Source organism: Echeneis naucrates, chromosome 15, assembly GCF_900963305.1.
Source record: "Echeneis naucrates chromosome 15, fEcheNa1.1, whole genome shotgun sequence".
Lineage (NCBI taxonomy): Eukaryota > Metazoa > Chordata > Actinopteri > Carangiformes > Echeneidae > Echeneis > Echeneis naucrates.
Genome location: NC_042525.1, coordinates 4,646,595 through 4,718,683, shown reverse-complemented (window position 1 = coordinate 4,718,683; position 72,089 = coordinate 4,646,595). Strand labels below are relative to the sequence as shown.

The 72,089-nt window shown below is 41.4% G+C and overlaps 2 protein-coding genes across 3 annotated transcripts; both read right to left on the bottom strand.

Moving 5' to 3' along the window:
* Nucleotides 1-35,104: 35,104 nt before the first annotated feature.
* Nucleotides 35,105-38,125, bottom strand: npas4l (neuronal PAS domain protein 4 like). The gene is given in 9 exon segments (XM_029521726.1): nt 35,105-35,180; nt 35,272-36,413; nt 36,498-36,633; nt 36,849-36,958; nt 37,078-37,244; nt 37,246-37,349; nt 37,493-37,592; nt 37,688-37,833; nt 37,948-38,125. Coding segments are annotated over 9 exon segments (2,112 nt in total). The 3' UTR covers nt 35,105-35,151.
* A 2,871-nt stretch (nt 38,126-40,996) lies between these two features.
* On the bottom strand, nt 40,997-65,584 carry klhdc3 (kelch domain containing 3). 2 transcript variants are annotated; one of them, XM_029521869.1, is made up of 11 exons: nt 65,488-65,584; nt 63,269-63,510; nt 61,864-62,040; nt 61,509-61,624; nt 61,349-61,420; nt 59,695-59,908; nt 59,215-59,301; nt 58,101-58,209; nt 46,980-47,053; nt 46,211-46,289; nt 40,997-44,264 (listed from the first exon to the last, which is right to left on the bottom strand). In XM_029521869.1, the coding sequence occupies exons 2-11, from the start codon at nt 63,420-63,422 to the stop codon at nt 44,198-44,200; spliced, it is 1,149 nt and encodes a 382-aa protein (XP_029377729.1). In that variant the 5' UTR covers nt 63,423-63,510; nt 65,488-65,584; the 3' UTR covers nt 40,997-44,197. The 2 variants fall into 2 exon arrangements, with proteins under 2 accessions (XP_029377729.1, XP_029377731.1); XM_029521871.1 differs by lacking the exons at nt 40,997-44,264; nt 46,211-46,289; nt 46,980-47,053 and adding an exon at nt 56,590-57,555.
* Between the last annotated feature and the right edge of the window lie 6,505 nt (nt 65,585-72,089).

Below are 72,089 nucleotides of genomic sequence, written 5' to 3'. Positions count from 1 at the left end.
AAAAAATTACAAAATATCTTCCTTCTATTCAACATGCTAATGTTATCCAAGCATGTTGCCATTGATCCATCTGGATGGGGGGTTTGGTTTTCCTGGCCTGGTCTGAAAAGGTTTTGTCCTGTTTAGTTTCTGATGAATCACCAGAATCAGCAACAAACAAACACTGTAGTTTTATTCTGTAGTTACTTCACTGTAAGTGTATGAAAAAAACAACAGCAAACTTCTGTAATAAGAGATAATTTCAACTGTCCACTGTCTGCAGCCAAGTTTAGTTTAGTTAGGAAAAGCTAAGATAAAAGCTGGCTGAATGTAAGTCTTGATCTTGGTTTTAAACTGAGACGCCTATGTGAGCATAAGCAGTCCAATCAATTCTAATCCTGTTCAGATTTTATGACTTTTTTTTTTATAATAATAATGAGATCTTCGGGAACAATAAAGAACCAGTAATGGTAAAAGCTGGCTCTGTAAGCTACGGTAAGATACTGATAAAACCCAAACGATCCCCATCACTACAGCTGCTTAACAGCCGACTTTGGGACAATGAGAAATCCACAGAGTCATGAAGTCATTGGCCCGACAGCTTATTGTGAGAAAATGTTTGGACCAGAATCTGGGCTCATTCTTGATGTATTAATTCTGTTGAATTAATACATCAATTTTACATCAATTAATACATCAATTTTAGTGGCAGATTCAACAGAATTAATACATCAACTTTAGTGGAAAGCCCTTGATCAGATTATCATTTGATCATAAAAAAGTGTGCATGTGTATGTGCATATTAGTAAGTAAGGAATGATGAAAGCATCTAATCTGTTGAGAGGCTCTATCACGAAATTTAAATCTAAGATAGCTACCGTTCTCTCTTGACCTGAGGAGAAAAGCGGCTTCCTACCATTTTTGATTTTATCAACAAAGGAAGACATATTGCCTAAGTACATTAAATTGCATGTGTATTTTATTTGTGTTCCCCTAAAAACCACGACAGACTCTCAGGCTTGTCTCAGTGCAAGATGTCACTGACAATATCAACGATGGTGATATCCTTTTCAACTGTCCTGGAACAACAGTGTTACCGTGAGCCAGCAGCCAAAATATCAGGACCTTGGAACTGAGGCAGCAAAATCTAATTCAGCTATGATTTTTATTTACTGATTTTTTGCTTGTCTTACTCAGAATGTCTTCCACGAAGATGACCCATGTCCTCTTAAAAACCAGGAGTGATGCTGATTCTTTGGCTTGTGGACAACATTTGCCCGGCCCACTTTGCTCTTGATGTCGGCAGTTCAGCTTTTATTTCATGACTAAAGTGGATGGCAAAGTCCCAGATTGGGACACGATCCAAAATAACAAATCAAGCATTTCACTCTTGCAGGATTGTTTCTGTGACTTGGCACAACTCAGCATCTCCACCGTTGGTCTCCATGAATCCCCCAGGTGCATTTCCTCGGTGGCCAATTCCGAGTCAGACCTATCAATCCGAAACATATCATCTAAGCAAACTTTCCAAAATCTTCCTTTGCACAACCTAAACAGGCTTTTCCACAAAGAAGATGTCACAGTAGGAAGAAACGGGCACAAATTAGTCTGAGATAACTTGTAAAGTAATGCTGACAAATAATTCCAAAGCTTGTAGTCGCAGATCAACTATTGCAAACGTGTAAATTTAAGCCTATTGAGAAATAAACGTCTGCACATGTAGACAATATTTTTGCTTTGTCTGATCTGAGCATTTAGGCTCTTGGCTCTTCCTCAGCCATCTTTCCTTTTTATCAACTCTCCCTTTTAATGTTGCAGCTAGTCTCTCATCTGTAGTCACAATCAATCCCATTGAAATGTCCAATTGATGGCATCTGCTCTTGTTCTTTCTCTTGTCAACTGTACAAGTACAAGCCATGTTGCCCATTGCCTGGAATGGTGTCAAGTGCCAAGGCCAATCTATTTTTTCCTACATCCAAAGCCAGACCGTGTAGGCAGACCAGAACTCTTTTCAGCGGACACACAGAATGGACAGCTAGCAGGCCAAGAGGAGACCTTCACTGAAATTGTCTAGATTACTTATTTTAAGGATGATCTCATCCGTTAGTCACAGCAACCTACAGTTTCCCACAGAACTGGTAATGAACTCTTGAACAGTGCAGATTCTATATTCACTATGCCAAGCTTCAGCATGTAAAAATAAAGTTGTTGCTTTTCAGTGGAGCTTGCAGCCGCCTGAAATGTGTAAATGCCCCCTGACAGTCCAGGATACATTATTCTTTTCTGCACCATCTTTGGGATTCTGTCAGGGACACCAGGAACAGAAAAACTGCAGTGAGGAAGCTCAGATTTTGATATATCATAAGGCAAAGTGACTGGCCAAGATGTCCCTGAACACTCAATTTCATGTTTTAGGGTCGTTATCCGCAGCCTACAGCTCCTAACAAAGTTAGAATGAAAAGGGATGTTTAGCACAATGTTTAGCACAAGACCTGTTTCAGACTGCAGGCAATCTACCGTCTTCTGAGAATGCCAGACTTGTTGACCCCCATTGACAGGAAGGGAGAGAGCACAGTAAGTAAGTCAGTAAATGGACAATAGAGGTGGATCCACATTGACCCGTTACAAACTATGTTTCTGTGGCAGTTTCATCAGTGCACACTGAGCTGGCGCCTGTAGAAACTGCTAGCAGGACACAATCACAAATTGTGTGTGATGGACAGAAGCACCAGTTATGGTGTGGTTGTGAATAACTCACCTGCCTGCTGAAAATACTCAGGGGGCAGGTTAAAGTCTTGGGGGCTGCTGCAATAGTCTATTAAATCCACTTTTGCACCTTCAAGCTCACTGCTCAGTCAACCCCTCTCATTACTTGTTGCAGCTCCCTCTACTCATGATTAAAACTAAAAGAACAAGCCAATCAGGCTCGCTTTGCGTGCTGTGCATCTCGCTTGGAGAATGGAAATGAAATGGGAAAAGGAAATAGGCTGATTCCAGTAATTAGTATGTCTAGTTGCTAATTACATATTATCTGTGCTTGATAATTATCTGAAACGATCAGTGTTTTCCTGAGAGACTGTAGGTGGAAAGCAATACATTTCTAAGAAGCAATGCCGCTCTATTGAAGATAAAGATAGTTTCTTTTCTCTTCCAAACATGGCTTTAATAGCTTCGGTGAGAAAGTGCTGTTGGTCACCTTGTCCATCCCAATGTCCATGATATGTGTCTGTATATGAAATGCCAGCTGATTGCCAATCGCAGGTTAATTTATATTGTTTTATCCCTTTCTAGCCGAGAGGCTTAAAAGAAGCTGAATAACTCAGCAAATTGAGCGACTAATAGAAAAAAAGAGAAGCAGTGGGGAAATGGACATGCAATGGAAAAGAATATTGTCCTTTTAAATGAACACAGATTAAAATCTGTGGCCTTCAGTCAATTCATGAATCCTGTTATTTCTCTTTTTAAACTAAATTTCCAAATAACATTTTCTTCTCCATTACTTATGCATGGATTCATTATTTTATTTCAAATAATGTATTTATTGAATGTTGTCTTTTTTTTTTTTTATTTATTTTAAACTTAAAAAATTACTGATTCACTGCCATTTCATGTCAGTTTTATAATTCCTATTTTTATTACCAACTAAAGCATCAAATAACGACTTTGTCTCTGATTTCGTCTATTTATTTATATATTAACAGACAAATATCTCTGTTCCTTCAAGCTCCTTTAAAGCTCAGAGTCCAAATGTCCTCCAAACTGAATGACCACCTTGTTGCCTGTCCCTGCCCTCTGACACGGCTCATAGGAGCTCACCTAAAATACCGCCACACATGCCGGAACATCATAGTTAAAATACTGAATATGCTGAGTGTGTAGGAGTTTGTGTTTTGGCTTCAGGTAAGTACTTTCTTAAGGTTAGACAACGTTTGAAAATCACAGTCGTGGTGTCAGTTGCTGCATTAAACGAGGAGAAGCAAGAAAAACGAGCAGCTGCCTTTTGTGTCAAAGTCCTTTGTAGTTACGCTGTGGACCCATCGTTCTACATACTATATCACCTCACCCCCTCCTTTGCTCTTGTTACAACTACTGCAGTAGCTTGATATCGCCTAACAATAAAACCTTACTATGGGTCGTAATAATGTTGCTGGCACAGGCAACCTATGGGCTCATTCTGTGCAGGGGGGACGGTCTCCTCTGCAAGAGTGAATAAGCATATTTCTCAAAATATTAAGCTGTTCCTTTATATAAAAAAAACATTACTTCCATACAACCTATTAGAAAAAGCCATGGTATAAAAGAATAATAGTCTTTTCAGACATGTCACCCTTTACTTGCAAGCCACACCTTGAAGATACTCTCAGTGTGTCACTAAACTATGCAGTTTCATTTTAAGAAAAGGAGAAAGTCAGTATATTCATCTTACAGTGATGTACAGAATATGTCTGGGAGCACAGTGAAGTCAGCGAGGCTCCTGTCAACACCTGCACTTCTCAAAAAGGTGCCGCAAATAATTGACTCATGTTGGCGATGCCTCTTAAATCAGAGAGTTTAGTGTTGCTGTGACCTATTTAAGCATCTCTCACCTGCCCACATTGCAGACAGACACCTGAGGATGCTGCACATCATACACCTTCCTTTTTAAAGTATAACCCAGTAACCTGATACATTGTACACTCCTGCAGAATTTGTAGTCTTTATTTGATTATTCTTTCAGCTGCTTAACATTAAAAGCATTAAAACAAAAGCGAAAAGGTTTTATCCGTATTTAAAAAAAAAAAAAAAAAAAATCAAAGACTGAGTATTCTGAAGGAATACAACACATGATTGCAGATTTTAATTTCGCAAACATTAATGTAGTCTAAGTGCTCATGGGTTGTTTTTTTGTTTGCTTTTTTTATTGCCAGGCTTATAAATAGATAAATTAAGAGGGAACCACTGTTTACATTGGCATTGTTCACGAGCAATTTAGTCAAATTATGTTTATATTATATTTGTTTTAATCAATTGATTATTTATGATCTGACCTTGCAAGCTAAACAAGGTCTGGCTTGCTTATGTAGAAGATTTTCCCCAGAGGTAAAGCAAACCAAAATGACCCCTGCCAATCACTGTCATGGTCAGTCCAGGGAGATAAGACTCCTCGGTGTGTGAATCAAGTTGCATGCAGAGGTTGCATCACAAATGTATGGAGAAACAATGACTCAAAGTGTGACAGCACTTCACTGTAGGGTAATGTGTTGTATGGCTTGTGACGTGATATTTCATACATCCTGTCAAATGTTCCTGAGGATTTTTCAAAGCCAGAATAAAACACTTTTGCCTTTGGCGTTATTGATGAAGAACAACTTAGAAAGACAAAATACCATAAATATCTGCGGCCTCAAAATGGCACCCTGGATGACCCTGAAACATTCCATGCTGATGAGATATTTCACATTTCTGTGGCGGGGTCAAAAAGTGTCAGCATATGGATTAAACACAGCTACTTTCTCTAATAAAAGAAGATTTTATCTCCGAGGAAGACAGGATGTGAAAAGGACATTTGTGTTTCTATAGAGACAAGTCCAACTTGAAGCATGCTGCTTTTTATTGATATCTTCACTGCACAGTGCGTGGTGCTGGAGTATAATCCCCAACAAAGTCAAATCATCTGCTTCATAATGGAGCTGCCAGAACCTGTCAACATACAGTGGTCCAATTTTAACTCAGTACTGCCAGTGGGCCATTAGCTCCTATCACTCTGCAGAAGCTCTGCTGAAGTTGGAGTGCAGTTTAAATGGCTGAAGGAATATTGTTGCATTAAGTGGCACTCTCTCACTCTCGATGTTTGGCAGATTGAGGGAAACGATTCATATCATGTTCTGCTTTCCTGTGAATGCCATTTCCCTTGGAAGCAAGGGGGCACAGAGACGTGCAAACTCAAACTTGTATCCATATTTTTTCATAAAAATGACAACCGATGGGTGCAGAAAAACATAAGCATAAGCTTCACTGCTCCTTAAGTACGGCTAGAACGCAGCTAGAGGTCCTTTGACAATAGGATTGGGAAATTATCTCAAAGCCACTCTAATCGATAATCTTATTTGAAGAATGGATAAGTAAATAAATGTGACAAAAAAGGTGACTAACCCACAGGGAATTACCTCTCATTTAAAGAAAACACAAGAAACTTGTGCGACAAAAAATGGACCAGACTCAGTGATTACCTTCCTAGCAACAAACTTTCGCCCTGCTCTATGTGCCCTACAGATAATATCCAACTAGGCCAGTGAGCGGTGATAGCTATCATGTCTTTGGGGTCATCAGGTGGGAACCTCCTTTCACCGGTGTTTCGTCTGCTTAGGTCCACAACACCTCCAGGAGGCTAGACTGTGAACACTGGCATCCCAGAGTAACCCCCTAATGCCAGCCATCACCGCTCCTCACACAAAGACAACTATCTCAAACAGCACCACTGTCAACTACTCTAACGTCTCACCAACAGCACCAGTGAAAGTTCACTGGTGCCCCCCGATCTCAGATCTACAGCATGTCTTGACTGCGCCTGTCTTCGCTTATTGTGGCCTGTTGTTGGCTTTACGAGCTGCAGCTTTAATGTTAATAGCAAAAATAAATGCCAGATTTGTATTCATCAGGTGCACATTGCGCCATGACAGCTTAAGATTCCTTGGGTGGCCAAAAAGAGTCAGCATAATTGATGCAGGTTTAAGATTTAGCTGTTTGCATTTCATTTAAATATATTTAGAACAGTTTTCAGGGCTGGTATACTGTACGTGCTAGAAAAAAAAAAGAAGTTCTGTTCAAGAGAGTTTTTGCTAATTAGTTTCTGCACTTGCAGCAATGTTTATGTTTATATGTTTTCCTCATGATAGCATCACAAAACGCCTGAGGGTTGTCAAAAAATAGCCTTAAAATACAAACAAGTACAAGATGCTGATGCAGTTGTGTGTTGGGTTTGGTCTTAACTTCGCTGCATACACTGTCAGTGTGAATATTTTATGTTACAAGACAAAAATCACAAACGTCAGTCAAAAAGTTCTCCTCTAATGATACACAACTGGATGGAGTCATGGGCAATTTTTCCTGATTTTAAGCTGAACTACACATTGGAAAATTCTGAAACTAAATATCAGTGAGCCATTTTCTACTGTGAAGTTCATCAGGTGAGGTAGATGTTTTGATACAAGGTTGTTTTGTCATTTATTATTTACTTCACAGGGAATTTGTCACTTGTTTTCTCAGTCGTACACCTTGAAAACAAAAACTTGAAATTTAACAAGCCGCTGCTTCACTGAAGGTAGTCATTTCAGATTGTTACACTCAGACCTGATGCACCAATTATCAAAACAATTTCACTATGGCCAAATGTGTAAATGGGCTGCATTGAGTACGGCAAATTACCTCAATTTTTGTGTGGTTTTCTGTGAAGCAGTTTAAGGGAAGGGAAAAGTCAACAGTACCTAATAAGGGAGCAGCTTCTGAAATGCTCCCAGCTCACACTACATGACAGCCTTTATGACAAGAGTCTTTATGGCAAGAAGCCACACATAAATTGGTACTTTGGGTATTTTATTTGAAGTAAAGTCTTTTTAAAACTAGTATATAAATGTAATTTCTGGAGGACACTGTTAACCCCTTATGGAGGCAAGTTCAAAACAAAAATTAATATTTTGATAAAAGTTCGTCCAAGTGATTTTGCATATTTTTTGCACATTTTAGTGGTGCATTATTTATTGGCTCCTTCATTGTTGTTGTTCATTGGCAGAAGTTCAATTCTCCTTATTCACCGTGGTTCATTTAGAAACCGCATTTTCATTTATTTATGTATTCATTCATCTGGAGAATGTGGTCATATGCAGGTTCTTTATCTGCACTTTCAATGCAGCTGATTTTGTCTGTATTTTTCACTGAATGCTCTTTTTGGAACAGTGTAGCAAACCACAAAGTGGCGGCTGTTCTTGCTGTTTGCTGGGTTCATTTCAGTTTACCCAAAAATGCTGCCAGAGGGGGTCCAATTTGCAATGGCTTCAGCTTCAAAAAGAATCAATATTCTGTATGACCTTAAAAGTCCCAGTGTTGTTTTTTTTCCCTTGCCATTTTGATTTAGAGGGACAAAAACTCTTTTTGCTTTTTAGTGATATTAAAGAAAAGTCTTTATCCAGAGGGGGAATTCAGACAATGCAGAGTGAAGGGCTTTATAGCTGTTAATTCAATTTAGAATACATGATTAGCTGTCACATGCAGTCAGTCATCACATTAAAAACTCTGCCAGTCAATCTGACAGTGAGAAATGCCTTTGCTCTTGTCATTTGTTGTTTTCACAATGGATGGCAGATTAAAACATTTTTTGAGGAAGGAAAGTTAATAAACATTTGATTTTGGATGAGAGCTATATTGCTCCTTGTTAGGTGAAGAAAAACATCAGGGTATTTTACTCTGAGAAAAACTACCCTGCCGACTTGTGTTACAACGACATAATCATTATGAGATGGACACATCAGAAACTCGGCTCTTGTAGGTTATTTTCTTCTCTGTCAAGTTCAGTTTAATCTACAGCAAGAATCTGGATGAGCTTTCATTTTTAACCAACAATCACATTCTCCCTGCACACATTGTTTTACAGCAGTGCCCCCGAACTGCAGGTCCCTGAAGCCTTGTAGCATTTAGGCTGAAGTGTCCTTATTCATATTTTTGTCCTTGCCCTTGAGAGAGAGCATGTCACCGACAGTCATGTTTTATATTTGGTAAGGCTGACAGCACAGCATGGGTGGGGGGGTAGCAGCATGATTTGAGAATTGCTCAGCAACATTTGTTTGTAGACAGGATGATTGGATAAGGCAGGGAATCCTCTAATGGTTTAAATGTCAACTGGTCAATAAAAGCCCAGCATTCTGTCACTTCTCATTTGTACTGAGACAGATGATGCTATTAAAAATTGAAACTAAAATTACCATTCTGACATTTCCCCCCATTTACTCTGTTGTTTCTCGTGTCAATTCTCCATTCTGCGCTCAAGTAACTATGAATCAGCTCCTTTCAGGTTATTCAAAACCAGGTCGCCTCCACAATTGAGTACATTAGTTCCACCAGGTAACAATAAAACTCCTGCTGATCGTTCGGTTGTTGTGCCGTGACAACAACATAATTTGAATTCTTGAACAAATCCTCTCACCACCCCAAACATGATATCCTGGCATAAATCCAGATCAGGGTAAATGTGAAATCTGAGTAAAAAGAATTGTGGAAGAGCATGAAAACAATTTGACCTGTTAAAGAGCTCTCTCTAAGTTGTCCTATTGGTTCAGAGCCAGTGTAAGCAGAAAGTTTAGATCACTATCCAACATGATCGTTATTTGCCAAGAGTTGGCTCTAGTGGTGCAAAAAGCCAATGTTGACTTGTGTCCTACATCGTTTCCTCTACTGAAGTTAGTACACAAACCCACTATCATTATGTCATCAGTTTCTCATAGCAGCTCACTGTAGCCTCCTGTTTCATAAATATCTAAAAACCTGCAAATACCTGCATTATCAGGGACAATCCAAAAAGAATAACAGCATCAGCTGTTTGAGCAGGCAGCCCATAATAATGCAGGATGATCAAGCAACAACGTGACTGCAATGAGTATTTCAAGAGCAGAGGAAGTCAAGTGACCACATGACTACTTGGGCTCCATTACCTTAAATCCATCCATGCCTAGACCTAACTAAATATTAATCACTCATTAAAATTTAATTTCTTTCAGTTGTGATTTTTCCAGAAGTGTGGAAGAAAGCCAAATGAGGTTGTCCTAAGGATGAAGGCATCTGAGTGTTAGCTCAGAAGACTGATACCATTTTGTCTGTAATGTCTCTTCACTAAATATGACAAATAAAACCCCTGCTTATACAATAACATCAAACGGATTATGGAGGAGATAACTTGTTTGTTGTCTGATATGACCCGATTATGGATCCAGCATGCAAGTTAGAGCTGTGCATTAAGGGATACAATTTAAAATTGTGTTATATTGAGGAAATTGGTCTTTGTAAAATGTTTAATTTAAAATGTTTGAGATCGGTTTATATTCTGCAATCTGTTACAGGCATGCTTCAGAAATAATACACAAAAGTCACATTACTACAAGTACATGTAGATCTGAAAGCAACATGTTAACTTTTTTTTTTTTTTTTAAAGAAGCTGGTATTACTATCACTGAGTAAGGCTGGATGTGGAGGAAAACATCCCCTTATATTCCACTAATTGCTGAAACACATCAAATTATTGCACATCTTTTAAATCTTTGCATTAAGGAATGCATGCATGACAAGTGTTGCTTAGCTTAACTCCTCACGTGAGCATGGGATCATCTTCATCATATTTCATTAAAGCCCCGGTGTTGTTGGTTTAATTTTTATCATTTGAAAATTGACACATGCACAAAAAAATGCTGTTAAATATTCAGTATCTTATATTTCCAATTACACTGCTATTGCCGTCATGTTTTTTTAATAAGGGTGCAATCTGTAGTAACAACACAGCCTGTATTGTACACAGTGTGTGAAAAGTCAACACAAGACATGACTGTTCAGCATCAGGGCGTCCTCTGCAAGAATAAATCATGCAGAATTCATTACAATCTGATGTGACTTGTTGGATGCCGCTACACATGCAAGATAAAAAACAGCCATTCGTCTGATAAGAAGAATAAAGAGTCTTTCATTTCCAGTCATTGAGAGAGCTCAAATCAGGAAAATAATCCATACCATGAACAGTCACACAGGCTCCCCTCTGTCTACTCCATGGATTAAATCATTGAATACAAGTAAACAAACATACGAACCAACAAACCATAGCGCAAAAATACAGATTTCTGCTGTGTCTTCCTGTTAATGAGCCAACCCAGGACAGAGTGCAGATAATGGTTACAGCCAACAGACCCAGTTTCATCCATGAATCTTCACACCGGGACATTCTGTGAGAGAGCATGACACCAAAAATTTGTCCAACCTTCCTGCTGTTACACACGCTTTATTGTTTCAGTGTATGTATATTTAATGGTGCTGGCAGTTACTGCATCATTAAGAAGAGGAGTGCTGAGACAGGATTATCTTGTATCTGATTTACTTTAATCAGTTACTGATTCAAGTCATGGCTACACTGGTTAGTGCGACTGAAACTGTGCTGAAAATGAAGAGAAATGCTCAGTTCGATAGAGAATTCTTGGCAGAGCTTTGTTGTTTCTGAAGAGTTGGCCTCCATTTAAAACCTCTCGTTCCTGCTATCAATTAATGAATGAATTGTTTAATGTTATTAATGAAGCATAAGAAGCCACTGATTGATCTAATGGATCTTTTTTTCTGTTGAATTAATTATATTGATCTATTGGTGTGTTGAAGTAACCTCTTTTGCCAAAAAGAAGAGCTGCGACAAAACTGGCATCAAAAACATTTGATCATATATTTATATAAAATGTTGACTTGCATATTTTTCAACACAGAGTGAGCGCTAATAAGGCGAATCATTTGCATTGCATGCAAATACAATTTGTTTATGTTTGTAGCTATACAGGCCAACATATCAGAGGATCGGACCCTCTCAGTTCTCAGTTAACATTTACTTCAAACCGCCACCATATTGTTGACACCAAAAAAACTTTACCAATTAGCTGCTATACAATAAGCCACTTGTTACCCCCACCTCCAGTACAAAATGTCTTGGGGAGCTCAAAGCACCACATTTATCTGCAGCTGATTAAAAGTTCACAGTCTGTCTCTTTCATTCTCATATTTATGCAGCAGAGATAGTAATCATTAGTCTGTCCTCATGCACATTTGGTTTAGAGAGAAAAAACCATGTCAGACTTAAATTAGTGCATACAGTTGTCATGTAATTATGTTTGAGGTGTAAAGAAAAGAGCCTGTGGAGCCTGTGGAGAGGAAATTGGCCACAAAAATCAGCCCTAATTTGAAGTAACAAAGGAGGACGGCGATCGTGAATGTGTAACATTGTCCAGATTTAGATACTGTACTGCCAGAATTTCAAATAAATATGTTGAAAATAACTTGGCTTATATCATTAATGCATCAGAAGAGAAATGGCATACACGTTCTTTCAGCCAGAGACTGATGAGGACCTAGCTGTCCCAGTTTGCCCAGAACAGATTAGCCATCTTCCTGCTGTTCCTCTCCTAATGTTCTTCCAGTGCTGCCTTAGAGACTGGAAAGAATGATTACATCATTCATTCATTCCATTTCCAGGTTGCGGGGAGTGCTGGAGCTGATCCCGGCTCACACTTGGTGAGGGCAGGGTCACCCTGGACAGGCCTCCAGACACACAAAGACTAACAACCACTCACACTTGCACTCAGAGTCACCAATTAACCAAAACACAAAGTCTTTGGCGGTGGGAGGAAACGCACACGAGAATAGGAAGAACATGCAAACTCCACCCCAGGGAGTTTGTGACCTTCTTGTTGTGGGGCAACATCGCTAACCACTATGCCGCCATGCTGCCCTTCATCACATCATTAATGATCTAATTATTATTACATGGCAGCCAGTTGTTGTCTTTTGTTGGCATTTTTCTCGACCGAAAATTATTTCCAAACCAAGGTACATACCAAAGTGTGACTTCAGCATACCGTTACACCCCCAATATTATCTCATGTAGTGACTTATAAAAATTTTAAGTACTTGAGTATTTCTATTTCATGCATCTTTATGCTCATCTCAGAGCTAGATTTTGTACTTTTTACTTCATTCTATTTCCTGGCAGCCTTCGTTAATTGTCTTCTGCTGCTTTTCATGCCCTTGCTGCCTGGTGAAAATTATGTTTCTCCAAATGTGCTCATTTTGAATGTTTGTGACAAGCTGAATGATTAAGTGTTCCTTTATTGGCTGAGAAAGTCTCCAACGTCTTAGGCTAAATAAACAATTTAGAACTTTAGAAAACACTTTGTCAAAAAAGCTGTTTTTCTGGGATCATGAAAAATTTACTTTAGTTCTCAGAGGACAGCAATGCTACAAACACATAATGATCTATAGGATTAAACCACCGAACACTGTACAAGAAATTCAAATTGCCAGAAACATATCTTTATAGTATAAAATACCTAGAAACTATTTGGACTTTAACCCATAAAATAGGAAAATATATAACACTGTTAATTGCTAACGGTTTCATATGAAATTTTTTAAAGTGTATTTTTCATTTTAACAAATGTGAATGCAAATTTCCTTTACTATCAAATGTTTTTGCTTTACTTGTAAATAAGGTTCCAAAAAAAAGAACAAATCATGAAAAGCGGAAGTCTCAAATGGCCTTAAAATAAAAATAAAATATGTAATCAGTTTCTTCAGTGTTTTTCTCAGACAGGAAAAAAACAAGGCAAAGCTATTTTATTTTGCTTGTTTAAAACGTACGTATCTTTTGATTCATAAATCCAGAAACAGTAACTCAGTTATAATTTAAAATTAATGGCCTGTCAGATCAAGTGAACGCACACTTGAAATCCTCAAAGAAAAAAAATTAATGACTGTGAAAAGTCTGCGCACTGAGCATTGAGAGGCAATCACAATGTTCTGTGCATTTGCTCTAAATGCTGGAGAAGTCATTGCTTAGCATGGAAAACCGAGGAGCTGTCACCTCAGGTACTTCACGGCAATTTGCCTTGTTTTATGAGAGAGGGTGAGCTGAATTAGCCTCCCTCTACATGAGAGCCTTGACCGCAACAAGGAGAGATGAGCAATTAGTCAGAAATGCTAAGCTAAATGTACTAAAAGACTTTCAGAAGAGAACAGTGAAATTTCAACTGAAAAGCTCAAAGAAAGATGCCTTCGTATTGTAGGCATCATGAACTCATGATCGCAGTGAAAATGTCAGTAGCACAGGTCTTATTTCACCTTCACAAGCTGAACTTGAAACTCCCACAATGTTGTCTGCCACATCTGCACTTTGCAGACGGAGTTTAATTTGAATTTGAGGGAAACGCTGAATTAAAGGTCCATGAATTCAATTTTTAATAGATGCTTTCTTTGTTGCTGTGGCTATTATGCATATTCTCTGCATGAATCTGGGTACAATATGAAAACAAAAGTGCAGCACATTCCTAATAAGCAGAAGACTACGCAGTTTTCTGGGTTACATTGTGCCCCCTCTGTTTTCAGCATAGAGACTTCTCAACCTTGAATTTGGCTTTATTAACTGGAAATTCTTGCATTGTGCTGTTTCATTAAAAATGTTGCGACCAAAGGATTGAGCTGAGGACTGAGTGAATAATTAAGATTCAAGAGAATACTTGCACTTAGTTACTGCAACAAAAGCTTGCGGTAGAACTCATCAGTTCAAATTAGAAGCGATCATTGCTTTTTCACAGATCATCATACAAAAGTAACTTCTTTATACCAGAAATATGTAAAAAAAATGGGTTATAATTTTCATCTATATGTGCTCAGACAACACAGTGCCTTATACATCTTCATATGGAGCCCTGCAGGGATGTTACACAACCCTCAAGTGTAATCCACAGTTTTGTTGAGCACCACGATGACTCACACAGGCCAATTCAAAGCAGAGATCACTGTGCTTCATGGCATAATATACTGGGAGATTAGTATACCTGCACTTTGTAATAGGAAGCTTACGGAGCAGCCTTTGTATTAATTCCCAGCTGGAATCACCATTCTATGTTCCATATTAATCCCCACAGCAAACGCTGAGTGGCATGCAGAGGCTGTCCTCAGCGGGGCGATGAGAGAAGGAGCGTGGACAACACGAGAAGTAACATGACTGCTGAGGGTTTGAGACATTCACGGAGAGCAAAATTCATTTTCGTGCTAGTCCTACTTGATTTCAACATGTGGGCTTTATTTCCTGAAGTTATTGCACCGCATTTGTGGATTCAATGCTGTAACATCGAGTCTGAGAAGCGACAACGTGATGAGCTTTCCGCTGACTAGATGGAAAGAGGTGCCCGCCTGAGGAGGATTCGCTGCAATGCTGCTGAAATTAGTGTCACTGTTAATTAATTAATACATAAACGACCAAAGAAAGCTAATACACTGCCTTGAGAATAATCTTCCTCGGTAGAAAATAAGGTGGTATGTCCCTTAATTTTGGAAACATTCATCAATAAAATATTGTTCTTGCGGTTCAAATTCAAGATCAGTTCGTTCATTTATACAAGATCTTTGGTCAGATTCTCTCAGGGGGAAAATTTCCGCATGAGTATTTTCATAGCTGGAGCTGCATTATTATAAGGACGATTCTTTTTTCCATAAAGAAGAATTTGTCATTTAATTCTAGCAGTTATTCTAATGGAACAGGAAACCTCCTGAACTGAATACTGTGTACTTATGGGACTGTCCTGCTGCAGACTATCAAACAGCAGGGTCATTACAGAGGGTGTGTGAATGTGAAAGGAGAGATGAAACATTGCTTTTTTTGCAGAATATAGACAAAAGAACAGGATAGGTGAGTATGTCATGCCTGTGTTATAATACTAACGCTGTTAAGCTAAGAGACTTGGTTCACTCCCTCTCCTTCATGAAGCTAAAACCCTGAAAGTGATTCCCAGCAGTTCTCTTGTGGTCAATTAGGAAAGCCATCAGGATTTGTCTTCATCTTAGGTCCACTCAATCGTTCCTCTTACCTTGCAATTCCTAATATAGGAATTTTATCATCTAGCTGTTCTGCATATTTATAGGCCTTCTCAAATACAGGCAGCCTAAAATTAATAGAGAGCAGAGGCTGGAAAAATGCATTGTGCTGCAAAGGTGATGACTAGGACACCTCTCTCTGTCTCTTTCATCTAAATCCCTCACTGCTCTCCCGAGCTCAGTCGCCGTTCCAACACATTTACACATAAACTTGCTTGGATCGCGTCCATTTAAAAAAATACATAATAACCCTCACAAACAAAGCCCATAAAAATATAACAAATGTAATCTGCATTGTGGGCAAACATGGTCTGTCTCCAGAGCCTCTAAACAGGACAAGTATGAAATGTACAGATCCCCAAAACCGCAGTGAACTTTCCATTGGCAGCACTCCAGCAGTGGAAGGTGGGGACTTTGTATGGGATAATGACACAGACTCAGTTGAAAGCTTATCATGGGGAGTTACTCTCGACAGCCAGCCTGACCCTCTCTACTAATTAAAAGTTGGCCTCAAAAGAACGGGACTTGTTAAATTTGATATAGGCTTGATCTCAAAGGGAGGAAGAGAAACCATCCTTTAGAGATTTTCTGTGAAGAACTGTGACCCGTCTGCAAGAACAAAAAGAGGTTTTATAGTGCATATAACTGGCAACACTTTTTTTCCCCAGTGAAATTACGATAAATCCAGCTACAAGAAAAACTAACTTGTTAGTGCAGTATGTAGAGCATGCACACTCAAAACTCATTTTTATTCTGTGCTGCTAAACACCACCGTTTTGCAGAAAGACCTTAATTTGAGATGAATAGCAATGTCTTCCACAGACAGATTCTGATTTAAGGTTATCACTTGTCAGACCACTAGGAACCATCAAACCGCCAAGCAGCTAAATTGTTAACTTCCTTTAAATCAGAATGTATCACTTGCTCAAAAAGTTCACCAGGTGAAATTAAACATTAGCCTGGTTATAATTGGTTATGCTTCAGGAGGCAACTCCTCGCTGAGGGAACGAGGGAGGCTGGAGCAGTGGAGCATCGTGACACAAGTGCTGGGATAATCATATGTTGATCATAGCTTTCTGACTTTGACCCCAGTGAAAGTTTGCAATATTTTTCTCGTCACTAACGTAACACCTCTCTCTGTGTAGCTGTTCGCCGAGTGTTCGTTCATTCGTTTGAGTCTCCCCTGGTTTTTATTACTCATTCAGTAGAAACAACTGTAACAGTGCAGTCGGTTGGCAGCTCTTCCCCTGAAAGCTTTTTTAGCAATATTTGCATGGCTTTGGTGCTGGCAATGACAGTCAATTGCTGTTGGACAGTTAGCCATCAAATTTGATCCAGACATTCATGATCCCCCCCAGGATGAATTCTACTGAATTCCTCTGCATGTTCCTCTTCTGTCAGCAGCAGCTCAAGTGTTCAGCATTTAAACACCCGCCCGGCTCCCACCACCCAAACCCTGGATCACTCCTAAATCTTTGGCAATCTCCTGACTTTTCATCTCATTCAAGTTTGCATATTCCCGTCTCTTTCCTTTACAGCTTAACATTTGCAAAACCAATGACACTCCTGCCAACCTCAGCACTCTGTGTTTACTGCTAATAATAAAATATTTGCAGTCTGTCTGTAAAAAACTATTTTTTTTTAGTCCAGTTTCTATGTGACCAATTAAAATAATTCAAACATAGCTAACTATAACTTTCAGGATGCTGATTACACTGCATGAATAATGCCAAGGATCATAATTGCTTCCGACTCCATTAATGTGTGGTTTTGGTGATTTTTAGGGGGACTCTGCATAAGCGTTAATGTTGGACACTTGATTGTGATTTTGCTGCTGAAATCTCATTTGGCATCAAGTGCATCACTCAGAACAATGTGTATGATGACAAAAATCCCTTTTGGCCAAGCAAGCTTCTTTTTAGCGATACAGCTTTTCGTAAGGTTTGTGAAAAAGTGACTCAGGGACAGCTCATCAACTTAGATCATAATAAAGGGCCAACAGACTCATACAATGGGCCCATTTGTGTTAAAGTGCTTTGTGTCCAGTTTCCAATTGCTTTATTTATCTGTAACAGCCATTGAGAGGTAATGAAACAATCAGCAACTCAGTGTGTGTCATATACTATATTTATTGCTGGTGATAATGAATATGGCACAGGGGTTCTGAAAACACAATGAGAATATAAATCTGTGGCCTTTCACTGAGAGGCCAAAGAGTGGCAATACAATTAAGTCTAAGAAAAATAAGAATGACAGCTAAATGGAAATAAATTCTGAAGATTAAAAAACTATTGTCACCATTTTCATCAAAGGGTTGAGTAGAGGAGTTGCTAAATAGTAGTAAATAGTATGTGAATAAATGACTGGCTGCTGTTTGGACTCAAAAAAAAAAAAAAAAAAGTCTGAGTCAGACCAAGCACTGAGCAAAGAAATCTATCATCAGCTATTGCTACCAGTGTATCTTGCACCAGACTGGGTACAGGTGGTCGATTCACGCATGGGAAATCTACAGTGAATCTTAAATTGTTATTGACAGCCCTCCAGTTGGTAAACCTCTCGCGAAGACCAGAATTGATTGTAGGTCTTGTGCTGATGCAAATAGCTGTGCAGCTATGAATGTTTGATAAATGTTGGGTCAGTGGTGAATGCAGGGTGAGGAGTTCACAGGTTTAATTTCCAGTCAGACTCAAGTGAGCACCCAGGCGCTTGTTGATATGGCATCTGCAGCCAAAAGGTCCGTCTGTCTGCACTCATCGATTGGCAACAACATACTAATGTGTTTATTGACGTACCAAAGTAGGTATAAAGATGGGACATAACCAGACGATAAAATAGATGTCAATGATTAATCCTTGCTTCCTTCCCATTATTTAAAAAAAAAAAAAGAAAAGAAAAGAAAATGCCCTTTCCTTTACTTTGCTTACTAACGCGCAAACATGTAGTGATCATGATGACAGTTTAGGTATCACCATACTTTTGTTTTTCTATGCATCTCATTCAATCTGGTATATGATTTATATCACAATATCCATCATGTGCTTTCATATTGGCAAGGTTTCAAAGCCAGAGATATTTGATTAAGGAGATAGCCTTTTTAATATTCAAAAAGAGCATCTGCCTCGATGATGGATTGAGAGTAGCCCTCCTAAATCCTTTGCCGTCCAGTTCACTACATGAAGATAAATGCTTTGTGCATGACACTGTTGAGAGTTAAAGAGAAAAAGACAACTCATGCCCACCCAGGGATTTGGTTTTCTGTCCCCTAACTGGAGAAAAGAATTGGGTGGTTAAGTGGTCTGTCAAATAAGGCTGAAAAATGCTACAGTATTCTCCTGCATTATGATTCAGATATATATATAAAAAAAATGTACTTAAAGTTTCAAATTAATCAGTGACTTGCTTTACTCGTCTGCTATTACAGAAGATGACAGCAAGATAATTTAGCTTCGAAGTGCAATCATTCATTATTCATTCATCTTCTACCACTTATTGGTTTCCGGGTCACAGAGGGTGCTGGAGCCAATCCCAGCTCACACTGGGTGGGGGGGGGGTGCACCCTGAACAGGTTGTCAGTCCATCACAGGTCCAAAGTGCAATCAACCAGGCTCAATTATTTTAAAAAATGAAAAACCGTACACATGTGAATTCTAAGGTTATGTTCTCTCTCTCATCATTCATTTCAGTTTCCATTGCATTTTTTACAATCCTATAGCAAAGGTGACGTGAAGGCGCTTGATAAATGTTACTGTTAATTAACTTTTGTACACTGTTTTACATTGTCAGTAAAATTGATGAGATGTGAAAGGGAACATATGATAATATAAGTACATTCCCTAATCATCCTAACCTTTATAGGTGAGGACCTACAAATGTGCAACAATGTTCTTTTGCTTCTGCTTTTCTCCTGCAGCTCATCTGAAAATGCCATGGAAATCAATTAGAGACACATTAGCACCATCTGAGCCACCGGAGGGAGCCAGTCAAAGCAAATTAGAATGATGTTCCTTCCGTTTCATACTTTCTTTTTCATACCAAGAGGGGAAATTGCAATCTAAATCAATCTATCAAACAATAGATGAGTGAAATGTACTGGTGACGCAACCACAGACTATCATTATCTCTTTATCTATTGAAGGAAAAATGACATTAAAGTAAGAGAATGAAACACTGAGGCAAACAGTGCCAGTTTCCTTTTAGACAAGTTTGGACTGTATGAATTAAAGTAATTCTGGATGTCTAGTGGTGCTAAGTAGGGAATCATGTTTGCTGCGGGATGAAACCCCTGAAGAGATTAGTGCCAGATGAGAAACTTTGGAAAGAGATGATTGATACACACACCAGAAGTCACACAGCAGACTCTTCATACTATCACTTACAGACCACTGGTGCTCATTCTTCAAGTTTAAATTAGAAACATCAGGTAAGATTACAGAGAAGAAGATTATCATTATTATAAAATGAGCTCACGACTTCAGCATGTTCAAGTGTTCCCTATCTCTTAATACCAAGGCATTTTTGTGAAAACCTATTCATTGGATATTGTGTCTTGAAGAAACTATGCTCTTCAGTTTCACCTGGAGAACAAAGGGCAGGGTAACATGGATGAACTGAACATTATAAAGCAATTTTCACAGATTTTTTTTTTTTTTTTCCTTCTCCAGCGGAAGTGACAACTGATTGCAACATTGCCCTGAAGGTTGTGGATGAAGTCACAGGGATCTTTTAGTCCACATAAGATTTTTCACTCATTGCCACCATCAACAGGGCACCATGAATGTTAAAGATCTTGTGCAAGTCCTTTGAACAGATAATGAGACATTGGAGTGGATGAGTGTGAACTACGGTGGTAGTATTAATACGTATTAGTTCCCTCAGGGTGTTATTGAGATACTGTGTTTTACAACAATTAGAGATGCATTCACAAGTACAGCTGGACAGACAGCCCTACTTATCACTGTATGCATAAAAAGCTCATTCAGACTTGTTTCCATGGTAAATTCAAAATTACCATTTCATATGCAACTTCCACCTACTTAGCTATCCAGAGGTGCCCCAGTGGCTTTCTCAGCTAATGAATCTCATTAGTGAATGGCCAAGGGCCATTCTTGAAAATAGACATGGGTTATGATCTCCCCCATAAGGGGCCATGTGCTATCACATGATGAGGTCATCTCTTAAGGTCCAATGATGACACCTGAGCAAGTCATTCTGCTTAAAAATAGTCAAAATCTCTGAAAACAACTAAGCGGACCTTGTGTGAGGAATATTAACTACTACTAAAGCGCCCAAGGTCAAATATGTAATATATAACCCCTGTGCTCTAATCATGTTATTCTACTGAAATTCTACTGCAGACCTGAATGTTTTCGAATATATTTCATAATTTATGGGTGAAAAACTGAAAAATGTTTTTGTATATCACTCCATATATAGTCCTGATATATTTAACATGGCAGAGCGTACAGAACGCTGTGTATATGATACTATACAATGATCTGCATGAGATCATTGTGTCTGTACGCATCTATACTCTGAGATCTAATGTCAATGTCATTAAAGGTAAAGAGGCCTGCTCTCTGATACTGTTTGGCTGAGTCTCTGAAGCTGAGATACCAACCAGTGCTGTTCTTAATCAGACTGAATCTCATATTATGAGAGACAATTTCAGTGGCAAAACAGGGAGTGAACGCACAGTTCGGGGCCACACAGGGTGAGGTTCAGCTGAGGGCAAGGACGCAGAAATCAAACTTATGCCAAGCAAATTAATGGCTCAAACATCCTTTGCTGAAACTGTTAACAGCCTCTTGACATTAAACTCAGTGAAGAGTTTTGTCATTTAGTTGAGAAAACACTAAATGGCCACAAAAAAATTGATTGTCAGAGCCAACATCCGCGGAGGAAAGACTTCCTCCACTGCAGCAAGAGAAGGGTGGAAAAATATGGATACATTATAGCTGACGTATTGTGAATTGAATTTCAGAGCCTTCATAGAATTGTATTTCAGCAAGCTGGTTGTTGTTTCAAAAGGTCACTGAATCCAATGACATTTCTGATAGGTTGTGTAATGGGTAGACTGATGCATGGCGAGTACTCCAGCCCATAATGCAAAAACATGGCGACATACAGAGTGGAACACTTGCTAATTGATGCCTTCCCCTCTCCCCTCCACTTTTGTCTGTCTGTGCTTCTATAGTGTTTTTTTCTCTCTCACACGCTTTGCTCTTGTCACACACCTCATTTCCCAAACATTTTGATGCAGAATGTAAAAGAGATACTTATTGACACATCACCAGGTCTGAGCAATGTGTTTTATTTCGGTTAATTACTGTCTCCGCTTTCCTCGACTGTGCAGCCAAATATGGTGTGATTGCAGCTGCCGTTTTAATTGCATAATTGATTAAATTAAGTGGCAGGGATCCTCGCTTTGGTTTCAGTTTAGCAGGACCACAGTTTAGGATAGTGTACTGCAATCCATCAGTTTTTGATCAGCTGTTAAGTGTTCACATTCACTTTTGACTTCCTCCGTAAAAAAAATTGTTGATAAAAACCCTGAATAAATAATCAGAGTCGACTTATTTTCAATAATAAGTCAATACAATGCAAAATGTTAGTGTCTCCGACCTGCACCTTCACAATGTCAGTCAGCAACGTGTCACAAAACCAGCAGAAAGCGGTCATTTGAACACATCGAAAAAGTACTACTGAAATAAAAGACACTGCCATAAAATGATCACTTCTGTGACTACTTTAGAGAAATGCTTCATGTTAGCCAGCTAGCAATAACAGCACTTTCCTGACATGTTCATAATATCGACAACAGGATGTAACACAACGTTACTGTGCCTTTAAGCCACATAACTGTGCTCACCATCTTTTGCTATTGCACTAATTAGCTAAACATAAAGCACAGCGCATGCTGATGGAAATGTCATGGATTATGAAAATACGGTCAAACCCAAATTAAGATCTTGACCTAATCATGGGGCTGGATGAAAATTTAATGCCACTATCACAGACACAAAGCATTCATTTACAATATTAATGACAGTGAAAGTGCCACAGAAAAGACCCTTTTCTAAAGGTCCAGGCTCTGCATGTTTCATCACTGTTGTACTGTATGACAGATAGTAAGGACAACCACAAACATAACAGGATGTCTTTTAAATACTTAATAGTGTCATTGTGATTTAAGTTGGCGTCTATTGTGTAAAGAAAAATGATTTATGAACCTGACTCTGCATGTTTTCACAATTACATAATCATCCCTATAAAATCAATACAGACATGAATAAAGATGACCCACCCCCGATGAGCCAGCAATGATCATTAAACAGCCATCCCCATCAAACAAACCTCACATTACAGCCACAAAGAGAATCCTCTGGTGGTTTTCCAATAAATAGCAACACTTTATGACCTGTGGCATTCAATCTCATGAGTAGACACTTAGAGAAAACTTGGGGTGGACTTTGACATGTCTGTGTTAGACTAGCACTTAAGGGTACAGAGGCCGTTTTGGCCTGTGCATGAATGAATACATCATTATTATCCCATGAGCGGCTGAGTGATGCTCTCATTGTCACCTAACTGCTCTCTCACCTCGTTTGCATTCAAAGAGCAGGATTTTCCTATTAGAGGAAGTTAATAACTTGCTAATACTCCAAAATTTCAAACTCAGCAAAAGGCTGCTCAACGCAATAAATGCACCAAGCTGCCTTGAATTGAAGTCAGTGAATGCCTGCAGTGTGCCTGTCAATTTTCTTACCCTTTCTAAATTCCTTTGTAATCTGCAAGTTTGATTAAGTGTAATTAATATTTGATTCTTGCTGCCAAGTGAAAGGGACAGAGTAATTTCATCAACTTTAGCACAAGACAGGAATAAAACAAGCTCCTCAACAGAGCCAGTCTCATTTAATAAGTCACTTGGAGGAGCTATGAATGGGGAGTCAGAGTCCTTCCATTCAGCCCCTGTGGTAATCTATAAAGTGCTGTAGTGGAACATCTAAAGCACTAGACGTTCCCCCATGGACCTTTATGTAGGCTCCTATATGCAGGTAGCTATTAGTGTCTGTCTAGGGTGAGACTGGTGAAAAAAAAGAGCCTGTGACCTTTCATATGGACTGACATAGTCCAACTGCCTTTGATCGATGACGCAGAGCAGTGAAGGCTGCTGCACATCTTACATAGGGACATACACGCATCCTTACCACCCACTAAACCTGTCAGTCACAAACTGCTCTCCGCCCATAAAAGCACTGTGACTAAAGGCCACACACTGCAGGATGGCACAGCCTAGTTTAGACACACTATGTCACGTCTAAGTTAGGATCTGAGTCCAACTAAAATAACATCCACTTCTCATTTTCTCCCAACAGCCAAGACATGTTTCTTGTTGCATTGATACTCATCTTCAGGGTTCAGTGTGTACAAGTACGTAGTGAGCAAACGGACAATCGAGAGAGAGAACATCTCATTCCCACAGAAGGGTGGTGGTAAGCTATGTTATGTGGGAGATGCAGACACAGTTGCAGAGACAAAGAAAGCATCCTGAATATCAAGACATCACAGCAAATACATGGGGGGCAGGGTGGGGGGGGGGAACAGTTCCTGCAGGAACATTGTAAGGAACTGCTGAATGACTTTATATTACCACAAGAAATGAGTATGCGATTTTGTAGCTCGCATTTTTAAAGTTACTAAATACGTCCTTGCTAATTACTTGACTAGGAATATACTGACCAAATACATATTAGACTGGGACAATACTTCACTTCCACAAATTTTTTTTCAATGTGTTATTCCCTTTAGTGCTCATTCTTGAAGAGAAAGAAACCCACAAAACAATTATCACCCGGTGAATAATGACCTGAGGATCAAAGCTAAAGAGGATATGAGAAGGGAATTATTCAAATGATGCCATGTGTTGTTATTAGACTCGTGAATTTCAATTTACGCAGTCATTCCAACTTAACAAAATGGTTCTTTTTTTTCTCAGCAGTAAGGTGGTTTATTATTATGGCAGGCTTTATTTGGCAGAGAGATAGAATGATGGGATGAAAAAAATCCACATTTGAGCAATCAAACCTCAAGCTGCCTCGCTGTCGCAGAGTTCAATACTCCATTTCTACAGAGATAGCATAGATATATGTGGGTATTATTATACACAACAAGTTTATCAAGTGGACATAAATGGCTGGTGTGTTATTTTGATTAAAGTAATAGCATGCACTTCTTCAGACTGAAATTCATAGTATAATGATAGGACTTCATTGGAGTGCAATGCTCATGCTTTCAAAATTATTTACAGAGAATAATATGCACACAGGGCAGCACAGTGGAGTAGTGGATAGAGCTGCTGCCCCACAACAAGAACATTGCAGCTTCAGTTCTTGGGTCCTTTCTGCGTGGGGTTTGCATGTTCTGCCTGTACCTACATGGGTCTCCTCCCACCGTCCAAGACACGCATGTCTAGGTAATTAGTGGCTCTAGATTGTCCATAGGTCTGAGTGTGAGTGGTCGTTTGTCTTTGTCTGTCTCTGTATGTTGACCCTGCAATGAACTGGTGACCTGTCCTCACCCAGTGTGAGCTGGGATCAGCTCCAGCACGCCCGGAAACGGATAATGAATGAATGAATAAATAAATAAATAAATGTGCACCCAAAGACAGCTGGTGCATCGGTTTTTATATCTTAGCATTGGAAAATAAACATTTTTAAGATGCATCCGCTGCAAAAATGCAGCATACTGTTTTTTATATAGAAAAGAAAAGTCGAAAGCTTTGCTGACTGCTTAACAGGCTGCACAAATTATTTCTCAACTGCTAGGGCAGGAACAATCATGCCTTGAATGTCTTCATCTCACAGTCTGTCTGAATTTAGCTCAAGGAATGCAGTGTTTTTCTTATCTGCAGCATCAACTCGATAGAACTGTTTTCTCAAAGCGGAAAAAAAAAAACTGAAAAGTTTGTTGTGCATCGTGAGAATCCCTTCGAACAATGTCATGTCATGTACTCATACAAATAAAGCACACAACAAAATGCAAATACACAAGCCCAGATAAACAATGCACAGGCCCAAGGCAACAAAATCCTGGGATTTGTGCACCAGTGGCACCGACGTCAAATTACGAGTTTACAATATTAAGATGAATGGCATGTGCAAACAGATACTGCCCGATCTGGCCTTGGCCTAAAACCAATAATGTAAGAACCAGCAGCAAAGTGGACTGCCACCGTATCAACCATCCTGATCAGACTTAGATACAACCACGAATTTCTTCCAACGCCAACAAAATATCAAGAACTTAAAATGTGCGGACAACACACACCTGAAATCAGGAAGGTCCACGTTGTGTCTGTGATAACGAGAGAAAGCGCTTACTTTCTGTGATGCTCTTTTCTCCGGCCTTTCTCCTCAAGGATTCCTCCAGTCCATTAATTCCTCGGATAAGTTCAGACCCTACGGGTTCCCAACACACGAAAAAACAGCAGAAAACTGGCCAAATATGTGGCCAAAAATGTGGCGGCTGACGGCTCAACAGGTGTCTGTCGCAGTGATGACGTATGCAGCGGCCGCCATTAACCGTCCTCCTCCCCCGGGCCGTTAGCTTCTGATCTGCTAACGTTAGTATTCCCGTTAGCCGGGTTTCTTTTTGTTGTTTGTTTGTTTGTTTGTTTGTTTTTGGGAGGGGAGGGGTAAGAAAAAGTCAACATCGCTGAAATCTTTGTTTCTTTTTCCGCCTTTAACAACCAGTTATTTACGGTCTTCTTCTTCTTCTTCTTCTTCTTCTTCTTCTTCTTCTTCGTCTCTGCATTTTTTGGCGGTCGGCGCCATGTGACCTCTGACCTCCCTTGTCTTCGTCGTAATAATAAAGAAAAAAAAATCGGAATTAAAGTTTTCCTAATTTAAGGAAAAACGAACTAATTTGATATTTCAACATTTAAAGGGCAAAATGTTATTCGAGTAAATCACAAGGGGGAAAAAACTTTCATTTTAATTTCCTTTCTTTCTTTCTTTTAATCCTGGTAAAGGTTTTAATTCTAATTAACTCTACAGTTTAATAAATTGTTGGGAACAGAAACTGCAATTAGAGTTTTGAACTCAATACATGGAAAGCAGAAATATGTGTGTCCATGTTTTTCATATTGATTTCTGTGTTCTTACTATAGCCATCATTTCACAAACATAGCAAATGTTATGTAAAAATGTATCATATTAGTCTGCAACAGATTTTTATAGCCACTAAACCTCTATTGCCTATTGCTTGTTATGTTTAAATCGTTTTAAATTGCAGGTTGTCATGCATTTGTATCATGGAATTGGGCATACAAGTCGGACTCTTTGGACCAATTCCAACACCTGAAAATTACAGTGATATCAGAATCATAACAGTAAAAATGATTATTTAGTGTTTTACTGAGCTGTTCTGAGCTCTTTTCCAGGATAACTTTTTTTGCGCACAGTTTGTTGAAAGAACCGTGTGACCCTCTGGAACAAGAAAAATTTCTAATAACTATCATCTATCCTGCCAGATCAAGCACAGATTCCATGCAGGCTCTGGTGACGAGCTGTGCACATGTTTGCAGGAAGGGATAAAACAATAGTGTAACTGCGAGCTTTGTGTTTTCCCCTCCTGTGGGTGCCTCATTAGTGCCGTGAATCATCGTCTGTGTAGAAATCAAGTCAATGCAAATGAGATGTGGTGGAAGCCATCTTCCCCCTGGGTGGCACAACTCCAGTGACTACTGTACTATAAATTATGCATGCGTCAATGCCTCAGTGTTCACCATCATAACCCGCATTAGACACCTGAAACTGTGTGGCCTGAGTGAAAAACTTTGGAATAGAAAGGAAACACGGGAGAGTGTCATACGGCAACAATACACATACACACACAGCAATTCACAGAGAGAGTGCAGTGAAAAGAAAACGTTTGCAGGCTCGGTTTCGTCTGGCTCTGACTCTAGGACATCATCAGGGCAGCCATTAGGAGCTCAGATCTATTCAATAAAAGTGTGTTTGCTGAGAGGACAGAGGGGTTGCATTAACGTTGAATACAGTTTACTTAGTATGAATCAACTGTTTTCCTTTCCAAAATCCAACGAGATCATGTTTGATTAGCTGTGTAAAATCCTTATTGATTTTTGTTTGTTTGAGCATGAAGGTATTTGCGTATTCCAGCGCTGTATGTGGGAATCCATGTGCCCTGGGAAGGCACAATGTAATAGTGTACATTAGCAAAACTGTGTTCATTTTACTTTATAATTGCATCTGTATTTGCCACTTGGCAGAGCGCCCGAGTTTGATTATCAGTCTTTCCATTTTTCCCCAATGTAGCAGATAGCCCTGCGCAGTTGTTCGAGTGATATGGTCTGTAGGCGGAGCCGTCCTCGACATGAGCGCTTGATTGAGGTCCCTGCAGACCAGAGGTCACCGGGATCACAGTCAACAAATCAATCTGAGTGTAAAATGAATAGATTAATGAGTAGGTAATGCCAAATTGTCACCCAGCCGACACCATCTTAAATTATAATGATTAGCGAGGACCGGATGAGCTAAATACTAAACAGGAGACTGGATAAACTGCGGTTTGCTTTGTTAGTTTAAATTGAGTTTTGCTTGTTACATGATTGAGTTATGATGTGAGGCAGAAGATGGATGAAAGAAAAAGTAAGACAAGCTTCACAAATTCCAGAAAATATTCCTCTCTCAAGGATATTATGCTAAAATTTTATTAAGTCTGCACTCTATTATTCAAACCAATTCCATGTAAATGAAAAGTCAAGTGATGGCCTTGATTGTGCAGAAGTGAACCCAGGCAGGAGTATTTCTCGGCTTCCTTTATTTATGTGTGAGTAGCCTGTACTATTCTGAATTGTATTACACCGAATGCAATGAATACATCAACATGTCCAACTGTGTTTTTCATATTAAGTATGAAGTAATTTATACAATAAAATACCTTCTTTATAAACCCATAAATAATGTGGTATTTCAACAGGCTCGGTCTGTTCACCATCACCTGTAGTGATCTGAGCACTGTACCGTCTCCATGGTAATATTCCTCAATAATCTTGGTGTTTCAACGCAGTTACACCTCTGACTACAATATGAAGATGAAATACCTCATCATGAATAAATCTTGTTGTACAGTCATCTCTTTTCATCTGAAACACTTTGTACATTTACAAAGGCTCTGAGAGTCTGTCATCCACCGCTACCCACAATTCATATTTTAACACAGACACAAAAAAGTTGCAATCCCACCTGATGATAAATGCGTGCGTGACAATTTGCTCAGCTGTGGTGGAGAGCAGTTTTATGTCCCTCTATGCAAAGGTCAAGCAATTAAGCAAAGAAAAATAAATAAATAAAAATGAAAGTGTCATTGAGGTGCATGGGGACGCTCGCTGACGGCTCATCTGCTCTATATCATTCATTCTATTTGTCTCAGATCACACAGACCGACTGGCTCAGTTTTATTTCAGGGCTGTGATTTATCCTGTCTTTACCATCACCCAAAGTTTCCCTCATGGTTGATATTGCAGAAAGGGAAGAAACTTTCTCTTCCTCACTGCAGGGTTAAATGTCTGAAAGAACGCTGTGACATTATTCAGATATGTTAATATCGATTCAACACATATGTTAATCCTGAGGACCTCCTTTAACCTGCAAAGAAAGTGTTATTCAGAGATGCAACTTGCAGTCTTCTTCACTTGACTGTGACTTCCGCAGTAACTAAACTCTGGTGTTGATGGATGTGAAACACAATGCTATTAAAGCAACATAAAAAATTTGAATGATCAGATCAAACAAATCCCACAGAGTGCAAAGAAAAGCTTGAGAGGGAGCTATGGTAATAGGCGTATGATAAATTATGCTTTAAAATTCCCTTTAAAATAGGAAGAATGGAGCGAAAGATTCAACTTGAACATTATCTGTGTTATGCATGAGCTGAGGCCTTGTGCCCTTTGAATGATGTTGCACCATCAGAATTATTAATGAGGGCTAAACCCAAGCTAACTGAGCGCTGAAAAGGGCCTGATGATTGGTGATGAATTTTAAGGAACCATCTATTCGCCCCCACACACACCCAAACACTCACTGACACAGAAGAAAAATACAAGGGCAATGTTATTTTACACTCCTGTCAGTCAAGTCAGATTAAGTTCTGGGACAATAACTCATACAATGCCAATAAAGCACACACCAGAGTGTCAAACACAGAAGTGTTCTGTGAAATGTCAAACAGTGAAGAAAGGTGACCCACAGTTTCCCTAAACGGGTGAAAGTGGTTCCCACAAAACAACAAACTGCATTAGTTATTCATTAAATATCAGAAAACCTCAGCAACAAATTAGGGAATAACTAATGGACATGCTTGTTGTTTTCTGTAGTGGATTATACTTTATTTATTTATTTATTTATTTTGCGATAGTAAAACCACAAAATGCTGAATACCGAAAAGGAAAATGGGAAACCGATGAAGCGTTCCCTAAGCCCGACAGCAAACACCCTCCTGTCAAGCTTTGGGCTTTAGGTGCTGAGGGGTGAGCATGGAGACTTTCCAAAGCCAAACAGTGAGAACAAAAGAGACAAGAAGTGAGGGCAAAAACAGGCCCATTGTTTGTGCAGCCAGGTTTTCATGACACAGTTACGTTCTTTTGCTAAGCGACACCTAGGGGACATATTAACTATGACATGGCCCCTAAAAAACGTGCAGTTCTCCACAGCTCAGACTCGTTTCAGTTTGCTGTTTGATGGTCAGCAACATGAAGGACCACATCGGAAACACACCTTGCTCTGCATCAGTTTGATCAAACCTTCAGTGTCTGATTTCGTCATCGCTATCCTAGTTTTTTTTTTTTTTTTTTTGAGGAGGAGGAGGAGCTGACTTCACAGACTGTACCACCATTTAAAAAATGGACATCGTGTTGGATTGTTAAAGACATGAAACTCATAGGGAAAACACTTTCCCATAGACTTCAGTGCAATCTGATTTCTTTTTGCAGCCTTGGAGTCAGTGTTCACTTTTACATAGACCCCATGTGTGGGACAGAGCTACAGTGACGTCCACTCACAGCTGAAGCTCCTGTTATTTCAGCTCGTCTCAAAAAAACTGACATGGCTGCTCGAGTTGGAGGATGAGATGAATCTAAATATCAGATGTTGTTTTGGCCAAAAGCATCATGGCCTACCTACCAGCTAATTGTATCAAGTTTGTGTTAGAATTTCCACAGTTTCATTCAGTATTAATAATAATGTAAGTAGCTACGCATCAATTTTGTCTTTTATAGATCCTTTTTTACTTGGTTCTCTTTATTAATTCATTCATCTGTTTTAAAGTCCTCACTACATCGAAGTGAATTAATCGCTTTTCACATAATTTTTGCACGTCTCTTCTGAGCCCTAGGAACTCACATGACTGCGGAGATAAACATTTTTAAGATGCATCTGCTGCAAAAATGCAGCATATTGATGGTGCATTTCTGGCTGTGCATCCACATGCGGGTAACTGCTCAGCCATTATTTCCACCAGTTACTTTAAACACCCACATTAGTGCACAAGGAGCAACAGCGCCTGAAAAATCTAAGTGTGTCTTACAGAGATCCACCTATGTGCCGCTGTGTATTGGAATTCCAGCACAGAGCATTGATTTTCCTGAATGCTGGGGGTTGGGCTCACGGGGTGTAAATACACAATGCATCGAGAGATTTTTCTCCCTAAAAACTGGCAGTGCTGCTTCTGCGGAGAAAAAGAATTTGTGTAAAAACCCACGAAAATCTGCCTGAGATACAAGTGAGCACATTTTCTAAAGCCCCTGCTGGAAAACCTCTGTGAGAATTTCTTTTTCGTTCGGTATCCATGCAGTTCTGTCTACAAAGGCCAACATGCTTGTCACAGTGGGATGCTTGTGCATCTTCTGTGGACAGGTGCTTTGCCTTAAGCAGAAATGTCATCCCTGAGAGGGACGAGTAAATGAGACATTCATATGCAAGGCTGCAGTTTGTGTTCTTCTCCCTGGTTGGCTGGCCTTTTCCTTCTGAATATCAACAGAACGTGTTGACACTGCATGGCTGTGGCCCGGTGTTCAATCAGAGCCGCGATCTCAGACGTGGCAACAAAAAGAACAGGAGGGGTCCCGAAGAAACGAGCTGCAGTCTATTTTTGGTCTTTTTGTTTAACCCAATTACGGTGTAGGTGCGCGCTGACTGAACCAACATCAGTCAGGTGACCCGCCTCCTTTGAAAAGTGGGGCAGCAAAGATACAGACGTGGAAATGTGATGCAGCCGAAGCAACCTCGGTCTTCTTTTTTCTTTTTTTTATACACTGAGACAAGAAGGAAATGAACTACACAGTGAAACGTACCTGCCTGTGGAGTGCAGAGGATGAAAAAGCAGGTTGATGTTAACATGCAATAACAACTCAGGTCTCCCTCATGCCAGCGTGCGTCGCCTCCCTGTGACCTTGGCAGGTTTACCCTCCGTCACTGTTTCCATCAGACAAACAATTGCCGAGCAAAATAGAGTAATCGCATTCTGTGCTGGATGCTTTTCTGCATCTTCGTCTATGCCAAAATAAATGTATACCACTGGATAAGCTCTCCATAGAGCCCTCAAGCACATTCATGGTGACAATAAAAGCACAAACCCAGTAAATAAACGTATGCCAGCTCCACCTGAGGCCCTGTTGTCTGAAATCAGTGAGACTTTCAATCCAGAGACTTTTCCTCTGCAAGCAAATGAGGGACTCATTCGTGAGAAGCCACGGGTGAGGCAGGATATGAAGACCTAGCTGTTTGTGGGAGGCGCAGCTTTGAAAAGAAGCTGAGCTGCACTGGTTAACTGCAGCGATGCGCCTTTCCCTCAGCATCCACCCTCCAGCCATCCAACTGAGAAAGCGCTTGAGGAGCAACTGAAGTAGGGCAGCTGACAGTTTTCCTTTTGTTTCTCTTTTGTCACCTCTATCGTTTCGTGCCATTTTCAGCCCCAATGCCATTCTTAGATACCAGATATGAATCACAGCAGCAGCAAGCAGCACATGCAGTATATATATTTCACTTCCACTTACAGACTCCTACAGTACTTCACCACTTCTTTAACTCCCAGTTGGACACAGAACTAAAACTGGTGGAGAACAACAGAGCGAACATCCTGCAGGATTTCAAACTCCAAACGGCGCTGAGCAGCTCCAGATAAACCAACCAACCACACAGCAGGAGGGGCAGCCGTGATAGACGTGGCCATCCCAGAGGACGGCAACATCAGAGCCAAGGGGGTGAAAGAAGATCTAGAAGGACAAACGGTTTAAAGGTAGAGACTGAACAGAGTCCAACATGACCCCGGCGGTATTAAGAAGCATTAGAGGAAGTGAGATACAAACTGAGAGAGCGGCTTCAGTGTCTGTGGTCTTTATCCAACAGAGAGTAAAGACGCCAAACACAGCTGGCCCTTCCTTTGTTTCAATGAAATGCTTTTGATTCCATTCTGAAAAATCGCCAACAATCTGATAATTACAAGAGACAGAAAGCGTCAGAGCAGTCACTGTTTTCGTGAGAGGGAAAAGTGAATAAGTTGATTCCTGCTGTCTCCTTGTCGTGGAGAAGTGCATCGATGCCACGGACACGGTGTCAACACCCCCTCAGGGAAATCATCAGCGTTCCAGGTAAGGCTCAGCGATGCAGCTAGACAGGAGCCGAGCAGATGTGGGGATTTGTTGGGAACTTTATTTACCATCACACCCACACACACACACACACACATACACCTCGTTCATTATTTCAAGCTTGTTTAAGTAATATCACACTAACGGCATGCAGATGTCTGCGTTCGTGGGAGGCCGTTGGAGCTATCACTCCATCTAGTGGCTGTTTTAGCCTGCTGGAGAAAAAGATGGGGGCTCCGCATTGCACACACTGCACCAGCAGCACGACCGGACTGCCCCCTGTGAGCTTGTTGTTCCACATTCACGCACACGGACCGAGTGCCTCCTCCGAGATACATCCCAGTTTAACCACGCTGAACCGTCAGTCACCTCGGCCACTGGTCAATTTTCTTATTTGTCCAACAATTCATTTATGCATCGACTCTGCACATCAGTCCAAACATTTAATTGATTCCTCAGTGTGCAGTTTATATGCTCTCATTGGTCTGACTGTATGGAAAAATCAATGGAGCGCCGAGGAGGCCAGCAGACGCTGTGCTGGGGCCACACATCCAGCTGCCAACTGGTCAGATAAGAAGAAAACGCAGACAAAAAATACACAGTAGACCCATTTGTGAAGAGTAACTGCTCCTGGGAGAAAGTTTATTTTAAAGCTGTACTAATCAGTGCTTTTCCATCAACAGTGACTCACAGTGGGAGAGATGAAGCTGTGAGGAATTATCACCCTGCTCTGTAAAATCAGCATCCTTTAGTCTATTGTTTTAGTTTTCTGGCTCACAATTTGCTTTTTTGATCTGCTCTCCGTGGCTTGTCCCGCTGCTCCCAAGTGGCCAGAAAATCTTATGCTTTTTAAAAACACTTTGCTAATCCAAATTATCTCCACATCTTGATGTCAATGTCAATCAGGCTGGTTTTCCCAAAAAGAGTAGAAGCATGTGCTTTTATATACCACAAGACCCAACGTGCTTTTCATTTGATTTATTTAAATTTCAAACAAAAGAAATTGCAGCAATAACACTCAACACTCAGACATTCAAAGTTTCAGTACCGTGGAAAAGATTTGATGGGGAGGGAATGCACGTAAGTTTCACACTGTTAAGTGAGCAAAGTAAGATCAGTATGTTCTAAATCAAAAATAAAATAAGACTAAATAAAAATAATTCATAGACTGCAGCCTTGGAATGTATTCAGATGTACCACGGAGGTAGTTGCCTAATTCACAATCATCAAATCATCTTCATCTTCCTGCTCGTTGAGGTTGATTTCTTTATTCCTAACAGCTGGAAAGCATCAATGGCACACTGAGGTAAAATTACTTCAGGAAATGAAAAAGGAACACGAATGTAATTTTTATTTATAGTAAACAGATTAAGGCACCTAAAAATTTGGTTTTAAAATGGCTCATTGCTATAAGGACTGACTCATGCCCTTTATCGCTCATCTAGGTAGCTTTGACATCAAGATAATATGCCTTTAAACAGCACAGCTTCACATTTATAAAATTCCCCTGGCAATGACGTGATAAAGTGCTCAATAGTAAACTGTGGTCCCTCAGTATTAGCAGAAAAATACACCTCTGTTTCAGTGTGCTTTAAAAGTACCATTTTCATAAAATATAAGACGTCAGAAAAACATTTGACACAGTTGACAACAGTCGAGAGGAATGAGGACGGCTGTAGTGTCGAGGAGAGCAGAATCTACTTTAGACTCTTTTCTACATTCAGAAAATACATCGGCGCGGGCAAACAGCATCTTCGCAGAGATGTCCTTAAAATGTCTTTGCTCACGTTCTTCGTTGAATCCAGTGAAAGAAGGTATCCCTGACAATATGTCATACAAGTGATGGTTCAGTAAGTCACAGACTTATTTCAGTACAGGTTTTCTTTGCAAAGTTCATCTGAAAGGAGACAGAAAAGAGTTTTAACTGAGATGTAACGTAAAAACTGGATATTATGAATGCAGCAGCTACGCCCTTCGGCAGAAATTACCTCGCTGAAGGCTGCTCTGTAAATACTGGTCGAGTTGATGCAGCCCGGTGTTTTGGTCATGGTGTTCCAGCTGTAAACTGAAAGGATCCATGGGAGGGAACTGCTCCTCTGGTGTGGAGAGACTGCTGCTGCTGCTGCTCACCAAACCCTGCCACGCAGCCACGGGGCCGGGCGTGCTGCTTTTCCCTCCGACCATATCCAGGTCTTTCAGGATGCTGTCGAACACGCCGTCGTCGAGGACCAGCTCACGCTTGGGAGGGAGAAGAGGAGGGTCGGGGGGCCAATCGCAGGCTGACGGGTTCAGGGTGTGATACATGTCGAAGCTGCTGGCTAGAGAGGAGATCTGCTGGGCCAGAATGCTGATCTCGGCCTGCTCCCTCTCGTCGTACCGAGGAGGCTCTGACGATGTGGGAGACTGGTCGGGCGTCAGAAGACTGGGATGTATGGGCAACACATGCTGGGGCACATGATGCGCTTGGACGAGGCTGCCCCCATCTGGCTGCTCCAGATGGGTGCAATCGTCTTGGTGCAGGCCGCAGTCTGATGGGCTCCCGCACATGTCGGACACAGACAGACAGTCGGGGACTAATCGAGCATCAGAGGCACAAGCTTGGAAATCGTAGGATGGAGACGAGGAGGAGAGGGGGGAGCTGGCTGTGAGGACCCCAAAGGCTCCCCGCTCGGCAGCTGTGGGTGAGTGGTGACAGGTGAGTCCTCCTTCTGGGTAGGCGTAGTAGGAGGGGGAGCCCTCAGGGGAGGACAACAGCTGATCTGTGTATCCATGCACATCTATTAGGAGGTCACGGCCGAGCTCCTCCTGCTGCAGAGCAGAGGTGGGGGAGGGCGGGCTGTAGGGAGGGGTGAAGAGCGCCGAGCTGTCACCCAGAGGAGGAGGTGAGCTATCGCCTCGGGATGAGCTACACGCCACATAGTGCCCGTCTCGCTCCAACTCCCTCCCGGCTCTGGCACCTGACTCCTCACTTTGGCTGTCAGACGTCCTTCGCCTTTTAAAGCATTTAGCACTGTTGTGAGTTTGACAGCGGGGAGCCTGTTGAGCTGCTAAATGGCAGGTATTTGCCAGAGATGATGGCCTGAAGGCATCGGTGCTGATTTTCTCCTGCAGAAATCTGGCCTCAGTGTCACTGCAAGAGCCAAACAACTTGTTAGATTCTGGGTTTTTCAGATGGAAAGCACAGAATCGTCCAGAATCTTTCAGTTTGTCAAACCTGATTATGTAGTTTGTGCAGCTGATGCTCTGACACGCGGAGTCCCTGTTAGCTTCAGTGTAGATCCATGTCCATGTGAGATCCTGGCGCTGGAGTCTCAGCACCATCTGCACACGGAAGACCTCATCTGTCTGCACTGGAGCGGGCGGGGAAGACACATTCATACACAATAAACTCAGAGCTCCACTGCATCACAACTGTAGCTCCAATTTCTGTGAATAAATCGCCATTCTGTAGGCACCAATAACTTTTTAAAGACAAATAAAATGTATGCGTATTGAATGCATTTGTCAGTGCCAGGTATTGAGTGTGTTGCAGTCCATGTTTTCCTCCAGCGGGTTGGACACTTACTTAAACTTCTGTGAGAATCTGCACTTGAAGAAAGGTCTTCAGGGTGGACGAGACTGTACCACGATCGTCCGATGAGCTCCTCAGCTGAGTACCCCAAATAGTACACGGCCCTGAAAAAGGAGGAGACACGAGCATGAGGACGTTTCAATGACGTCTGTTGAAAAGGAGGAGACACGAGCATGAGGACGTTTCAATGACGTCTGCTGAAAAGGAGGAGCCACTCATGCACCTGTCTGACAGCTGAGCGAAGGTCATGTCGGGTCTGTGGATGCTGCTGAAGCTGTGGCAGAAGTGGGAGTCGCAGCTCCTCAGGCGGTTCACGGTGGGGGTGCAGAGCGCCACGAACAGCAGCTCCAGGCCCGGCGAGGCTGCAGAGGAGGGGGGGGGGGCCGGAACGAGGAGGGAAGGACCGGAAGCTCCCTCTGACCAGCATGGAGCAGATGCTGCCGTGCCGCAGCTTGAAGGCCTTGGACGTTTGCATGCAACAGACGAAGCTCCTCTCTGACGGAGGAAATTCAAAATAAATATTCAGAGAAAAAGTTCTGCAGCTTCACTACAGCTTGTGTTGTGTGCCCCTGAGTCTGAATTTGATTTATAGCACTGAACTCCACAGATATATCTGTGCTTATTTTTGTTTAAATTACCTGATGATGAGTTGTATTCCACGTCCAGGTTCGATTTCACAGTGCCAACATCAGAGCGCTCCACCATTTCATAGACTGTGTCTCCCTGAAGCACATCGATCTGTTGAAGTTCCAGGTTTTAACTTTAGAGACAACACACTGCAACAGGACGTTCCGTGAACTATTGCTGTTTGATGGCATTAAACTCACACTCACCATGGACAGGCCGAGATATTCAGACACATTCTCAGACACATAGACCAGCCTCCCCTGGGCCGTGGTGACCAGGATGAACCCATGCAGGGCTTGAAGAAAGGCCTCGTATGGCAGAGAGCAGTGCGGCCTCTCCACAGGCGGGAGTCCTTCAGAGAGGGCAGAGAGCGTTCAGCCTCTTTCATGTATTCCCAACAAAGCTGCGACACTTGGTCCCTTTTTGTGTGTCGGTGCTTCATGCTGAATGCAGAGTGGACACTTACCCTGAAGGAGGACAGACTTCCTGATGTAGGTGCAGATGGCTGCCATGGAGTGCAGGTAGGACAGACGCTCCTGGTCCTCCAGGCTGATGGGCAGCAGGGACCGCATGTTCCTGATCTCATAGTTGATGTGGTCCCGTCGGGCTTTGGATGCTCCTTTGGTGGATCTGTGAGACACCATGGCGGCTGAGGTCGAGCTGAGGAAACTAAATGTGAGGAGCCAGAGTTGTGTTCATTTCAAAAAATCTCCATGAAGTCCTTCTCCTCCATGAAGAGGGGAAAACAAAAAAAAAAAAAAATCAAAAGGAGTAATTGGCCCGAACTGATCCAGCCTTTTTCCCACAATTCAGCCCCTTCCGAAGGAGCTGAAGCAGACTTTGAATATCAAGGGTTCCTATGGAAACTGCTGATATGAGGAACTGCAGAAATAAAAGGATCTCACTAGACTTTGTCTGTGTGATCAGTATCTGTCTGGGCCCATCCACAGAGAGCCGGGGGTTTTTATAGCTGCCAGGGCTGCAGCGTGGGCGTCACACACAAAAGGGGGAGGTTGGGCTTGTGCTGCTCCCTTCATTGCCTTATGAAGTGGGTGTCCTCAGAGCGGGGTGTCCCACGTCACGAAGACAGAGAGTGCTACGAAAGGAAGAGCTGCGGTGTGCTCCAGAAAAGTCCGATGACGTTCGGGATTTTCAGGATGAGCTGCGAATATCAGACAGATTATGTGTACTATTAAAACCACTCCACTTCATTTTCACAGACACACTCAGAAATTCCCAACAATATATCCTTCACAGGGATTTTTACAGGCTGCACCAGCTCAGTCTGACTGAGTCCATTCTGCAGCTTCTGGATTAGCAGGTATCACATACTGGGCTGCAGACTGGAGAAAACTGGATCATGTTCCCCCCGGGGTTCTCTTTTTTTGGGGGGGTGGGGGGTTAATTTTCCTTGTGCTGCTTCAGCCACTAGAGGTCTGTCACAGAGAATGGAAGCTGTGCAGTAAATGCAGAGTAATATTCCTGTCATGTTGCACAGTTTAAGTACCAGAGCATGAAATTAAAACGGACAAGTGGAGGAACACGACTGCACCCAGGTACTTTTCTTTCTTCTGTCATAATAAGAAAAAGGGAAAACCAGACGGAAATAAGGGAATATTTCATGTTTTATGGGTATTCACAAACGAAAAAACAACTTTTTGTCAGATCTCGTGAACACAGTTGTCATAAATCAGTTAACGGCAAATGGCAGAAAGAAGACATTAAAATCTGTCCTTTGTAGCCTTGATAAATGGAAGAGAAATATTTTGTCTTTTTGTTTCGGTGGATTTCTGAAACATGTCGTCCACTCACGTGCGTGCAGATGTGAGGAAGTCGATAGTGGAGGAACTAAACCGCGTGCGTGAAGCTCCCTGAATCACCGAGTTTACGTCAGGCTGTTAACATCAGTTCTCATCATGTTAATGATGAAAAAGGGATGTTTGTTGTCTCCGCTGTTCAGTTTTATTGTTGCTCGACTGCAGCTGAGCTTTATTTGAGATTCAATCTGCTTTCATTTTAAGCTTGCAGACAGTAAAACCTGTGACATGACGTGGCCATCAGTTAACTATCTGACTTTTACAGCCTTGTAAACTAAAGCAAAGTTCGACAGAGGAACGTGTTGACAGATCTGTTTCTTAATTTATCACCAAGCTGCACAATGTGGTTTGATTCCTGAGCAGACTTGTTATTCAGTCAGACATAGTTTGTCTTCAAAAGGCCTTAACTGAGTATCAGTCAGTTAAACCTCTGCTGGAAGCGAATGAACGCTGCTGTCCCTGTGGAAACCCTGAATCTCACTACAGGCTGCCACTCTTCTTCCCAGGAGTTACGACGACAACAAAACAGTGACTTGACCCTTTCTTATCCTTCCTTTTTTGCATGACTCTGTATTCCAGCTGCACTTTCCATCCTCCGAGGAGCTCCTGCTCCTTTTTCGCCTCTTTTCTCAAAAGCCCAATTTAGTGGCATCAATGCTGTGAGCACAGAACTAGAACTTGAGTGAGGGAACTCATCAGGGATGAGTGTGTGTGTGTGTGTGTGTGTGTGTGGGGGGGGGGGGGGGGGGGGACAAGACAAAACAAATCGCTCTGGACAAATCCTCAGTCTGATTCTCAAGGGCCGGTGGGATCATCTGAGTCCTGGAGGGAAATTAGAGTGTAATTTGGCCGAGTGTCTCCTCGCATTAGCGCCTGTGCTGCAGGCGGACGAGGGCTCCGGAGCCAGACAAGAGGGACGTGGCGCTGCCTCTCTTCCTGTGTGTGGCGGGGGCCAGGCGGGACAGGGTGTCTCTCCTGCCTCACTTTAAGCTGACCCTCCGTCTGTGGCCTGCACTTAACACTGCAGATAACACTGGCTTTATAGCGCAGGGCTGGTGACAGACAGGAACAAACTGCCAGGCCGCCACCGCTGGAAGAGCCCAAGATTGGGGCTGGGGTTCAGGTTGAGACACTTTCTGATGATACCCCCTCCAATCCAGCCGCACACACCCCCATTAGACAGTCTGGGAGCAAAGCGGGGGGGTCGGGTGGCACCATGGCTTCATTGTACCAACTGAAGTAGACGTGAGGGCTATCAGACAGGCCAAGTGGGGCAGTTGGGGCAGGAAGCAGGTCTGGGGTGACTGCAGGGTTCAAAGAGCTCCTAACTGCTAAGTGCCACATACAGTAGCTCCTTCATTCCACAGATAAAGAGGTGGAGACTGGACACATCTGGCCTGCTTTGTGTTGATGTTGCATATTACAGTACAAATGACAGCGTCATCTTTGATACGTACAGTTCAGTCTCCAGGAATAACCTTAAAAAACGCCTGTCCAGAAAAGGAGAGCAGAGAAAAACACAATCAGTGTGGAAAACATGAACATTTACCCCCCCAGTCTTCCTATAACGTTGCCCACTACAGCGGCTTGTTTTCCCAGGAATTAAAACAAGTAAACAAAACAAACAAACAACATGATGAGGATCTGAAGAGCTGAATGAGGAAGAAGCCTGTAAAGAAACGACACATTTAAAGGGCATCCATGTAACAACCCAAATTGTCTCTTTTTATTATTGATACATTTATAAAGCATATTGCACAGGAAGTCCTGACCAACCATCACAGATAGATTCCCCTCTAAAAGTGTGTAAAATATAAAATAAAACATAACAAGAAGCATAAGGAGCCTGCACAGTTGTAAAATGAATCAAAATACACGCCATACATTGTTCTGTTTTTTTTTTTTCCTCCTTATTCGCATATAAATTATTCAACAACATATTATAAGCCCTATACACTTCTTACTACTTCTCTCTGTTGAGTCACATATTTCTACTTGGCAAATAATTACTGCTCACACTGAATGTTTTCGTCAGGAATTTCCGCTATAATCTACTGATGCACTTCTCAGGCAAAGCAAAAAGTCAACCTGCGTCGTCGGATCAACTACTTGCTAAAAACCTTCTCACAGTTAAATGAAAAGGACCAAAGGAGCCTCAGACAAGGCAACGTTAATGCTTTTTGTGATGCAACGCTGAAATATTTCACTCAGTCACAGGTGAGTGAGCGACTGTCAGTTTGTGCAGGTATTTTATTTTTTGACCAGTGCCCATTTCATTTTCCTGAAAAGGTCTCGATTTAAAATACCATCACCCAAAATCTTCAAGCAACGAGAAAAAGACCCAAACCCTGAAATAAAAATGACTCCCAAACCACAAATCAGGGGAAGAAGAAGAAGAAAAAAAAAAAAAAAAAAAAAGGAACAAAAAGCTGAGTTTTGCAGACGGCCATTTGGTGTCACATAAACAGTTTGATTTGTTCAGCAGATTTTTTTTTTTTTTCCTCTTTAACCTGTGTTAGCTTCCCCGTGATTCACTGCATTACCTGCTGTGTAGTCCAAGTAAATGGGGGACTGAGGAATTTCAAGTGTGTGATATGTCCATGTGCATGCGCAGTGCAGCGGGAATAAGACTCACCAAGTCACATTGGTACCACCAGTCTGGGAGCAAAACGCAGACTTTGGCTCGGGCAGGCAAATGTGTCAAACTCTGGAGTACTTAGGCAAAAAGCAGCATCAACATGTCTCCTGTCTGTAAGGCCTGACATGCCACATTTGGCTTTAGTGCAGTTATCTGGCGACATCAACCTGCATTTTAAGATTGTTTTACACCGTTTCACATGAAATACAAGAAGATTTGTAAACATTTATGATGTAGGTCAGTGTTGTTCAGTCCTGATGTCTGAGACTCAGAAACCTGCTGGGTTGAATTCTGTAACAAGCCTATAAAGGACCGACTGGCCGACCCAAAGCTCAGGACTGAAGAGCATTGATGCAGCTCACAGCAGTTCCTATTCACTTCTTAGCTTTGTACTGTTCAGGACCAGACACAACTAACATCCATGTAAATTAAAAGAATTAGGCAGCTTTAATAATGTCTCTTCTTCCTGTTTATCAATTATTCATTTCAACAACATGCCATACTACTCATTAAACTTCGCAGAATATATTCTATGTTTTGCTGTTGTAAGACCAAGCAGTCTGTGAAGCCCATATGAACTTTTAATATTATAGAAAATCTACCAAAAACAAATAAACGAGTCAGACTTGCACATTATTTCTTCAAAACAATGATGATTACATCAATTTTCCACCGAGTGAAAACAGTCCAACAGGTTTTCCTCAGTGCCCTGATGTTGAATAGAATATTTTCAACCTTGTCCTTTCCATAAGTGGAAGGAGATAAAAACTTCAGAAAAAAAAAAAGACCACCACCATTTGTTCTAAAATTTGAGGTTAATTCATGAAATAAAAACAAAACCTAAACGAACTATTTTCCATCTGTGTAGTGAGGCTGTGATCTGATGAGAGACCAGGCGTCTTTACGACATCTGCTCGGGTTTAGCTTTGCTCGTAGTCGCACACAAACGCAGGTCACGAGGAGGGTCTCTGAACGCGGCTGTCGGATTGTCTGTAAGCGGAACGACGACATTATGCATATTAATAATGAGCTCCCCGTCAGCAACGGGGAAACCTGAAGCAGGTGGGCTGGGATTACTGCACACTGATACACATACACAGTATATATTTGCATCATCATTTCCCCTCCACATTTGGCACTGAAAAACAAACTGCAGGATTGGGGGCAGATGATTTACACTCCTCACTGACATTTTTTGGGAGAGTTAAAGACACAACCACTAATTGAGACTTCTCAGGAAGAAGCCTTTTTTTTGGGGGGGGGGGGGGGCTGATGTCTCATTGAAGACTCAATGCTATTGAGGGAGGTAGATGGACTTGTTCATTTCAGAAGGCCCTGCAGGTCACCTTTGAGAAACTCGAGCAGTAGGGAGAAGCCAGAAAAATTAGGATGAAGCTGGGGCTAAAAGCAAAACATTGAAAACTGGCCACAAAACCTTTCACGAGCATGGCTGCAAAGATTCTGCCTCTTTGCATCCAACCCCAAAATGGTCAAATCGGCCTTTTCTGTAACAACTTCATTTGCTGCAAATGGACACGGTACTTTCACACAGATCAGGGCCGAGTTAAAATTGCAACCTATACAAATTCTTGATATGCTGCACCTCATTATGCTGCTTTTGTTTGTTTACGCGGAACCAAACAAAGTTGACATGATGCCGCCGCCCTCGTGTGTGATTTCTGATAGAATGCAGGCGTTCCTGAATCAGAGGGGTGATGTGTAGGATAACAGTGCTGGCTCTCTAACTACCTCCACTGCCAGCTCAAAGTTCCCACCAATGTCCAACTAAGCCCTACCTGCCCCTCAAACGTATGGGAAAAGAAGAAGAAGAAGAAGAAGAAGAAAAAAGAAGATTCCTGTTTGTTTCTTCGGGGAGATCTGCTGAGTGTGACATCCTCAACAGAGAGTTTAGCTCTCAAGACCTTTGGCTTAAGTTCTTGTCTCTTCCTGTGCTTAAGATTCAAAGTCTATGATTATCATAGGCTGATTGGATTTCTAAAGAGGCTAGTAAGAAGAGAGAAAGGTTGAAGAGGTGTCAATGATTTCTGTCTCACTGTCTTTGAGAGTTAAAATGTCCAAGGACACGACAAATCTCACGGCGTCCGAGGAAGTCACAGGCAGGACGTTTTGGTCAGTGATGAGTTTTTCCACTTGAGGAGAGTGGAAATTAAATCCAATACAGATCCAAACTCTACAAAATCAGGCCCTCAGAGCTTAGTCGATCCTGAAACAGCTGTGGTTCTGCCTCACGTTGAGCAGCATCAGCCGTGGGAAGAGAAGATGGGCCTGCTGATGTTGCTGTTGGTGGTCATGGCTGCCAGTTCCCACCTGGAGTGAACAAAGGAACAATCAGCGAAATAAAATATTTTATCTTCAAGAAAATGGACACCTCCAGCGTGTTCAATCATGTTTTTTTTTTTTTTTTTTTTTTTTTTATTATTGTAGTCACAAATATTGAACTGCTGTCACATATGTTTTCAATGCATTTTCTTTTAATCACTGCTTGAATTCACAATAGTTTAAAACATCTTAGATACTAAAATTCTAGTGTGTTGACAATCAAGAAATTGTGTGACATTTGCTCTCACCCCGTGCTGCCCCTTGTCTGAGCGAAGGGCTACGACGTGGACAAGGACGAGGGGAGGCCCCGCTGTAACACGAGAACCAGGAGCAGGGGCTGACAACAGGGTCTAGTGCTGACCTGATGACAGGTCAGAGGTTGAGCTCCAGATTGTTATCACTGGCTCTGGTTTCACACTCACTCCTTCTCAATTGCTTTGTTCGTTTTTTGTTTTTTTTTTTTTCCTTCTTTTCCTCTTTTTTGTCGTGCACATGTGTGTTTAAGAGGGAGGATTGGCAGTGGGACCGGGGGATGCCAGTGAAGGGCAAAAGGAGCCTTGTGACCCCAATGAGAACCCTCTAAGGGTTACAAACACAACTGCGCTAAAGTGGGGAGCGTGCAAGGTGGCAGTGACGGTGCGAGAGAAATGAGAAGCTAAGAGGAGTAATTAGTATCAAGTTCCACGTGGAAAAGAAAAAAAAAAACCCCACTTAAGCACAACCTTCCTTTTAAGACACTTCTCTAATGAGCGACCTGAGCTTGACAAAATCTCTTCATTAAGGATATTTGAGAAATGAATTTATGACCGTGTGAATTCAGTCACGCTGCAGCAAAAGACTCTGCTGCTCTCTCTCAGCGTAATGTAATTCAAGTGTTAACATTTCACCTCAATATGCACACAGTAATAAGAATACTTTTAGACGCATATCAAATTTTTATGTTTCAAAATCCTTTACAGTTATTACAGTCTGTTCACCTTGTGATTACAACACCGTGACGTGAAGAGCTGCTCTTAAACATTTCTTTTTCAAAAGAAGAAGAAGAAGAAAAAAAAAAAGGGCAGAAACTATTTTCAGACTTGTCACTGAGAGAAGCAACTGTTGTTTTGCGACTGTTTCAAGTTATTTAATTTGGAGTACATGCAAAACACTCATATTTTAATTTAATCTCTATCTTTTTAAGATACTGATACATGGATGTGTGTGTGGTGAGTAAAGTGGACAGAATTGATTCTGAGACAGTGACCTGACAGTCTGCAATGAAACAGACCCGCTGGTGCTATTAACTGAACTCTAAAACACAAAGGATAGCAGGTAATTGAAAACTCAACAGCTGGTTGTCTAAGCAGCAGGATCATTTTTACCAGTTGTGCATGGATGACTTGGTCTCAGGATGTGAAATATTAAAAACCCATAAGAAATATATTAAAAAGGAGAATTTGAAATGGTGAAAAGTCCATTTTGCAGTGATTCAAAATAAATAAATTAAGCACCAAATGTGGATCGTAGTCACTACAACGGACGTTGTTGTCATCTGGACCGAGCTGGTTTCTGTATTTTATCTATATTTGATGACTTATTGCAGCTCCATGATACAAATATATAGGATGAGAAAGTCTTCCTATTTTTGTCTATTTTCTTCTGAGTGTCAGCTCAGCACCGTTTTTGTTACAGACAAGACAGTCAATATCTTTTTTTTATGCTAAATTACCTAAATTAGCTAAAAGTTTTACATGTAAGGGCTTAAAGTAAAGTCCGAAAAAAAAAGCTAATATATAACTAGCACTGGTTCAATGAAGGGTAATGACTCATAATTTGCCTCATTGAAAATGAACCTCATTACTCAGAGAGGCATAGTGGTGGCAACAATGACAAGCATAATACAAACTGTATGAAAAACAACGATGTGTTCGAGAAGGGGAAGTTTGTCTGACCTGATATCATGTGGGAGTCCCGACTGCTCCAGACTGTACTGAATAACGGCTATTTTGCATAACGTCTTCAAATTAGGGCCTGAAAAGAAGAGCAGGAGTAATGAGTCAGAGACTGATCATTGACACTAATCATAAGCAGGCTAACAATATCCATTTCAGCTGTGGGAATTCAATATGGAGTCATGCATGTCAGATCTCATAATCTCTTGATGAAAGCGGTCTAATCTGATCTCTGCGATGTGAAAATCGTACTGCAGGAAAACAACAGAATTCACAAAAGGACACGCAGAGCTTAGTTCATGACTCATCTTATTGTAAACCTCCTTTCCAATACTAATTATAAACTCCCTCTCAATCACTATCACCGTCATGGTTCTTCCACCATATGGCCAGTGAAAAACCATGTGAGGACACACGCGACTGGCACGTGGAGGCGAATGCCACAGGGGACGCCAGTGGGTACTGCCAGTCCCATACGGTCCCTGTGTCCCAGTGCAAGCCCACCTACGTGAACCCTAACTGTGACCTGACAGCACTACAGGCTACCCCAGTGCAGGCAGGATATGGCTATATTTGGTAGTCCAAGAGACGGAAGTGCGCCATGTGATAACACAATTCAGCGCCAAGGCCGGGCTTACTCGGCCAGGTGAGAGATAAAGCAGCGCTGACACTGGGACAACAAAATTTATTGGTGAGACCGCAGGACATCTTATTCAAGACTGAGGTGAATTTGAGGTGGCATCTAGAGGGTAATAAAATGTTTACTTACTGAAGTCTAAGATATACAGGTCTGAATGATCCATGAGGTTAAATTCATCTCCCATTCCTTGCTCTGGACAGGGACTGTAAAAAGAACAAAGAACGTGTTTATCACATTACAGCTGTCAACAAAAATATATGGAAACATCCAACATACAAGTAAACAACGATTAAAATGTATCCACAAGGACAAGAGGAAGATGTTAAACCTTTTAAAGCTCCTTTCTGTCTGCCAAGGCTGAATGTGCTGCTAAACTACTGGGTGGTAAAATTTATTGTTTATTCTCTGATGTTGGTCCCACAATTGTTGACAATTAGTTACCGTAATTCTAACCTTGTCATCCACCTTCTTGCCATTTTTCTTTAAACACTACGGTTCATAATCAGGGACCTGCAGGTTGTTCTCAAAGGGGAACAGCGCTGGTCACACAGCACTCTCCCGTCCTTATCATACGCTGGCATGATTTAAGCCCACAGGAAGTCTAGCACTGCAGCGAGAGGGCAGGCTGCTCTGTGCTGATAGTCGGTCCCAGACCTGCGCAGCCTTGGATATCACTGCACATCTGTTTCCTGCCACGGCTAATCACGCACACAAACACACACACACACACACCTGCGACACACCTGGTGCGCCACAGCTTGGACAGCCTGGTAATGTCACAACTCTTTGAATCAGTGAATGAATAATTAAAGTGCAAAGTTTGGTCACTTGGATGGATATATATATTTATAGCGTAAAAACACAACCATTAGTTGGATGCTACAGTCTGTGGGATGGAGCTAGTAAGTCAGCAAATTGCTTTCTATAACGATGGTTCTCCAAACAACGGATTACAGGATAAAAAAAAAAAAAAAAAAAAAAAAAATGCACAATACACTTTTATGATAGCGAACAGTTTCAACCACACAGGTGCCTTTGCTGCACATTGTAGTGTCTATGAATATCCGTCATGTAGAATAACTGAGGTCTTTCACAGCCAGGTTTGGCTCTTAACAGGTTTCACCAGATGCTTCATGCTATGGATGGACAGGATGACACGTGTCCGCCGTGCTGCTGAAGCCACCTCATAGAAACCACCTGTTTCTTGGAATTACTCTTATTTTATTCCCCCCATCTTCTTCAGTCTCTTTCCATTTTTCACACACCGTCCTCTCCTCCGTCTCACCACCCATCAATCTCTATCCCTCTTTCCCCCCGTCCTCTCCATCGCGTCTCCCGATTGCTGCGTGTCCAGGATGTTGTAAGGGTTTTACGTTGCTAATCTTCCCTAAATAAACACTGTGGTGGCTTAAAGCGGGCAGGAGAGGTGCAGAGCACGAGCACAGTCGTCCCAGGGGGCCAGCTGGGGAAGTCATTAGAGCCCCCCCCCACCCCACCCGTCCCCTAGGAGGTGGTCCACCCGGGCTTACAGCATGAGCCTTTATCAGGATACTCACAATCATCCACCCCCCCACTCATCAGCATCAGACTGTCTACTCCTGGACCTACATTTCACGCCTGGCTATAACACTAACTCACAACAGAACACTTCTATTTCTGAAACTGACTGATGATTGTTGAAATTGCTTCTTTAAGAACAAAATTATTGAAGTGGTGTATCAAACACATCTAATTAAAACCAGATGAACACAGAGCTTTGACTTTCATGGGGACAACCTTGTCATTAGGACTGATGGGTCCTTACGCACCAAGCCAGCAGTCGGGTTTTGGGAGCCACTGGGCCGTCATTAAGCATCTGTGGCCAACAAGAGCCTGTAGTTTCTGCCTTTGCAACACCTCTGTCATCATCAGCTGATCATTAGTTGATCCTCAGTGACTGCTGGCCACAAATTCAGATTGATGAATATTATCACCTTCATTTATGAAGAGGAAAAATCCAAATACTTTGTCGACATTATCTGTTGGATGGGGAAAAAGACACTAACATTAACAGCCTGTCTCTGTTACAGAAGTAATGAAAGGCAGCATCTCTATCTAAAGGACACGCTACAGTAGCTGTCAACCACTACACAAGCTTAGACAGAGAAAGGGTATGGGCCTCGGATGCTGACGGGTGGAAGGGTGCAGATAAGAGGATGCTTTAACGGGGACAAACAAGAGAAAGGAAGATTGCATCCCATGGGGGGACAAAGCTTTCTCGCTTATGGATAATGACAGTCTGGGTGTGAAATTCGGCAGAGCGTTAGGCAATGGTAACGCTTTATTGGACACCACAAAAAAAGAAGTGGCTGAAGAGGATCATAGAGGCAGGGGATGGATGAAGGGGGTGGTGAGCGGTATCCGATTAGCCCGTTTTACACAGTCTGTTCAAGGTGGGAATGCTTCACTCTCATTCCACGTCGCTGCTTTTTATAAAAAGGTCCAGGCTGTGTAAAAAGAGAGAGCTGGCGTGGTGGGACATGCCATGTCAGTCAGTGGTCTGATTCTTCAGCATCGATATGCCACCTAAAAAGCTTGCACTTTGTAAACAAGCAAAGGCGGCTCATTGAAAAGTCTTCTAAGACGGCAATTTAATGGGATCTGGGTTTGGAAGGGACTACGGTGGTGGTAGTTGAAAGCGGGGGGAGGGGAAAAAAAAAAAAAAAAAAAAAAAAATCACACAGTGCAACTTTATGCGGCGTCCTGGTGTTTGATGGCTCACTTTGTTACTCGATCAGGAAAGTATCACTATGTGTGAAAGTGCTTCCCCCCACTACAGCAGCAGTGGTTCCCAGTCTGAATGAGGACTGAGTGATGCTGCTCCCCCCACTAAAACAACACTGGTTGCTATTTCAAACAACACTCACTGAGGGTGTCTAATCACCCAATTGCCAGTCCTTTCTAGCAATGCACTGCCTGCTTCACCTCATTATCTTCCACACCAAGATCTGAAAACGGTAGAAGAAAGGGCTGAAGCACTGTCCTAAAACTAATGAGGGGGCACCAAAAAGGCCTGGGAAACCTCATGACTCCAAAGAGCCCAGGAATGAAACTGTCCGCTAATTTTGCTGATGACTTTCAGAAACAGCAACGTTGTTAAAGTGACAAGAAAGAAGGCGTTGTAGTTGTTGTAGTTGTAGGCAAGTCCATCAGTGACACGTCTGTTTTCTAAGTCGGCTTCATTGGCCATATCCTCATTCTTGGTGGTGATATGATCTGCATCCTTTTCCTTTCTCAACTTCCTACTGAACTTTGGTCCTTCAGAACCATCACAAGCTCACAGGAACTCATCACACACTACAACTTCCTTATCAGGAGGGCCAGACGTGCATAAAATTATTTCGGTACCACTCTGGCAAAAAGCATGAAAACATCGGGAACCTGGTGGGAACAAACAAACAAACAAATAAATAAATAAGAAGCTCAGTAATGCAACAAACTTTTATATTAGATATAGTGGGCACAGAAAGGGAGACAACTTAGAAAAAAAAATCTAAATAATAGTAGATAATGGCTGCGCTGTGGCAAGACTAAATCGGACAGCATTTCTCCTTTTAAGAGAGAATTCATTTTGCTTCCCAGAGTTTTAGCTTCATGCATGACATTATGCAGCCAAGCAATTATGACTAAAATTTCAAGAAATATATTCCAAGTATCCACAATTATTTGGTAATAGCACAAGCTCTTCTGCCGTCTATATTTGTCATTTTAAAGGAAAGAAAATGTTTTTATAGGAAGGATCTGATGGACGGGTTTTAAGAGCATCAAGCGCTGGCAGCGGTAGTGCCGCTAAACTTTTAGCAAAACAGACTTGGTTATCACAAATTGATAGGTTCTCGTCCATTTCATTTGCCTTAATCTCTACTGTCTCAACTCATTTTACCAAGCTATCTGTGCCCCCTCCCGGGCAGTGGCTGGACAGTGGATTAAGACCTGTAGCTGCCCAGACTTAAACCCCATGCAGATGTGAGATACAAAATACGACTGGCTCCCCGAAAGAGACGCCTGACTTCAGATTAGTCGGAGGAGATGCCAGTTGCAAGCAGAGCAACAATCTCAGATTGCAACCCCTGTGGACAAAATGTAGTTGGACTTGGTGGTGCTATTGAGAAGGAAAATAGAGCCTATAAATCTCAAGCAAATGCAAATTAAATGGCTTTTAGAAGAGAAGGGTGTTATCAACCAAGCTGCTCATAAAACCTAAGAAGAGGACATTTAAGCGTTTCAGGTCCTTGGACACAGCTGGTTAATATACAGGAAAAGGTCTCTGGGGTTTGTCTAATGCTCCTCTATAGCTGTCAGATTTGCTCCGACAACATCTTCACCTTCATCTTATAAAATCAGGCCTCAAGGTCAGCCACTGGGAGATACTCGTAATAGGAAATGCTTAAGAACGTCAGAGGCTCCGGACCGTATTTTCAGTGCATCGTTATGGTTCATGGCTTCTAGCAGACCTGCTCATTAATACACTGGATGTATTTGTAGGCCAAGTGATTATCTGCTCATATCCTGCTTTTTTCTTTTGCCTCTGGTGTTATTCTCCCTCAGTAACAAAAATCAACACACTTTTTCAAGGACTGTCTTTTAATGCCGAGCAGTGCTGGTTCAACAGGACTGTCTGACTGTGAATAAACACCTCCATATAGTCTGGCATTGTTCTGCAGAGGGGAGGCCCCGAACTACCAGGTGGTGTTTAGGTTGTGATGACAGTAGTAAATCAAGAGCTAAACTAATACTATTTAGACATGTCAATTTACAGCGACAACAGCATCACAAAGCGTCACTTATGAAGGCTGTTTATTTGAGCTGCCATGCAACACTCAACCCCATGACACCTTAATGTACACAGGCTGTTAGCGGGTTAAGGAGGGTTAAGATGCAGATGACATACTATCATGAGCTTGTCTTTGAAGAGTAAATCACAGTGTTGCCGTGCTGCCCCAAGGTCTTGTCCCGCCACGTGCGGGATGCCCCATATCCTGCTGAGGTCACCTCCACTGTTTGACAGGTTTTATCTCAAGCATACAAAACACACACACACACACAAAAGTGCACGGACAATTAATAAAGGAAACTTCTGCAGCGTACCCTTTGACACTGGAGGCCAAACGACAACACGTGTGTGGCACCAAAATCTACGGTGTGTTGATAGGCATGTCTCCATGGAGCCATATTCCACCGCGGCACACAAGATGTTATGGGCTGCAGTTTCGGCACAAGGAAGCTCAAGTTTTTACATGAAACAACACGCAAAAATATAAACAAAAGGGTTTTCATGCAATAGCTACCGAAACAATAAGATTCCTTAGAACTAGCTCTGCCTTTGTGTCGTGTTGTGAACTTTCAGGTTCAACATTGATAACAAGTTGCACTTTAACCAGCTAGGCTATCTTAGCAGGAGCCCTTTCGGCTGTTGATAAGGTGCAAAAATGGCCTTGTCTGTGATATCAAGGCACCAGGCCTTTGACCTTCCTGATCTACTAAACAAAAATGGCAGGACCCTGCAGAAACTCCCCGGCTCAGAATCTTACTGTTTTGAAATAACCTGTTAAATTCCACAGAGATTAAATATCGTTGTGAGATTTTGGTGGATTAAAGTTGAGGTTCTATGCTGGCATGTTTTGGCTAGCAGTGAGATTACCTACTATGTGGTCTTCCTCTTGCTCACAATGGAGGCTAAAGCAGTCACACACTCTCTCTACCTGAATAGTTAGTTGTAGCAGAAAGATGATTTGAATTTTACAGAAAAAAAAAAAACCAAAAACAAAAACACAAAAACAACAAAACTAAACAAAACTAAATCCACTCTTGTTTTTAGCACTTTGGACTAAATCAGCGTGATGAGCATAAATGCTTCTATAGCTAACATTCAGATAATGGTAGGAATGGCATCAGCATGCTTTCCATCTTCACTAAATGTACCAACTTAGTAACTCTGCATATTGCCAAATGGAGCACACACATTAAGGCTGGCACAGCACAGCAAGCATGTAAGTGCATGTGCAACACTCTGACGTCCGCTCCACAACAGGAACTGTGAGTCATTCAGTCATGTTTATGCATACAAATACACAAATAGCACACGACACCAGAAAGGAGAAAATGATGATAATAAAAAAAAAAGAGCTTAAGTGTAACCCTCTTATCAATGTTCAGACAGGCCATTAAATATTAAATGTTCTTAGCTCCATACGACTAAATCAGGAAAATTAATATCTGCAGAAGGGCTGCGACCAACTTAATTGTTTAGTCTAGAAGAGAGATGGCGTACTGGTGACATATTTTCCTCATCTTGCTTTTTTCTGAGCTCCGTCGACAACTTTGTTTCTTGCATAAGGCATAGAGACTCATTCAGTGGCTTTGATATGTTAGATCTGAACTGACAGCCACCGGACCCTGCTGCTCACAGTGAGAGGACCTTCAAACACCTTTGAGCCACCTTCATGGTCAGCAGACCAAGTAAAGCTGTTAAAGGGCTGAGAGACGAACAGAATCTATATTCTGGAGACGTCAGGGATTTATATTATTTATATTCTCCTCTGTAATATTTAACAAAGACCACACATGCTCTGCAAGGCTCAACTTTTCTTGACAGTACTTGGCAATGCTGCATGTGCAAATGTCCAGTTTTCTTGAAACAGACATTTAGCTCAATTTTCACTGCCAACTCCGTAACACAAAGCAGTGTAACGTTAACCTGTCCTGAGTGAGCAGTTGTTTGGATGGCGTTGTCATTATTTCTACTGCACACATATCGCCAGCACCATTCCTTGCCTAAAACGAGGGGACCATTTCAAATAGATGAGAACATCCTCAGCTGAACTCTGCAAGTGCAAACCAGCAACTCTGGATAATGTCTGGACCATATTATCCAGACGTTCCTCCGGAAGTTAATTTGGGAACACAGACAGGCACAAAAAAGTCATTTATATCAGTCACCTTTACAGTCAGACATTCAAATACAAGTTATGGTAAGAATATTTTCACCAAATACAATGATGGAATGAGTCCACACTGTCCATGTCCAAGTAGTTCAAGGGCCAGCGCCAGATTTCCCTTCACAGATTCCAAGCTGTCTGCTCCCAGCATGCCAATCTGTCATGTCCTTGTTCACATCCTGCCCCTCATAGGATGCCCTGTTCCCAACCTCAAAATGTTTCCCAATTTAGCACGACCTGAGTTTATCGTAAGCAATTATACACAGAGTGGTGAATGCCAACAATGACAACATAAGCTCAGCAGGCGATCAATAATCTACATGGCGCTCTCTTCAGCCCTATCTTAACTTTGTGTTCAATACCTCAGAAGGTGAAAAAAGAGTTAGTACTTATTACTTGAGTGTGTGGAAGAAGGGTGTTGCAGGTGGAGTTAGTCATGCACGGGTCGTCCTTCGTGGGGTGGTGAGCACGTCTGAGTAAATGAGTGTAGCAGAGGCACTAGGGACGTATCACGTTGCAGTCTGTGAGAAAGAATGCCCTTTTAGGTCATAAATCAGAGAAGGGGCAGAATTTCGCGCCTTTCTGCAGCTCAGCAGGCCTGTTTACAATGACGTAAGTGGCACTCAATAGACTGCCACTAATGCCCCATACCCCATAGAAGTGCAAGTGTGTATCAAAAAAAACATATTAAAAAAGGGATACCCTGCACTTAATAATACCTTTAAGGCAACTAATCCTACATCACCTAAATAAAGAAATTATCACAAATATTCCAATTCTGAGTCTAATAAATTCCATTGCTGAATACATTGCGAGCATTGCACTCTTAATCTTGTGTTTTATATTTATTGAAGCCTGTTTTTGTGGGGTTTTTTGTGTCACACCTCAGTGTTATGTCCAGTTGGAGGCCTTTTGAACTTAACAGCTTTATTGTCCTTTGCTAAAGTGATAAATTATTCCTGAACAAATTCCTGCAGGTAAAACAAATATCATAAACTGGAAATAAATATCAACAGAGGGGGGTCTGTTTTGGATCAATTTGAAAGGACAACCAACCAAGGAAAACAAGATGTGGACCATAAATTTCAACACAATTTCCTTGGCAGACCTAACAAAATGAGGAGCCCCACAAGAAAACACAAGCAAGGTGTCCAGCAAATAATTCACGGCAGTGTGTGCAAGCATTTGTCAATTGCACTGAGGCAGACACCAATAACTTTTGTGCCCCTTTAATGGCCCTCGTGTTGTTAGGTCATGCAAAAATAAACACAGGAGACAAAGCAATGGCTGGTTTCCAATGACTAGATTAGACATGTAAAATTATCTTTTTGGTATAATCTTAAATCTTTGCAAATCATGACAAGTGGTTAAAAGTGACGTGATAGGAGATATTTTTTAGTAAAAAATAAAATAAAAAGCAAACAAATGAGTGAGGTTAGGGGCCTCTAAGAGCGTGTTTGTGTGCCTTAGTATGTGTGTGTGCACGTGCTTAAGGGAGTTCCTGTGTGTAAGAGGCTTAAGTGCGCTCATGTAAACAACAAACTGCTCAAGAGAACCTGTGTGGCCGGCCTGTTTAGGACCTGTAAGGATAATGCTCTAATTTGTACAGTAACAGGAAACAGCATCTTTCCAGACTGAAAGCAACAAAGGAACTCCTGTACTACAAGACCCATCGCTTTACACGGAACACAGGGTGAATTAACCTCAAGGTAGAAAATCTGAGTTGGCCAAAGCTTAATAAAAAAAAATGACCCGGGCTGATGCTTTTAAACAGGATGTTGGAGATATCATGTGGTGTTTTATTTCTTCCTCTGCTCAACCAGCACTCTCCATCATTCCAGCAGCCCCTATGACACTCCCTTCTCTGTCTGCTCTCAACAGGAAGTCATGACTCCTTAAAACCTGTCCTGAACTAATCCTGGCGAGAAACAAAACAAAAACAAAAAAACAACAATCTCTGAAAATAAGAAACTTTTATCTTCTTACCTCTTCCTCAGTTCTGTAAAGTTAAAAACAAAAACAAAAACTGACCTGACTGACTAATGTTTATCAGAAGATGATTTTTTCTTTTGTAACTGTAGTACTAATTTGTTTATGAAGTGAGTGTTACGAGAGTAGCAAGTTAATGTTTGTTTTGTTGATAGCCCCAAAAATACTCAATATATTCTTGGCTATTTTCTACAGTTGGAAAATAATCTGAATTTTAATGACTATAATGTAGATGCATGATGGCTGGATTGCAAGATTACATTTGTGTATTAGGGTGTGCTGCTCCCCATGATGTGGTGCTCAGTGGAGCAATAGAAAACTAAGTTGTCAGCAGCCAGCGGCCTGAAGGATTGGAGGCCACGTAGACATATTGGGGCTGAGAGGACTCTTATCCGCAGCCTACCGATCTTCTCTATCAGGTTATCCCAGTGGGGTTTGTCTGATAACACAGCCTTGGTGATAACAGTAGCCCAGGTCCCGGACTACTTCGGACCATGCTAAAGCCATTAGCTACCTCATTACTCCACTGGCCGCTGCCGTATCACGAGTCCATGGCACCTCACCAGCTATGAACCCCCAGCAATCCACTACTGTTTAACGACAAACAAGAGACTCGTCACAGACTTCTGTCTACCAGAGCCAGACCTCCAGTTGGAATATTAAAAAGAAAGGACTGTGTCTTTGTCTTGAGAGCATGTGCTCCGTAAAGATTAAGACAGCAAATAATGAAAAGAGTAGATCAAGTTTTTATGAAGAAAGGAGGTGATCTTTAGGCAGTTTTGTAAGAGCAGCTTTTCTTCCTTTATTGCATACCATTGTTTCAATCAAGGGTTATTGCTGAATTAGTTCTGACGAACGACAATTCTATTTTTGGTTCACTTGCTAGTCAATTAACTTTAACAATTATTGAGAGACCCAACAGTAGCTAAACATTTGCCTTCCACTTGATTAAAGATGAACAGAAGAAGTATGCTTCATACATTTTGATGAACTACACAGCTTAAGTATAAGAAGTATTGCGTTTTTTTGCAAAATACTGAGTACTGATGACATCAAAATGTTTTACACCGAATATGAGAAAAAAAATTAACCGGGTTACAATAATTCTTGCATAGATTTTGTTCCACAAATAGCAACAGTCGCAGCAGCAGTAGTCATGTAGTTATACTGAAAACAGTTGCAGCAAGAGTGTTGTTGAACATTGTCAAACTAATTTGCAGATATAACACTAGTCAACAGCCACCAGCCCTGAAGCGTACAACAAGTTGTAATCATGATGAATGTGAACAGCTGGAAAACTTCACCAAGCAAGAGTTTTCAGATGAGTATATTTTTTCAGCAGTTGGACACAATGACACAGTGACTTTGACAAAAATAAATGAGACATGTTGTTCATTATGATGGATTACCAAACTTAGGCCAGTTCTACCTTCTTGAAACTTGGTTTTCATACCCTGCTAAAATGAATGCAACCAGTGAAACCCATCAAAACATATTATCCAGTTTAAAACATTAAAAATGTCTCATGGAGTACATATCATGGATGTTTTAAGCTCATCTAAACTCTGATGTACTTTCTGGACAAGACTTGCCCAACTTTAGAACTGAAAGCTGTTGACAGACACGACTGGGGGCAATGATAGTCTGTATTTAGCTGTGTGGCACCACTCGGTACAAGAGAACAATGGCTCAGCTGGCCTATCATCATGTGATGTCAGCTTAGATTTCATCAAATACTCCTGAGGGGAAAAACGGTAGAAGTGGGGAGGGAAAAAATTTATATTTAAATGTAGAAATCTTTACTTGGGATTCCATGATTAATAATCTAAATTATTACCATTTTGCCCAACAATTTGTTAGATGTCAGTGTTCCACGAATGAATTTACACATCTATTTATGCAGGTTTGTAAATACTTGGTCTGCATACATGCACATGTATATGACAACATGCTGTAGTATTTTTAGGTGTGTATGTGCCAGGATACACATATGCATTCAACAATAGATCTGGTTATGTATCTGTAACTGGGGTGATAAGTGTGAGGAGCAGCTGGTTATATCCAAAGTGTGTTCAACAGGAAATTTCTGTTTTTCTGCTACTAATTAAAGGCTGAATAAAAAATAAAAGATTTTACTTGCAGGGTAATCAAAGGGGGAATTTAACTGAGGAAATATTTGATAGCATTTTCAATTAAAATACAAACCCTTAAGATGCAAAACTATCAGTCAGTTATACAGAGCAGCGAAAAAGTACAATTCCAGTAGTTAGATTTTGTGCCTCACCTCGTTCCTCCAAAAAGAATGATTCGATCTCCAACCATACAACAGCACTGCCGTCTCCGCGGGCATGGGCCTTTCCCCTTTGGTTCTACCTTATTCCATGCAAACGCCTCTGTTGTGCATATACACAAGACAAAAATAAGGTTGGAAGACCATTATTCGGAAATAATGGAAAAAGACACACAGACATCGCGCCCCTATTTATGAGATGGAAAACTCTTGATAAAACTTCAGATTCAATCTCCGCTTTATATAGCTTCACAGCTGAATCTCTACAATGCAATACATTTTGCAGCTATACAAACTCTCATCATTAAAACCTACAGAGGCCCAGAAGTGCTTTCCTCTGTGGAAAGTGAATGGGGGGTGACGGGAGTATGAGGGGTGAGAAGCAAGAAAACAAACCTAAAGTGACATTTGAGGAGAAAACTTTACTTTTCAGAAAAAGGAATAAATCCTTTCTTCTGCTGAGCTGAACAGTTGAATCAGTGACGAGGCTGAAGCTGTCTGTGTTGTTCCATATAAGGATGAACTGTGTTGCCTAACTCACTCAGAGCCAACAGCATCATAGCATCTCTATGGCAACAGGGCATTCAGATTTCAGTCGGTAATTAGGACAATACATGAGGTGCTGCCATCTTGTGGACAACAGAGATCTGATTTAAATATTAACAGCAGTTATCGGGTTCACAGGTAATGTGTGTTGCGTCATCCTATTGTGAACAAGAGCACAAGGTTTCCTTAGGAAAACAATTCAGCTGGCTCAAGAATCAATCGGGCAACAAATCCAAGAGCAGACAAAGACTCCAATGACTGAATTCGGTTCAGAATCACTTTTTGATTCAAGTGTGTTACCGACAAAAAAAGAACAAGGTTCTTCACAATAAAAAAAAAAAAAGAAAGGGATGTCAGCCAGTTCCACAAACCCGACAATGGTGTCAAAAGAGAGGAGAGGATTATCTACATGACTCTCCACTGGAGAATGAGGAGGAAAGTGGGTCAGTGCCAGCTAAACACTGGCTGGGCTACATTTCTTCCAAGAGTAAGCAGTCATCTGCACAGGTAGACCAACAACAAAATTACTACGCACCAAGCACAGACACAGATAGTGACTCACCTGGATTGAATTTCCAGAGGTCATTGAAGTGCAGGTCCATGCGAGCATTGTACCCCCCAAAGATGTACAGCTCTCCGTTGTAAGAAACTAAACACAGGGAGGACAAAAAAAAAGATAAATCTTTCATGAATATTAAACAACCACTCACACTCAGACCTACGGAAAATTTAGAGTCACCAATCAACCTAAACTTGATGTCTTCGTGCAGTGGGAAGAAACCCACACAGGCACGAAGAACATGCAAACTCCACACAGAAAGGCCCCCGGACCGGGAACCGAACCCAGGACCTTATTTTGAAGCAACTATAGCCAACCACTATACTGGTCTCCTTATTGTCTTGTATTTGAGGAGACAACTCAGTTCATAATCTCTAAATGCATTAAAATATGATCTTGTTTGGGAATACTTCAGAATTTTTCTAAAGAAATAAACAAAAACATGTTCTTCAAAGTGATTTTAAGTGTTCGTCTGTGTCTTACAGGCTGAATGACTCCTGCGTCCGTCTGGTGATGGCTGTGTGGAAGGTGTGCTCAGCCAGCAGTTGGTCTCTGTGTCAAACACTTTGATCTTGTTGCAATAGATCTCGTTGTTAGAATGGAAAGGACCGAAGCGGTCGGCTCGCCCTCCAAACACAAACATCTTTGTCCCGATGATGGTGGCTGAGTGGAAGTCTCGCCAGCGTGCAGGAGTGCCCTGTGAAGAGAAGAGCGGCATTCTGTGATGACAGTCACACCTTCGCACTCCATAAAGCTTCAACGGAGGAAGAGAATAGGACAGACAGCAAGGACAGGGGATGACACCTACAGGCTTTTACCGCATTCTTGAATAAAACACCTCATTAAACTGAGTTTCAAACTCAAAATGTCAAATGTCTCTAAACTTTCTCCAGTACAGGCCAAAAGTTTGCACACACTTTCCTATTCATTTGAATGAGAAGGTGTGTCCAAACTTTTGGCCTGTACTGTATAATCACAACCCTGGATTTATAGACTCATCTAAATACTGGCAAAGAGGCATCTTCACCATTAACTTATGGATAACAGCTCCATCTAGTGGATCACACTCGGGTACACACTAAATTCAACACTCTTGTAAGCCTCAATGTAGAATAACAGAATAATGTATATCTATGTGAACACTATAGAGCTAATTCTGTGGAAAAGCGAGCTCAAAAATTCTGTTGTAGGTGGCCAGTGAACAACAAACAAAATATACAACAGTGAAATGGGATCTGAATGAAAATGTGTTGAACCATGGCAACCTTCTACTCCCTCTGCATTTAGCTGGCCTACAGCCAGGACAGAGCCATTCACATGACTCTCTCTCCAGAATGCACTGGCATTGTTTTCCAGAAATATAATGCTGGCAAGAAGGCTCTTTGACTGGCTTTGTAAACAGAGCAGTAGCAGAAGGGGGAAACCTTGTAAAATAGAAAGGATGTATGATATGATAAGATGATAATGATAAGAATGAATGAATAAATAAATGATAAGGCCAACATCAACATCAAAAATTGCTATCTTAAGATAAAGATTCTAAAACTAATTGGAAATATTTGAAATTACTGAGCGAGAGGAAAACATGAAAAGAAAAAGCGAAAATTTGTGGCATAACACAGAAAGCATATTTAAGAAAAGAAAAGAAGCCCAACAGTCTGTCTGAAAAATGAGAGCATTCAGAAATGTGTAATTCACTCACATGCTAAACTAAATCTAAAGACGCAACACTAATCTCACTGATTGCAAAATGTTTGTTCTCTCCTGGTTTTAGGAAATGGAAGCTACTTTTTAAATATACTTTACCAGAGTTTATCACACAAGCAGGCTGGCTGCATGCAGGCACAAATGGCATTTCCAAAAAGGGGAGTGTAAGTAATCCTCTGTCAGGCTTTTTGTACTTGGCCACCTACCAGGGAGCTGCATTACATTGCAGTGTCTTTGTATCTGGCCAACATGACCACTGTGTTCTTGTGCAACAGTATTGCCAAAGCAGTAATAACTAAAGGTTTGTTGATCTCCAGCAGCGCTTTGAATGTTACTGCTGCCAGTCCATTGTATTTTTGTTTTGATTTTTATTTGGACGTTCAATATGTACCCAAAAGAACTAAAGCATTTTGATTCATTTGTAACTCACTCTTGCATTAATTAATGACCAAACCATGGTGGTGGTGTCCAGCTTGTGGATGTCATTGGAGAAGCAGTCAGCCTAACAAAAACAGCAGAAGAGATGAATCAAACATGTTTTAATGTTCAGAGGGAGCACAGTCCCACAGTGAAGAGTGATAAAAACTCACCAGCTGCTCATATCCTCCAAATATATACATTGCCTTCCCAAGGACGCAGGCTGAGTGGCCATCCCTCGCCCCCGGAACAGCCCCCGAAATCTTGGGTGTGAACCATCTGTGGGTGTCTGTGAAGCAGGAATTGTTTATATAACCTCTAAGTGCATTTGCAAGAAGCCCAACCTCTCAGATTCATCTGCAATGGAGAGCCATCATACATATAAGCAGATATTAAAGCGCCCTAATATGAACACAGCTTTTTCCACCTTTTGGTTTCACGGCTATGATATCACACAGGTGCATCTCAAGGAAACACCGCCTTAGCTTAGCACTTAGCATCGTGACTTTGATGCAGGTCTGTACTTACTGACATCAAAAGCATAGAGCACATTGCAGGCCCCCTCTGTGTCGTTGCGCCCACCCCAGAGGTAGATAATATCATCCAGCAGCACAGCTGTGTGGCCATAACGCATATACGGCACTTCACAGGCACGTTCATGTCCTCCTGTCCTCACTGGAGGCAACTTCATCCAACGCAAAGACACTGAAGAACAAAAGGGCAAGAAATCATAAAGTACTTATTCTTAATTTAGATGGGACAAAAAATATATTGACAATATTTGCCTTAATGCCAAAATAATAGTTAATTTTGAAAGTCACCTTCCAAATAAATGTTTGAAACAAAAAATAAATAAATAAATTAGAAGCAGTCAAACAACTGGGCGCTGCATGTGCATTAGATTCATACATGAAATGATTTCTCCAAGCCAGCACAGGTCTCTGTTATACCTGTTATACATTGTTAATTCATGGACAGTAAGACAAGGCTGTAATGTCATGTCAGTTATCTGAATTCAATCCAAATTTCATTTTTTTTTTACATATTTTTAGACTCAAAATATAAAGTGTTTAAAAAAAAAAAGACAAGTAATAACAAAAAGGAAGAAAAAATTAAAACACAAAGGACTGTAGAATACAGGAGGGTGAGCTGTAAAATAAACTTCAAAGAGAGGGAGAACAAAGCAGGTCACCAGATAAAATACTGAAACAATAGCTGAGATGGTCCCGTTTCCATTTCAATCAGCTGAGGGAATCTCTGTCAGGGTTTTTTTCCCCACAGATCTTTTCATGGTACAGTATCAGCAGGTAGGCACAAGCTACTTTAGGAAGTTATAAAACTCTTTAGCAGGTGGCTGACAACGCAAGAGGGAGAGACATTACAAAATGGGTTGCAAGAAAGGAAATGGAGCTGTTTTCTGAAGAAAACACCTGTGTTTGTGAGACAGCGATGGAAAAGCAACTAACAGACATTTTTACAAACCGCAATGGAAAGTTTGGGGTTTTAATTTCCAGCTGCTGCAAGTTACCGTTACAGCGGTGAAGGTTCAACAATTCCTGAAACACTCTCTTATCCTTTCTTCCTAATTTGGAAAAAAAATATTTTTCCTGCTTCACTACAGATAAGATATTGAGGAATAGTTTGGACAGCCTGAAACCTACAGGGGAAAAGTGCGAATTTAAACAATTTTACATAAACATCCTGTATACACTGTGGTCCTGATGGAAAATAAAACTAACAAGTCAGAGTGCTCTTGATAGCTGAAAATTGTATTTGTTAGTTCATAAAATTGCGAAGGGATGACCAACCATGTTTGCATGACAGTTGCGCTCGACGACAAGATAAATAGCTAAAGCTGCTACAGAGTTTCCAAGGACTAAATTCTAAGACTACCTACCGGATCCAGAGATGTATGTGCATATTCACCACCTACCTGTGTTGAATACATGCACGTCAATCTGACGCAGTGTCTCGTAGTCCTCCCCAGAACAGTAGCCTCCAAAAGAGTAGACCTTGTGCCCCACTGCCACAGCAGCATGGTTGACTCTCCGCGGCCCTCCTTCTAGGTGCACCGACCAGCGCAACATTACACGCGCAAGCACATCCGTGACCGCCAGTCCTTAGACCATCACTTTGTCGCCGACTTGGACCCCATCAAGCCAATGGCATCCAAACCTGTGATCAAAAAACAAGAGTAGAAGAACTTTGCTCAGGAGACTGGTGAGGCAAACTGGGAGGGAGGGGCAATAGAGGAGAACACAAAGGGGAACTGTTTGTTCTCTTGGGCTAAGAGTTGCTCAGCTCTGCTGTTGCTGGCAGGCTCACATGCCCCTGTATTATCTAAACTGGGAGAGTATTTTAAGAGGTGATTACACCAACACCTACCACTCTTGTTTTTTTTTTTCTGTTCACTTGTTTTTATCCCTGTGCCCTCCCACTGCATTTCAAAACTTTTAAATATAGAATCATATAAACAGATCAGTTAGTTTATATCACTATCATTAACACAAACTTTCTGTGACGTTTTAGCAATAACAAATAACTGTTAGGTTCCTGAGGTATAAGCTCAGTGTCTATCTGACCCGCTGAAAGGGCCTCGATGAAAGTGGTGTCTGGCAGTTGCCTTTGGAGGAGTAGATGGGCAAACAAATCAACAACTGAAGCAAAAAAAAAAAAAAAAAGGTAACAAGTTAACAGATTTAACACAACATGTATGACTTACAGAAATAGCTCACAACTTTTGAAAAACAAGTGAAGCCCTGTGCACCCCGGCCTTTTCCTCACTGACCTCCAACCTTTGTTTGCTCTTATAAATAAACCCCCAGAAGACCCTTGAACACAGACCTTTCTATTTCTAGCCACCACATCTCTGTAAAAGTAACCCAGGCCTGATCCAGGCCACACACAAATACGGGTCTGAACCTGTAATACAGCCATTGTGTTGGGGACATGATGTGAAAGGAGGGGAAACACTTCAGAGACAAGTGGCTCCTCAGAAAGGAGAGACAACAGCTGATGGTTGTCTTCAGTCTGCTGTTTCCTGCAGCTTCACCTGCAAACATTAAACAAAAAAAAAAAAAAAAAGGCCACTCTGGCACTGTGTTCCTGATGACTTTGACAGCAGGGACGTGCATCTCTGTGAGGAAAATCTGATTCCTGCACTGAACAGGACATTGTTGATATCAGACGACTTAGACAGGGAAACTTCACAAAAACCCCACCGTGCTTTGAACACATCAACGGCACACAGCTAACACACAAGAAAAAAATAATCTATGGCTGTCCTTTGCACATGTCTCGTTTGGGCTTGAACATCGGGGGAAACACAGAAGATTGATCCATAAAGACGATCTACAGCCGGTGACATTGAGCTACATGAACACACTCCAGTCAACGCCTCACAAAACAAGCTAGCCGACGTTAGCTATCTAACTGAAAGCAACACACACACACACAAAGACTAACCAGGGCATCTTATCTCATAATTATTTATGTAAGCAACCGTGAACTATGTCTTATATAGTAAAATAAGCCTTCGGGTGTCCGGCTGTTGTAATACTCAACTGTCCGGGTAGCACGAAAGCTGCTGCTAGCTAGCTAGCTAGCTAGCTACCCAGCTAGGCTAAAGCTAGCATCACACAGAAGCTTATTTAGCTGTTCAGCTAGCGAACCTGAGCTGAACACGAGCGACAGGAGAAGAGTTCAAACAACATCTATTATTTCATGAGCCAGTTATTTACACAAACAACAACTACCATCAGGTGGATTTGGTTTCACTACCTTCAGGTCGACTGGGTTTGGAGTAAACCGGTGTTTAGACAGGCAGTGCTTTCTAGCTGCTGTCCCGAAATGAACGAGCCAATTTATTTATTTTTATTTATTATCATTATGATGATCATCATTAATATTATTGTCCATCGAGTTAACTTAGAGTCCGGGATATAATCACATCCAAACACAATCCCTTAATAAAAAAAAACAAACAAACAAACAACAACAACAACTGCACAGATATATCAATGAAAACAAACGCAAATTTCATTTGAGTGCAAAGTTGTGCAGATATAAATGGCCTGATGTGTTCTGCTCTGGCTGTCTATCAGTTTGCTGCTGCTGTTATTGTTGTTGTTGTTGTTGTTTATCATTACAAACCTGCATATTAGCCTCGCCTGGTGGCTCCGGATGCTGAAGTGTGAGGCTTTGCTGGTCTCCTCCGGCTCACATGCACTTGCAGCCGTCAGCACCTCCCTCCTTCTTCCTCTCATGGCTTCCTGCTTTGGATGAAGAAGTCTGACTGACAACATCTGAGGTGTTTCTCAGTCTTCATAATCATTATTTTGCCTTTTTTTTATTTATTTGTTGTTTATTAATTGTATTTATTAAAATAATTGAAGCACCATAAGTTCATTTGCTGCTGCCCTCACGCAACATACACATGAGTCGGTGGTTGGAGGTAATAAATAAAAGCAAACAGGAAAATCAAACTCCATGCAAAATCAAGCCAATAAATGCAAGGAAATGTTGATGTTTGCATGATAAACAAGTAGTATAATATGTTTCCGGTCTGTTTCTCTTTTGCATTCAAATGCTGTATGGAAATTACCTGAAAGTGTTTTCACCCTGCATTTCAACATTTCCACAAAAGATTATTGTAGGAATGTGTCACTCGTATTTTTATTATTTTATTTTATTTTACCATTGCTTCAAAAATGGTTAAACTCTTATTTTCTTAAGCATTAAATGCCATGATATCGACAGTCAAATGTTTTTTTTTTTAAATCGGATTTATAATTTGGACTGGTAGTTATTCATTTCCGCAGGATACCGGCAGATCCTGTTGGTGTGGTTTGGCTTCTGTGCCTCCAAAGACTCGAAATACTCGATCCACAGAAACCAGCTGCCTCCCAGTGGACCCATATGCTGGTCTGACCTGTAGGACCACCGGCGACCCCTGCTGGTCGGTGTTTGTGTGCGTGTGGGGGGGGGGTCTTCAGCCTGGAGAGGCCCACTTTCACACTGATAAATTCACTGAATTACCTGAGTTTGACTGAGGACTGTTTACTGACATGCATCTTAGTCCAAATGGCACATTTTCCCTCAAGACATTCCTCAGCGTAGACTTAGTGGTGTCAACCGGCTCGGCTGCTTTAACCTGTTTGAAGGCCTGAGGCAAAACATTTTGGCTGGTTAGTGACCCCCGCCCCACCACCACCCATCTCACTGTATGTGTATTGTTAGGCCGACCTGCTGTCTCCAAGTTTCCATTGAGACCAGATACAAACATGTCAGCAGCGATCCAGCAGCACCGACAGAGTCCAGGTCTTCCATGTCTCGGTTAGTTTGTGTGTCTGTCAACAGAGACCTGTCACAGTGAGAACAGCAGCTCATTGCATAACCTACCGTTGTGTTGGCTTACAGTTTTGACTGATTGGGATTTTCCTATTATTCCTATATACTAAAAATTATTGATGAAAGGTGAACTCTGGACTTTTGAGGCTCTTGGAGCAGAAGTGTTATCAAAGAAATATAAATATGTGATTTAACATACTGTAATTTAACCAGTCTTTTTGGTCAGCGGCCCCATGGGGGCTTTAATGTAAGTGTGAGGTTTCAAAGCTCATTTAAGGGACATGTGTACTTAAGCTACACAAAAAAAATCATTTTTTCTTCACTTTACTGTTTTTGCTTCAAATTTGTGTAAAGGTCTTGGCTATTTTTGAAAAATTGTTAAGGAGAAATATTGTTTTGCTTACACTGCTTATAACCAGTATCCAGCATATTAAAGGGCGTAATCTTCACACTGAGGGGCTACAGGTCAACAATTTTGTGGGTCAGTGTGTCAGCGGAGTTTGTTCAGCGGAGAAAGGAGACGTTGGAGTGATCTGATGAAACCTCCGTCCTCTGCAGTTGCTGCAACCCAGGCATAATTTCTGCCACACACAGTGATATAAAAGCAGCAGTAGATGGCGCCGTTTGATATTATTTTGGATCAACCATGAGGTTAGTAAACCTTAAATACAGAGATTCCAACTCAAAATGTTTCTAAGAATTGGATCCGCCATCAGATTTCTGTGGAGATAATGTGACCAGATGATCCATGTGGTCTGGTTGAGGTATGCTTGGGCAACGCAATCCCAAATTTTCTGCTCTCCGCCAGCTTCCTGCATAACAGCAATTCATGAGGTCTGAAGGCATCCAGGATATCACCAGGTATCAAACAGTAACCCAAAATATCCAAATGTTTGAGTATGAGGCTCACTGCAGCAGAAACACACTGACACAGACTGGTGCGTTTAACCGCTAAATAGGTCTAACAACCCCAGATTACTCCAGTGGAAGATTGTGGTGAGATGGGGATGTTAGTGGGTATGAATTTGTGTTGGCTATAAAAAAAAAAAAAAAAAAAAAAAAAAAAAAAGTTCCTCATTTTGTGAGCTCTTCTCCCAGCGCAGTGTTCAAGAAATAAGAGTTTGCTCTCGGGCAACTTGCCTGCGTTGGAGAATAAAATCCTCCTAACCCTCATCTGAAGCTGATGTGGACATGACTGACTCAGTCCAACTGAGAGTGAGGTCCAGGTGATGGGGCCACAGATGAATAAAAGAAACCCCGGTGGAAGTGGGTATACTGTAGTAAATCAAGCCATACACTCAATTTAAGTGGATCCCATTTAACAGCCTGTTTCACAAGTCTGGACTGTAAATATGAAACCTCATGCAACTCATTTTTGCTGCGTAATTGTTAAAGGGATTAGATTACAAAGTGGCGGCTTCAGTGCGATCAGATTGGTTTTAAATGCTCAGGCTGGAGTGAAAGTGAAGCCTGTTACAGCTGCCGTGGATCTGCCCATATCACTGCCCAGGTCTGGTCTGCTTAGGAGGGGGCTTTGATTGATTCATTGTGCGCAGGAATTCCACCCCAATGCCAGCTGCACCTCACAATGGTGAGGTTGTGGCTGGTGCTGCACAAATGACAGCTGTCCGTGGCTGTTTCTTGAGTATCTAATAGGTGATTACAGACCACAGACTGACAGCCATTGAAAAATAGGCTTATCACTTTAAAATTTAAATCTTCTAAATCTCTGTTCTGTTTCTAGAGTCAATGTAGATGTCAGCTCAAAAGAAATTCACCCTGTGTTCTTTATCTCCAGCTGTGAGATGACAGATGACCGATGAAACATTTTTTTAAATAAATTCTGATCTTTAGATCCCAAAAGCTGTCCACTCAGCAGTCCTTTCCTGTACACTGCTGATGTTACACAGTTGTTGGTCGATGATGTTATTGTCTGGAAGTGGACTGGAGAATTTCTGGAGAAGGCTAGAAAAGTTTATTTAAATGATCACATGTCTGGAACACAGGATGTTATTTCGGGTAATTGTTTTGTTTTTGAGCAATGACATCCACACCTTCTATCGTATAATGATAGGATGTAATAGGATATTATACACCACTAAGGCATGCATAAATCTCCCCCTTATAGATTTTATTTTCAGCAGCCTCTCTTTAATGTAGGAATTATATTCCTTTTTCCACCGACAAAGACAAAAAGTACATCTGGCTTGTTTATCCCTTAAAATCGCAACAACAGCTGGATTTATTTGGTTATTCCAGTAGTGGGTGATCTCATAAACATTTAGAGTTTCTCTCTTGCGTGATCTCCCTTTACAGGGGGGTATGTGTGAGTAGTAATTTAAAAAAGTGAGTTCCTCAGCACACAGGAACAGAGCGTGCGGCCCAGCCCAGTGAAAGTCTTTGTAATTCTTGTTACTCTTGCAGCTACACCCAGTTTGTTCTGCCGAAACGGTGGGGCCTGCCATCCCACCTGTCAGCATTTGCACAGATTGCATCACCCCTCTGCCCTGCTGAGCCTCTCTTTGACACATTTGCTTAGTGGTGTGTTTTACTAACTTTATGGCCAACACATGTGGTGTCTGTCTGTTGTTATGTCCTGACATAGAGAACAGGAGTTGCCCAACTGCAGCATAGCTCTGCAAATCAACAACAACTGCTAAAACCAACTGTTGTTCCGTATTCCTGGGCAGGCCCAGTGATGGAAGAGCTTTGCAATGCTTTGTGGCAGAGAAAAATATAGCCTCTACTTAGAAATGGCTCATTTGGTCAACCTTTTTCTTTACCATGGCACATTAAAGTCCTAAGTGTGCTGTTATTATGAACAGTAAATCCCATTCAATGCAAAGTAAACCAATAAATGCAAGGAAATGAAAAGAGCTGTTTGTTGACATGTTGACATGAAAATTAAGTAGTATAATTTTGTAGCACTGTTTCCGGATACTTCTCTATTATATTCAATTAGTGTATGGAAATTGCCCGAAAGAGCTAGAATTGTGTTTTACTCTATAATGGACCTATTGAGGTTGTCCCATAGTTTCCACACTGCATTTCCACTGCATGGGCTAGGAAACGAGCTATGTTCTCGCAGGAGTGCGCTGCTCATGATGTTTGACCGTTGCTTCAAAAAGGATTATACTCTACATTTATTTCAAGTCTAAAATGTCAGAATATCAAATCATGCTACCAGCGTATGCCTTAACCAGCCCAGGCTGCCGTTTCACTACAGTGTGCCGAGATATTCCACGGATATTTAACGTACTGATTTGACTTCCGCTGTAGCTGGATTAGGTCAACGGCATTAAGCCGTCCAGAATGATGTCATAGAGCATGATCTAACTCTGTGGCCAGATGATTAAATCATACATTTTCCCTTAATTTGGGGGTTATTAAATGAACAGAGCTCCTCTCTGTGAGTTACTAAAGAAGATGATTGGTATGCGGCTTAGGTCACCTTCTCACTTATGGATCATTTGAATTGCTCTAAAGGAGAGAAATTAGTACTTTGTTGCAGCTTTTTATTGGCTAAGCTGTTTCCAATTACCAATTAACCAACAAGCTGTAGTTTATAAGCAAAGTCATGTGGCTATGCAGGGCAACGATTATTGGACAAATCTTAAAATCCTAACAGATGAGGAATTAAACAGATTATTTTTATTTCAATTTTTGGCAGAAAAATATTAAAAGATGCTGTTGGGATTGGCTAGGGCAGGTTCGACCTTAGTGGCTGAGCCTGACCTAAAAGTCGAGCGAAGATGGAGAAAAAAGAATAAAGAATTCCCTTTTGAAAAAACCAATTCATTGTTGCATTGCATGCGTGATGACAAGCAATATCGTGTTCACTGACAATGACACAACAGCCTATTTATTTTGATGAACTCGTGGAAATCTAACTTGAAGTGTGTCATAGTTTGTTCTTAACCTCCATTATATGGGCTACAGAGCAGCTGTTTAGAACCCAAATAAAGAGAAAAAAAATACCTCTGGTTTCAATTCAACTGCCCAAAATAAGGCAAGTGTGAAAGTGCATTTAAGCCTCAGTAATCTCACTTTGTGGCTAAAGAGGCTGATTCCCTGCAGTGACTCTTTGTTCTCCTACAACAGCTTCATTCTCTTCAATGCCGGCGATATTGTGCTTTTCACGCTTTTTGTCTTTTTGTGTTTGCGTAAAACTGACACTGCCGTGTACATTTGGATAAAATGATTCCAATTCCACAGGTTTTTCAGATTGACTACCACAGAAGACAGGACTGCCAACATGAAATACTTTCACGTGATTCACTTTAACTATGTGGCCCACGTTCTATTTTTGCCCCAAGGGAGCCTTCCCCCCCCATTGCCCCCCTTTGGGTCACAGATTGCGGAGCACCTGTTTTAAACCCAGTTGTTGTGGCCCTCACACCTGCTCCCATCATCCCCCTGATGCTCAAATAAAGTAAAGTTTGTGCCTTGTGTCTTGTAGTTCATGATTATATCTTCAATCTGGAATGTGAGAACCATTGTTCGGTGCCACTCAGCCTCTTTTAAGCACCAGAGTGCCTTGAAATTAAATTTAAATGCTTTTTTTTTCCAGTCCTGGCATCGGTGCAACAATCTATGCCAAAACAGACATTAGTGACTTGGGTTTGCGAACAATTTCTGCTTTGTCACTGCAGTGAGGCTATGCGTATTTCAAAGCAAAATATCCATTAGTGCTATACGCAACCACAAACAGAGTCTCCAAGTCTTGCCTTCTGACGGTACCGCAGATGCTCGCGCTCACAAATAGTGATTGAAACATTATAACACGTCTGCTTTGACTTTCTTTTCCCTTTTCATATGTCGTGCAAATCCCTTTTCAGGAGACAAATTATGTTTTGTCACTGAGTTTTATTTAGTGAGAGCACGTCACTGGTGTTCATCTGTTCGTCAGTTAGATTTTAGCGTCAACAAGCCATGCATAGCTCAGACTGGTGTCAGCCATGAGCTCATCCATTCCACTAAGAGGAGGTGACATGACTGAGGCAAACAATAACGCAGAGCTATCAGGTAGGTCCAGTTGTTATGTAAAGCCCTCAAGGCCACTGTGTATGTCAAAGTAGAAATAAAAATTATGTACGCCTGTCCTGTATTAAATCCAGACTCCTTGACGTGAAGCGTAATGATGTCTTCATGGTTAGATAAAATGAGTGTTAACCCCACTGTTAAAAAAAAAAAAGAAGGTTAAAGAACATCTGTGCAAGTTTTTACAAGTTGTCTGTGCATTTATTGGTATTTTCTTATTTACCTCCAATTAGAAAATGACAGAGAGGAATTACCTCAACCAAAACATTAAACTAATCTGCAACGCAATGGTGGTGTTCAAAAATGACTCAAGATGTACTTTGGCTTGCCTACATCTTTCCATTTGCCTGCAGCACTCAGATGAA

Excerpts from the sequence above, each read along its gene's own strand:
- klhdc3 (XM_029521869.1), bottom strand. The coding sequence starts at position 63,422 with ATGTTGCGCTGGTCGGTGCACCTAGAAGGAGGGCCGCGGAGAGTCAAC. Across the intron at positions 61,625-61,863 it reads GCTCTATGCTTTTGATGTCA|ACACCCACAGATGGTTCACA; the intron begins GTAAGTACAGAC and ends CCTGCTTCACAG. Across the intron at positions 46,290-46,979 it reads CCTGTATATCTTAGACTTCA|GCCCTAATTTGAAGACGTTA; the intron begins GTAAGTAAACAT and ends TCTTCTTTTCAG.